This window comes from Panicum virgatum, chromosome 5N (genome assembly GCF_016808335.1).
Source record: "Panicum virgatum strain AP13 chromosome 5N, P.virgatum_v5, whole genome shotgun sequence".
NCBI classification, from domain to species: Eukaryota; Viridiplantae; Streptophyta; class Magnoliopsida; order Poales; family Poaceae; genus Panicum; species Panicum virgatum.
In genome coordinates, this window is record NC_053149.1 from 25,601,330 (window position 1) to 25,673,418 (window position 72,089).

At 46.3% G+C, this 72,089-nt stretch overlaps 1 long non-coding RNA gene and 1 pseudogene across 2 annotated transcripts; one reads left to right on the top strand and one right to left on the bottom strand.

The window, feature by feature from the left end:
• The first annotated feature begins 21,226 nt into the window (after positions 1–21,226).
• On the top strand, positions 21,227–28,385 carry LOC120673276 (annotated as a pseudogene).
• Positions 28,386–37,680: 9,295 nt separating this feature from the next.
• LOC120673612 lies at positions 37,681–41,643 on the bottom strand. Of its 2 annotated transcripts, XR_005674704.1 has the most exons (8): positions 41,167–41,643; positions 40,932–41,092; positions 40,095–40,150; positions 39,789–39,897; positions 38,841–38,933; positions 38,667–38,697; positions 38,165–38,236; positions 37,681–38,093 (listed from the first exon to the last, which is right to left on the bottom strand). It is a non-coding gene; the product is annotated as an uncharacterized LOC120673612 (long non-coding RNA). The 2 variants fall into 2 exon arrangements; XR_005674703.1 differs by lacking the exons at positions 37,681–38,093; positions 38,165–38,236; positions 38,667–38,697; positions 38,841–38,933 and having other exon boundaries at positions 39,522–39,897; positions 41,167–41,639.
• Between the last annotated feature and the right edge of the window lie 30,446 nt (positions 41,644–72,089).

Below are 72,089 nucleotides of genomic sequence, written 5' to 3' on the forward strand. Positions count from 1 at the left end.
CCCTCGAAGACACCCGCCTAGTAAAAGATCTTTACCAGGCGGGAAATCCTGAGGGTTACGGCGCCCAGCCGCCTTTCTCGGTATAGAGCCCGATGGGGCATGCGGCTTCCCCGTAAGAATATCTTGATTACAGGGACGTCGTGCGCTCAGACGATCAGGAGATAGGCGGCTGATAGCTTATCCCTGGGCTACCCATCCCGTCAACTTGAAGATGGACGGTGACTAGGACCCACCATCGTTTACCGCGCCCCGCCCCCCTCACGGTAAAACCAGGACAGCCCCGGCCATCTCCCTGGGGTTGACTAGGGTCACCCCGGACCATGAGGGTCCGCGGGGTGACCCAGCACCACACAGCTGCCTCGGACCACCCCGGGTGTCCCATAGGACACCCCGGAGTACGAGGGCCCGCCAGACGCCCCCAGATCATCCAAGGACGTAGGGGTCCACCCGCCAATGTCCCATGGCCACCCCGGGACGCCTCGGGACGCCCCGAGGCCGTCCCGGGGCACCCCTGACACCGATGGGCCCCCCAAAGCCCTGCCACACCGGGCCCGACAAGCCGACTATCCATCTGATAAGGCAAGGGCAGCCTAGAAGACGGCGCCCACCAAACAAAAAGCGGTGTTCACACGAGTTAAAGAAGAGTAGAGAAGGTTAGTTGTAGCCTATAAATGGAAAGATCCTAAGACATGTAAGGGATCCCTTTTTTGGGACATGATGCAGACATTTCGGGTTTGGCTCTCCAACTCGGGATCAGCAAGAACCAATCACAACACACATGACAAAGGGTGTTATGCCTCCGGGCGGCCTGAACCTGTCTAAAAACCATCATCTCAACTCGCTTCTAGAATGGGGATCCTCACATGTTTTACACCCCTGGTCAAATCTCTAAACGGGGGTTCCCTCGAATCCCTCCTAGCTGTACTCACTGTTGGTGGTCGATTTCTATGAATTTTACCGCCAACATTCCTTCGGATTTCATACTTTCAGGACCATATTGTGATGATTTTCACTAACATTAATAAGTTCCACGCGTTTTGGTGAGTATTTGAATTCAGGAACGACATATACGAAAATGAGCTGAAATGGGAAGAATCCCAGGCCGGCCTACCCCCGTGGAGCTTCATCATGCAACTTTGTGGTTCATGGTTGTGAGCACAAGAACAATCCAACCCAAGGGTGTCTCATGCAAAAATCACAAGTTGAGACCAAAAGGCTTGAACCAAGTCAAGATGGATCTGACTGCAGTGACAAACCAAAGACTGAAGACTCAAACCGACTTGAGGAGCGATGTGCAACTCGTGATCAATGTGACAGAGCAACGGAGACCCGAGACGAACCAGAGCCAGGCCGACCGGCATAGGTGAGGCTGGCCGGCCTCTAAATTTTTGCATTGAAGCCAAGCAACTACTACCGACCTCAGGAGGGAATCAGGAGCGCCCACGAGAAGGCGGTGGGAGATCGGAGGCACCCCCAGGCCGTCCGGCCCCACTTGTTGGCCTCTGAAGCTCCCCCTTGGCGTGGATGTAAAGCATAACCGTCTTACCTACGAGCAACTAACGCCAAGCTTCGTACCGACCCTGAAGTAGTATAAATAGAGCTCCACCCCTCACTTCACAACATACCATCCAAATGAGAAGAGAGTTCTCTTATTATATCCTTTGTATTAGAATAGGGAGAGAGTGAGGTGTGAGCTCTGGTGAAAGCCAAGCTAAAGAAGCGGACTCGAGTTCTCTCGGTCTTACTCCATCTTTTGTATCCACCTCGGAGGAATATACTTTGAGTAAGTTCCTTGTCTCAACTTCAGTTTCTCGCTAGCTTTACTTTCTGCCTTAGTTACTTGTTAAGTTACTTTCTTTAATCTGCGGGATCCTGAATCTGCGTAATTAGCAAGTTCTACTTATTTGAGGTTGCTTTCTATCTAAGTACACGGTAGGAGCAAGTAGCTCAATAGCTGTGGGCGTGGTGCCCAGGCTTGGTTAGTTATCTCAGGTTGTGTTCCACCCCATGAAACCGTTGTGGTAGGTGGTAGGTGGTGACATCCCTATCCGTCCCTCGTAGTCTACCACGTTCGGGTGTTTTCATAGCAGTAGTTGCAGATTGCCGTTGGACTCCCCTCTCACCCCTTTCTGAAGTCCTTCCTCTTCCAGCCATAGTCAGCTTGTCAACTAGGCAGAGTAGTAGGTTATCTGGAGTTAGGCCCTCTTCCCTCATTTCCTCTTCTCGCTGGTTGTGTCCGGCTAAACAGTTTTAGGTTTGGTCGAAGCTTTACCGTTCCTTGGATTCAATATCCCATGTATACTCCCTAGTGAAAGCTACAATCGGTCTCTGTGCACTTGCGGAGTAATTCGTTAGGCTAAGGAGTGCCAACACTAACCCACCATCAGCTTGCACGCTAGGTAGGGGGTGTAACGCGTAAGATTTTCCTTTCTGCGAAGCTCAATCTCGTAGAATCCATGGCGGACCACTCCGACCATTCCGATGGAGAAAGCGGCAACGAGCATGCACATCCGCGTCATGGGCTCTCCACCGCCCCTCCTTGTTTGGGGGCTGGGGGCTCATCCTCCACGATTTCGGCCGTCCGGCGACCGGTATCGCATGTCACTATGCTGCCACGACTCGATGCCCCTTGGGCCGAGTCTGGCGGAACGCATCAGCCGATGCCCGCATCGTCCAGTTTACGGCAGAAGCGCGGTCCACACAATGCGGCGAGGCCCGCCGGCTCACAGCCACCTCAGCCGCGCTAGCATTTCCCCAGGGGAAGCGCTCGCTGTGGCTCGTGCTTTGCTGCGCCACCCTCCGTTGAGGGCGGGAGTAGGAACTTCCGAGGGAGACTGGTTCGACGAGCTGGCAAGCCTGGTGCGGAAGGCCTCACCAGGAATGAAGGTGCAGAACTCCTGCACCACCCACGAGGAGCTCACGGCGCAGCCTCAACGATCCGCTACCTGTGTCGGGGGGACTCCCAACCTTCGGTCTCACCTCAATGGGATGAAGCCCAGCGAGGATGCCCGCACCGCTCTGGAGAGAGAGCACAGGAGAGGCGGCGCCTGGCCGTAGACGAGCAAGTGTCCTCCGGCTTGCCCACGGGCAATGCCACCACCTCCGATGACGACATCGGCCCGTACGAGGCCAGTTGCCGGGCTTTCACGGCGAGCTTGAGGCGGGACAATTGGCCCACCAAGTTCTGACCCGACTTGCCCGAGAAGTACGACGGCACCATCGACCCGGAGGAATTCCTACAGATCTACACCACTGCCATCCAGGCGGAGGGGGGAAGCCCCAGGTCTTGGCCAATTACTTCCACATCGCCCTCTGGGCCACCGCTCGATCATGGTTGATGAACCTCCCGCTGGGATCCATTGGGTCCTAGGGGGAGCTGTGCGAGCAGTTCTTCACCAACTTCTCCGGGTCGTTCATGCGACCTGGGATGCGCTGTGATCTCCTCGCCATACGTCAGTGCAACTGCGAAACACTGCATTAGTACATCCAGCATTTCAGCCAGGTACGCAACACCATTCCCCGCATCTCGCCGGCCGCCGTCATCATGGCGTTCAGAGAGGGAGTCACCAACAAGCGGTTGGTGGGCAAGCTGGAGACCCACAATGTAGAGACCGTCTCCGAGCTGTTCGCATTAGTAGACAAGTGCGCCCGAGACGCCAAGGCGCACACCAGGGTCGAATGCCGAGGCGCCCCCGAGGAGACTTCGGCGCGCGATGGCCCCCGAAACCCGGTGTCAAGGCAAACAAGCAGAAGGCTGCCGCCGTCCTGTCCACGGAGGGGCGCCCAAGGTCATAGCCTAAGGGAAACCCTGCCGGCAGTGAGAGGAGGCCAGCTCCTCCCTGCCAAGACGGAAGCAAGTGGTGGGAGCTCCATCGCACCGACCGGCACGACCTCACCGAGTGCTTTCTCGTGAAGGATCTCGCGGCGAACCACCAGCGGAGCCACGACGAGCACCGCTGTGACGACCACGGCGACTGCGACCAGGCTGGCCCAGGCGGGGCCAGCTTAGGCTTCCAGGAGCCGCAGCACGCGGTCACCACCATCTTTGGCGGGGCGAGTGCACCACAGTCCCGGAAGAGGGCCAAGCTCCTCTGGAGGGAGGTCTGCGCGGCGTCACCAGCGCCCGAGGGCTCCCAACCTCTGAAGTGCCTTTTTTGAAATGCTAAATATTGTTGTGATGCCTTTTTGAAAATGCTAAATATTGACTGATGCTTCTTTGAAATGCTAAATATTCATGAATACTTGTTGTCATATATATAGTTGAGGTCTTCTTTCATTTGTTATGTTCATAGTTGAGTATTTTTGGCAAATGATGATATGGGAGATAGATTGACCTCAGTGCTCACCAAAAGCGATTTTGAGATATACTTGTTGCTCACCAAGAGAGATTGTGAGGACAAAACATAATTACCTCAGCCTCAAACGGCATGAAACAGATGCAGCAGTCAAGCCTGAGGTGTTTATGGCAAGTACGCATCTATTTATGCCTTTTGAGGCTAAGATATTTATGGATGGTCACCAAGATATACTTGTTCATGTTGAAATAGTTGTCTATTGCACAAATAGATTGAGAGATATACTTGTTCACCAAGAGAGATTGAGAGATATACTTGTTGCTCACCAAGAGAGGTTGAGAGAACAATACATAAATACCTCAGCCTCAAAGGGTATGGAGCATAAAATACCTCAGCCTCAAAGGGCTCACCTATATACTTCTTGTTTATGTTGAAATAGTGATCTCTTGCCTATTTTTGCAGGATCACTGCAAGAAGCCATGTACACTTGGTGGTTGTTTCTGATGTAACATTTTGTATATGAATCTTTGTAATATATGAACCTTTGTGGTAAATGTAACATTTGTGATATATGAACCTTTGTGATATATGCATGATTGTAGATTTAAGTTACATGTCTCCATTTATATACAGCAAATAGTCTCTATTCTGTGTGTTAATTTACTAGACCAAGATGACTTCCAAATCCTAGCTGTGCTCTAGGATGTAGCCGGAAGCAAAAAAAACAACCTTCAGGGGTATATATAGTCGAACGTGACGGGCAACAATCAAAGCCCGTCACCTTAAATATTCAACAGGTGACAGCGCATGGAAGCACAACCCGTCACCTTTAACAATTGAAAAGTGACGGGTGATGCCCTACGCCCGTCACTTATGCTCTAATGATAGGTGACTGGTGTTGTATCTTGCCAATCATCTATGTTTGACAAAGGTGATGGGCGTTGACTTCATACGGGAAAATAGCTGGCTATGTTTAAATGATAATGCGCTATGCTCAACTATGAATTTCACTTGCACTTGCGAACAGAGCAATGATCACCAAAATCACTACAGGTCATGCAGATCGATCTGCAGCCTCTATAGATCTTGCCGATTAAATCTCGAGAAAGTGGACCACCATGGGCGATATTCATGTGCTACAAATTCAGAAAGGGACCGGAAAGTGCAAGCACAATATACAATACATTTGTTCAGTCCTAGTCTTCTGCTGATAGTAGGCCGACCTGTACATATTAGATGCCGGGTTCCCCTCCTCCTTGAGCACCCGGCGGTCGCCTCCACCGCATGGGGTCTAAGCTGGCCATGAGCTTGAACCCGCCGCTTGGCTCCCTAGAACGGCTCTATTAGCTTGCTGTAGCCGCAGCATATGTCGACTGTCGTCGTGCTGCTCGCCGTGTAGTCTTACCCATCGTTGTTCCGCTCTAAGCTCAGTTGGGATCTGAGGGGAGGGAGAAAGAGAGAGACCCGAGGCCAGCTGGGATCTGAGGGGAGCAAAGAGAGCCCACAGCTAGAGAATTGAATGTTAGTACCAGTTTCCAGCTAGGTACATTTAGTACCGATGGTGATACCCGGTACTAAAGGGCGCCGTAGAGAAGAGAGAGAAAAATTTGTGAGGAGAATGAGAGAATATAAAAGAGAGATGTTTGGTTAAAAAATTAGGGAGCTGAAATTTTTTGAACTGAAGCAGTAGTGTATCGTGGCGGCCAACCAAACCTTTTCATCCTATAACTCCTTTAGTCACTTTCCCAACAGTTTACTCTAACTTCCTAGGGATACATACCACCAATGCGATTACATGACGTGGCCTAGAGGCCACCGTGTAAAAATTATTTTTATAAAAATTACCATAATAATATCAAGTAGCCAGGTCTTAAACATCTTCCAAGATGCATTATGCACTATCATGAAAATAAAATTTTGTGATCAGCCCGTAGTTACCTGCTCTTGTATGATTCCCAGCTGAACCTCGCATAAAGAAATTTATCATGAACTTGTTGAAGTTTTTTTTGTGTTGGTGTTCATTTCTTTCAAAAAAAGAGTCCACCAAACCAATAAATATTTTCTATTTTACCTTTGATACTGTTGACGTCAAAATTTTGCAATTATAATTTTTGTAATTGAAATTGAGCTGATGAGGAATTTTCAGGAAGGCCGATGACTCGTTCAGTCCAAGACTGCGTGGTGGCCTGGTCAAAGCTTGTGCTATTTCGGTCAATGCACAGTCAGGGATTAGTAAAAGGCGGCCTAGCAGCAGGCAATGACATGGACGAGAGGTCGACGTCATCAGAAAAATCCAGGATATTTCGGTCAATGCACAGTCAGGGATTATTTCAAAGTATTTTTCCTGTAAATAAAGTAGTTTTAGCTATTTTCTTTCAGACCAAGTTTGTCGAGTCGTGTTAGGGTAGGATTCTTGTTATTAGGTTATAAATACCAGACATTAGAGTTTTGTAAAGGACAACCAATACATCGAAACAACTTCTTTTCGGCTTCAAGACAAACCCTATGAGTAGGAGTAGGGTAGAATTCAGTGTACTTTTGGTGAACATGGGTGTGTCGGTTAGGTTCGACCTTGCTTGTATTGTCTATACCAGATCGACTAAGCATTAATTATAGGCGTATCACCGTAAATTCATTTAGTTTATCTGCCGGTTATTGATTTCTTTTAGCCGCTTGTAAGACTGTCTCGGTTAAGTCCGATCTTTTAATGAGTTATTATATTTCACAATTTACCCAACGTTGATTAACAACCTATCGGCTATGGTCTAATAATACTTTCTTGCATGATCTTGAAGGCCGATAGACTAGTGATCTTCGTTCTTTATAATTTTTTGATCAAACCCTGTACCTTGTCGTAGTCAGTCTTATATGCCGATTCATATAGTTTGGTCTTGTTATCTTAGACTATCTCGGTTAGGTCCGATCTGAGTAATACGATCAAATAGACTTACCGGTTCGATTCGATCCATTATGACCCAAGTTTTCAAACGACTATTTTAGCAGATCACAGCTGTGAATCTTGAGTAAGTTTTTCTCATAATTAGATTCATCGGTAAGTTGGATTCAATTTATTAACCGCCAAGTTGGATTAATTTATCACCCTAGTGGTTAGCGCTGTCTTAGTAAGGTCCAATCCGACTAATCATAACGATAAATTAAATTTAATAAGCCAGATACGTTTCTTTATGATCAAACTTATTCTTAATTTTAGCTGTCATATAAGAATCGGCTCTATAGCCGGTGAATCTGCGAGCGTATCAGGCTGCTACATGGTTGATATCAACCTTATGGAACTATTCGGAATACCAGCCGAAGAGTTCCCCGTTAATTACTTACTGATTAAATTTCTTTAACTTATCAATTGTAGATTAAATTGACTGGCATGCCACAAACCTAAAGAGTACTTATTGTGCTATGGAAGATTCATCACACTGAATTTCGCGGTAGCAGACACTACGAATTAAGATATACTTTACCATAGTGCTTCCCTAAGGATTTTCACGATACCCGGAATACTCCATAGTGAAGTACTACACTGGTGATTATGTGCGCTTGCGGAATCATATTTCATATTGAGCATAAGAGACACCAACAGAGGCGCTGTGTGAAGGAGAGGGACACAGAGAGAGGGTGCCTTCGGTGGGATTCGGAGGGAAACAAAGGTTGGAAAAGAAAGGAAGGAGGAAGAAGATGATGTGGGGTCCACATGTCAGCAAGTGGAGAGAAGAAAGGTAGTAGGGGCAGTTTGGACCGTACAAAAATCCATAGGTCTGCAAATGGACCCAAGAGCATTGAGTACGTAAAAAATGGCACATCTCAAGCAAAGAATGTATGGTAATGCCATATCTCCAAATAGGTGAAATGTAATGGTAAATTGGTAAACTTGAGAAATTGTAATGGCACGGATCCAACTAACCCTAAATAAAAGCATCTCCAAAAGACTAGTTAAATCTGATGTAGCACTGGCCCAATTTTCTGATAGATATGGTAGTTTCCATTTGTGGAGACTCAACGTTGGCATCTAGGCTTCTAATCAGACACGATTCGAAATTTTGCAACTGTTATACTGCTGCTCCCTTGGTTATCAACCAAGCACAACTTGATTGACCTCGCCAAGTGGGTTTTTCCTGCAAGCAAATCGAAGAACAGAAGCAAGAAAAGGTAAACTTGCAATCCGAAATTGTAGACGTATATGAAGCGAACAAAGAGATGGAATTCAAGCTTTGATCACAAAAGCACTAATCAGCACAGTGGTGAAGAACAAGAAATGGGGGCCTGATTCACAGCAAAAGGACCCGATGTCATAGTTACAATGAATATGACTGTTTCTCAAGGGAAAACTAGCACTAAGCAAAACCCAACCCTAATGTGGAGTGGCTACTAAGTTTATACTAGAAAGAGGGTGTCCTAGGGTTGGGGGCAACAAGGGGGGCTCCCACAACATGGGATTGTGGCCCGACATGATACAAAGGCCAATTCGGCCCAAAATAGGTGACGCATCACCTTGTCATGATCAATAAGAATGATACATGAATCTTATGGAGTAGGGACTAGAACCAAAGAAGCATCTCATCGTCAGGTTTCCAACGCATCCAAGAACACCTTATTTGGACGCCGTATGAGGAAGATATCACTGTTTGGGTGCAGGGTTATCGGTTGAATCCGAACCGAACTCGTAGTCTAAGTTGGCTAAATAGTTAAATATCACTCTTCATATTGCCATTTAGCTACCAATTTAATGATCCTTCACTGTCCATATATCCCTACTATCCAATAGACTAGCCATCACACTCTTTATTTCCTGTCCCCGCCATGCCGTCCTCTGCCACCCGCCACTCCTTCCCTACCATTCGCCGCCCCTTCCCGCTGCTCTTCCCTACCGTCCGTGCCAAAGGAGCTGCCTTTGTGCTCGACATCATCGGTGAGCTCCGCACTCGTGGATTCCTCGCCAGGCGGGAGATCCCAAAGGCCCAACTCATTAGCGCGCGTGCGTCCGCTCTTTTTTGGCGTCATGCTTGCAGCCTTCATCGCTGAGGCGTGGCACCCCGAGGTGGTCTCGTTCCTCACGATCCCACCGTCACTGCTTAGGGATGCTTCAATGTGGAGTTCCTCCGCCTGTTCCTCGCCGAGCGTTCATGGCTGGTTCGCTGTCGTCGCATCCTAGGTGGCCATTGCGAGGATGTTGACCTTTGCCCAGACGATGGCATGGCCGTCAAGCTACTCGAAGGTGCAGGGGCTGCACCGGCATGAGGCGGCGTGAGGGTGCTGGGGTGGCCATAGGGAGCCAGAGCGGCAATACAATGGTGTGGGCGTGGAGCCATCGTGGGAACAATTCGGTGGGAGGGTGAGGGAGGGCCGAATACCGAGCATAGTGACTCGATATTGTTGCCGAGCGAGGGACACGGGATGGCAAGGTGGATACCGAGCATAGCAATATGAAGAGTCTATTGGATTTTGATTTCTCCTCTTTTTTCCCCTTTCTTTACCTATCCAAGCAAGTTTAGCTAGCCTCTTGGAGATGCCCTAAGTAGTTGGTTTGGCCCATCACATGCAAAAGGGGTCCCGAGCCTAGCTCCCGAATATGGCAAAAATGGGCATTTCTCTGGAACCTGACTCTAGTGGTGTAAGTACGTGCGCAGAGTGCACTGAAACAATCTTTGGAGTGTGCACAAACTTCAACATCCAGCTAACCTAACAAGAACACGTTGCAGCCAGGTTAGACAAAGGCAATCAACCAATCAAGGGAGTGATGGATGAGGATGGTAATGGTTCGGTTTTGGGTCGGATATTCATGGGTTTTGGATTTAGCTGGTTTGGGTTCGGGATGATTTCTCACCCACGGTTTTCAGGTTCGATTTCACCCGTGGATACCTTATGAATATCCATTTGGAATAGAAACTCACGAAATTATTTACAATTTGTTACCGCTTGATTATACATGTGAATTTATATATATCATGTATATGTTTACAGAAAGTACTTATTGCTCTTACTATGTTGTCATACAAAACAGATTTTGGGTATTCAATCGGGGTTCGGGATCCACAGGTATCGATTTTGGGGATGGATTTTCACCTAAATTGGTGTTTTGGGCGGATTTTAGTTTTATATTTGGTTTTGGATGCCTAGATACTCCATCCGATCCGAACCCACCCGCCTAGCCATTGGGAGCTTGGCTCCCTGGTACGAGTCTGGCCTAGCTCAGTAGCAAACCAATCACACTCTTTGTATCTAATTAACTGAATGCCACATGTTGCTACAGGGCCATAAAAACTTCCACAAGATGTTTAGTCTCATCCAAATGTCATCGTCCAAAGTGATCCACCGCCTCCTCTCTAATAACCATGTGTCGCACGTCACTTCGCCTATCCAGCGCTCCGGCTCTCCAACGTCCACACGCCGCAGCTCCATCTCCACCCCAAGCGCAAGTTGGTGTGGCTTATGAAGAAATTGATGCCGTGGAAACCTTCAAGGTCTGCAATACCAGCCGCAAAAAGGGTATGAGAGACGTGGCTAGAGAAGTAGTTATAAGTCCATGTACATGCTTATTTGCTCTTCTAGGATTTTAGCTAATTTTCTTGACGTTTGTAAGTTTAATTTTTGTTGGTCTCCATTCTCAATTCTTTCTACAAGACTTTTGTCCTTCTTTGTCCAGCACTCTCTGTACATGTTGCATCATATAGTTTTAATATTCATGGCTGCCCTATCTTTCGGTGGTGTATTACATTAACACTATTTACTAGCACTAATCCAATTTGCCTTTGTTTCCGGTATGTTTAATACACTCCTTTGTTTTTACACTTATTAGTAAACTAATAGTTCATTTTTTCCATTTTCTAGCTGTCAATAGAAACTATGCGGGCATAAGCTATTGCTGATGTGCAGCCACCATTGCCTAGTGCTAAGGTTGTTTCCAAGGTCCTCTCGCAGAACAGCTCCAACATCACATTCTTGAAGAATGTTGTTCTTCTTCCCCAAAGTTTCCGTCTTCAGCTAGTGAAGAGGTGCTATGTCGAGAACTTGATGCTGAAAGCAAGGTTCAGCTATTCTCCATGTGAAAGTGCATCTAGGCCCCTAATGGGTTTTGGTGAGTTGAATGACAACATGATTAAAGGACTAATGATTTTGTTGAAGTTGTCATGAGTAGGAATTCATTTATGAATCAATTGTTGTCATTGGCTCATGTCATAAAGAATCAAACAAAAGGCAAATATTGTTGAAAGTCAAGCATAGTGTGAAGGAAAATAGAAATAAGTGTTCATGTATTGATCAAAGATGGTTTCTAATTATGACTTCACAAAGTGAAGAGTTCTTTATCTAAAGAATCAAAGATTCATGATTACAACACAAAGATAAAGACATGAAGATATGAGAATGGATAGTAGAATTCAGTTTTGATGTGCAAAGATTAATTCAATGAGGTAAAGGTAAGTGGTGAAGAAACCACCGAGATGACTAGTACGAGGGACAAAGAAAGCTTTGGTAGATCGACGGCTTACCATGTGCGAATTGCTAGGGTGAAGTGGTTAGTGTCCGTGGGGTGTTTGAAGTACCATGTCTAAGCCTTGTTGGGAGAAACAATGCAATGCATCAAGTATTTTATGGGGTGACCTGAGTTTCCAAGGACAGATGTGCAAATGAGATGGGAATGCTAACTCACTAGCTGAAGTATGGATTTGTTCAATAAAAGAATATACAATGTTAAATCCCAAGGTTAACAAAGTTAAAAAGTATGGCAAAGCTGAAGTGTTTCAGAGCTAAAATGAATGAAGTGATTTATATTTTATCTTGAGTATAAGTATGTCGTACTATCAAGAGGGATGCAATATTGGTTGATTGACACGCTCAAAAGTGCTTATAGGTCACCCAAGTGAGGATTCCGAGAGAAAACCCTGTGAACTAACTCTGTGCTGCTTGGATGATCAAATGTTAGCTTGATGGACCCAGAGAAGCATATTAACTTGGGTTTTGGCTCCTCTGGCCCTAACCGGTTAGGGGGACCGGTCTTACCGGTCCTTGGGTTAACAATAGAGTTCTACCCCTGATCGGTCTGGGGAACAACTAAGGGTAGTGGATTATTGGGACTTTGTTCACCCATAAATCTTCCTAGAAAAGCCAAGTAGATCCATCAAAGACATTTGCCATTACTAAGCCCTTAAAGGAATGTGGCAGTTTTAAAATATCTCTCCACCAAAAAGATCCTTGTCTCCTAGAGGACGAGGGCAAAGCGCCCGTACTATAATGTCTTTCCAAAATTAGATTCATCCAGGGGATGTCATGTCTATTAAAGAACTTGTGCAGATTTGCTTAGAAGTAAGGCTCCATTTTGGATCTGCAGATTTAGCACACAAATACATCCTTCATTTTTTGGTATGCAGACCAACTCCCAAGCAAATTTAGATGTTTTTTCATCATTGACATCTGCACCTCTCCAAAGACAATGCTTTTTGTAGCTATCAATTTGCTTGATGACTATTTTGTGTAGCCGAAAGGTACTTATGAAGAACATTGCTTGATCTTGCCTATATATAACTTGTAGACAGGCTCGAGACAAAAGTGTGCACTGCTTCTCTCATTTGTTCTTCACCTCTGGTTGACTTTCATGTATATACTAGAAATCAAGTAGTTTACGAATTTACAAAGTCTCTTTCTACTCAACTTTTTGAAGATTTCAGGCACAATCTTAACTTGATAGATTCTTAGGCATCATCTAGGTGTAGATCGAGTGAGTGAAGTTCTTAATCATGGAGAAATACCTTGCTAGTATCTACTGCCGCCTGCCATGGTGCTGCTGTGGAGGTTAGAGTACAGCGGGGAAGATGTTGCAGTGGTGGCGGCGGAGTCGACGACGACGGCACTGTGGACGAATCCTCTCGCTTTAGCGCCTTTCTCAGATCGGGTCGAGTCTAGGGTTTTGCGGGGCACTGTGGTACGGCGATCTTTTGACCGCGTGCCCCGGCGGCTCCCTTTGTCTTTATATAGCGCTGCGCGAGAGGGTCCCCATAGCCAATGAATGGCTGGCATGCCTCTGATTAGGGCATGTGAGGAGACAGAGGAATAAGTCCTTTGATCGATCGGAGATCACACAACTAACATTCTCCCTTTTGATCTCTGCCTTTCTTACTACTTATACTTAACATTTACTTCTCAATGAATCGATATAACAACCATCAGATAGTTACTTCCATACCATCAGATGTAACAACCATAGTACACCTATCCATCTCAAAATAAACACTAGGCTCTACCATATACCCATGTCGACTGAGTATTCTCTGAACACACTGGGTGATAAGCCTTTGATAAGCAGATCCGCAAGCTCTTGCTTGGTTCTTATACTTTCAGTGCTTTCAATATGGTTCTAGATTTTCTCCTTGACGTTGTATCTCTTAATGTCAATGTGTTTGGCGGCACACTTGACTTATTGTCATAGGAGCAAAATACTTAACTCTAGGTATCTCTAGGTATGACTTTATTAACTTTAAGTGCCTTCTTGGTGGCCTCATATCATGTTATACTATAAGTATGCATCACTGATGATACCACAACTATCTATTTGTTTGGAGTTTTTCCACAACAAAATTTCAATTGCGAGTGTTAGCAACTACTGTGGATTTCTCTACACATCTCGTAGAAGTTCTATCTTTGTACCCCACAACTATTTGAGAGTAGATGTTCTTTCAAACTTAGCATAAGACCTGTAATACTTTGCAAAAAAATTGCAAGACATTCTTAACTCCATTCTAGTGATCTATTTCTAGAGTGGACTTCTGCCAAAATATCCCGGATACTTGATCTACGTCAGGGTAAGTTCTTTCTTGAACACTTTCTAGGCTTCGAAATCTGAAGCACATGGAACCAGTTTCTTTCGATCGATCTTATATTGGTTCCTGAGACATTGAAAGTTCCCATAACTATCATCCTTGACTATAGAAGCAGGCGTAGGTTTACTCGCATGAAAACTATATTGTTTTTAGAATCTTTTCTCAAGTATGCCTTTTGCGATAGTCCTAATACCTCTTTTCTTCTATCTCGGTGAACTTCATTCCTAGAACAAATGACGTTTCACCGAGATCATTCATATCAAAACTTGAGGACAAAAACTTCTTTAATCTCCAATAGCAGACAACATCATTACTAGCGAGTAGGATGTCATTTGCATACAGGATGCGGAAAACAAATTTTCCATTCTTGAACTATGCGGAAATGTAATTGTCCTCTTTCTCATTTTACCCAAACTTTAAATACCAATGTTTGGTGGCTTGTTTTAATCCATAAATGGATTTTTTCTAGTGGTATCCCATATGTTCTTTTTCTTCCATGACAAAACCTTTGGGTTGTGCCATGTAAACTTCTTCTTGCAAATCCCCATTGAGGAATGCCATCTTGTTATCTATATGATGTATCTCTGAATTGTTACATGCCACTAACGCTATTATATGATTCTAAAAGAATCCTTGCATGAGACTGAAGAAAATATCTCATTATAACCTATTCCTCAACTTTTGGCACATCTTCCATATGGGTTGTTGCAGCTCTTCCTAATGTGCAACAATGATTTCTATCAGCTCATGAAGGTCAGGTTCCTAATTCATTACTTGTCGCTACAAGAGAACTAACAACAGGTGCTGTCACCACATTGTCCTGCACTGTTGGTGCAGCAACAATAGGTATCGAGGCAAAAGGGCACCTGAATCATCGGAGTGGGAACTTATACATGCTTCTCCTCAAAGCCAATTTCTTGGGGTACCATGTTCACCCAAACCATCTTATCCTCCAAGAAGACACCATTTGTTGTTTCTACGAACTTTTCCTGTCTATGGACAATAGAAACGATAGCCTTTCGACTTATGTGAATAGCCAATAAAATGGCAACTGACCAAATGTTAGGATTAAACACTTTGGCCTCATCTTGAAAGTCTCACACACGTAAATAATTAAGTGAGGGTTCTCTTCCTATTCACAACTCTTTACAGTGTTTTGGGCATCGACTTACTTGGTACTCGATTAAGAATATGAACAAGGGTTTTTAAGGCCTTAGTCTACAAACTCATCGTTAAAATGGAGTAAATTATCATACTTCTCACCATACCCGTTAGAGTACGATCGCGTCTTTCAGCTACTCCATTTGCTGAGGCTCGTCAAGTATGAATTTCTGGCCAACTTTGCTATCTTTCTATTGGAACTATGGAAGGTCCATGAACTTAGCTACTTCTTTATATAGGGGTATCGATGTCATGACCGTTATACTCACCTAACAGTCATGGTAATAGTTACTGTAACATCCCGCCTCCCCGAGGCCGGGCCCGCTTACATCTGGCTGCTTTCTAGGACATAGACTGTCCTCACAGACCAACACCAGTCTTTTCTGCACACTTTGTCCTCACTCGTGCGCACCCGGGAAGAACTTCCCGGTCGGTCACACATCCCCAAATTTCTCCGGGCCAAGCACGCTTAACCTCGGAGTTCTTTGGAGACCGGCTTCCGGAAAAGAAGTTGCAACTTGTTGGTATGAGTATTCTATTAATCCTATTAAGCCCTGGGCCGGGGTGTCACAGTTACTAGATCATTCTAGCCCTCAATGCATACTATGCATTGCATTTGATTGGAGAGTATCTTTCTTTAACTGATTTCACAATTCCCCCTCGAAATATAGCATAATCTTACTGCCATAATTTTGAAACTATTCTAAATTCTGGTGAACGAGAAGACATCTATCACTTCATTCACATGAAGTTATTTCATAGCTCATACGGGAGTACACTTTCCTTGTTCCACTTCAAGAAAACAAAGACCTTTATTAGCGACACTTCTGCAAGTCATGCTCGCATATTTTTCTTATCCTTTGTTTTGTATACACTTCTATCCTGAAATTCACTTCAGGACAATATGATACTACAAGGAAGGGTTTGAATTATTATTCAGATCATTTTTGATGTGCTCAGCTTGGTTGATAGGTTCAACCTGTCAAGCCTTAATTTTTCCCCTTTCCTTTCGATCCATGTCGGGTGACTCCATTTTAGTTGCCATATTGCAGATTAAAAAATGTACATTCCATCATTAGATTACTCAGTAGCAAGCTACTCAATTTGAGTGTGAGCATACGTATGTGAAGAGTCAGTTAACCAACTCTCCACCTTTCTCAAGATTTAACAATGGTGGTATATGGGATTGCTACTCCCCTTATGGCCTCAACTCATTGAGTGCTTAATGAACGTGACACTATAAAATTTCGTGACACTATAAAATTGCATGATCGATTCTAGTATAGCACAAGGGCATCCCCAAACTACTTTCGCTGTGTGGGATAGACAAACAACACATGAATCATCACAAAATTCTCTTGCCATGCAGAATATGAATAGCATAAATACTGAACTGCTCTCAGGGTACATAAAGTGTTTACATCAGTTTCAGATAAAAAATCTGAATGCTCTGTAACAAACATGTTTAATTCAACGTTGGTCAAATTAAACATACAACTGACTTCTTGCAACAAAATTTAGTCACGATGACCAAAAACACTCACTTTACTTCATTTTCTGATTAAATCTTCCCATTGGTTCCAGTTTAATAAAAAATTAGTTTAATAACAATAGCGGAAGCTTTTAGTGAGAGAATCACTAAACATATTTTGACCCAAGGCCCTTTCCCCAGCAAAAGCAACATGTTTGCTTTCAGCCGAGTAATCTCATGTGTTGATGGAAATCAACGATTGTCTTTCTATTCCTCTCGGGAAAAGTTATATGCCCAAATTTAACGTTGTCCAGAAAAATAAAACATACAACATCCTCTTCTACATTAATTCTACATTACCATATGGCAGAAATATAACTAATTCATGGAAAAGTCATAAATAAAACTTATAATATTGCTATCATCAAAGTCAGTTAGAAAAATAACAATACCATAAATAGATTCAAGAAAAAAGAATTACTCTTCCAATTAAATATCCCGTTGGATCCTATTTAATTGGCAGATTAAACATCATAGCAGTGAAAAATAATTCTTCTAAAAAACAATTCCATTTATTAACAACTTTGCTTGTCTACTCTCTAGAATATTTATCCTGTTGGTTCAAAATGAATAGAGGCAAAATCTAGGCTAAAAAACCTCAAAAGAATGCTTCTAGAAAGATTACTTAATTCAAAATGTCACTGTGCTTGTGGCTGGGCCAGCAGCACCACGACATCGGCCCGAAAACTGCGTCGGCTAGGCTTGTTCACACACTGTTCTCGCGTGGTGGCCCAACAGCTCATCAACTCAGCCCATTTTGGCTCCTCAGCTCGGCTCGTCGCCCCGCCTCGGCCGAAAGGTGGCCTGGCAGTGGCCGGCTGATCCTAGCCGTCGATCAAGATCAAACGGTCTAGCATGATTCTCGCCCAAACAAAACGGCGAGTTGACCATCCTCCGGTCAAAACCCCAACCATTTATTCCTTCTCTCAGCTCTCTGACCGGCGTGCCAGCAGGTCCAACCACCCGGCTCCATGTCCGGCGACACAGAGCACTGCTGCACACGAGCCTCTTTGCCTCTCTCTCTCTCTCTCTCTCTCTCTCTCTCTCTCTGCTCGGGCGGGCGCCGCCGGCGGCCTCACACCGCTGTGCCACACCATCCGGTCACCGCGCCATGGCTGCACCATGGCTGCGCAACCCCAAGCCTTGATTCTCAGCATCTTTCCTTTCTTCTTTCCTTCTGCTTGCCCCCGAGAAGCTTTGCCGGGTGCCCTCATGGCGGATTGGTGGGTACAGAGGTGAGTTTTTTTGGCTGTGATCGAAATCCTTTCTTTCTGTCTTCTTCTTTTCTTCCCCCAAATCGAACTACTTCACTAAATCAGCTAACTGATATCAATCTAGGTCGAGTGGGTGAAATTCATAACGGTGGAGAAATACCATGCTAGTAGCTACTGCTGCCTGCCATGGCGCCGCCATGGAGGTCAGAGTGTGGCGGGGAAGATGTTGCTGTGGCTGCGGCGGAGTCGACGATGACAGTGCTGTGAGCGAATCCTCTCGCTTCAGTGCCTCTCTCAGATAGGTCCGAGTGTAGGGATTTTTTGGGGCATTGTGGGACAACAATCTTTGGACTGCGTGCTCTGGCGTCTCTCTTTGTCTTTATACAGCGCTCCGCAAGAGGGGGCCTATAGCTAATGAATGACTGGCATGCCTTCGATCAGGGGATGTGAGGAGGCGGAGGATTCAGTCCTTTGACACACAACTAACAAACTTGTCATATAGTGATTGAGGGGGCTGCTTGAAATTGGAACACATGCTATAGATATAATAACAGATTAGAGATCGAATAGTATCATGTTCAGATGTAATCAATCTTTTGATTGTAAAGCTTGTAAATCTCATGATCTTGACTTGTACGCCATGTTTTTTTTGAACGAACCGGCACAAGATGGTGCCCATTTCATTGATAAAGAAGGAATAAATATAAGTAGATAGTCATGGAAGACTACATACAGGAAAAACAAAGAACACAGCCAGAAGGAGAGACAACAATAAGGCGCGCGACGTCCACCAACATACACTCTTAAAAAGCCGCTGCCGAACTCCCGTTGTGACCTCCCGTCAACGGAAAACCTAGGGAAGAAGACCGCACCGCACCAAAAGGCGACCGCCATGTGGGACCCATCACCGAAGTACCGATGCAGAACCACACTCCATCTCCGGACCTCTCGCAGGCTGCCTCGCAGTCTCGCAAAGGCACAAATGCGCGGGGCCTCGCCACATCCGCCGTTGGACTCCACCTCACTCTTGTCGCCTCGAAGAAACACCGCACGCGGGGGGCTCGCCACATCCGTCACAGCACCACGTCACAGATCCGTTTCAGAAGTCGCCATCAGGATAGAGGCGGAGTTGCCCCGCTTTTTAGAGCCTCAAAAGAACAGCCATGCCCCAACCGAAGACCGACATCACCTCATTCCTACACCCATGCAAAAGGCTCCCGCCGCCATGCCAGCAAGCCAAGGTAGTCACTTGTGCCGTCTTTCCGACGATGTATCACACCGGAGTAGTCTAGTAGAGCTGAGCCACCCGCCGCAATCCATTGCAAGCCAAGTCATCGCACGATGTCGATGCCACAAGCACCATCGCCTGACGCTGTCTCGCACCACATTGACAGTTGCCTAGCAATGCCAGCCATCACGGTCTGCTGCCAGCAGCCACACCGACAAAGTGAGATAACCCCTGACCGCCACCAGGGGTGCGAATGCCACTGCACGAGCTTTGCGACCCCTATGAAGCTCGCCAACCTGCACTAGACCGCTCGACGCCACCACCGAAAGGGGCCTTCCATGAGCCGTCATCACCAGCAATGCCAGAGCAGAGTTGGGTCTCAAAAGACGATGCCTCCAAGGAGGGCACGACGCTAGTGGCACCGCGGTCACTCGTCCAGAGAACTGGACAAGGTTTTCACCTAGAGAACCCATGCCGCAGGGATGGAGATCCAAGATGACGCCCCCAACGGGGAAAACGACACCCTAAGACGCCGCCATCATCGCTGCCAGCAATATAGGCAAAGGCTTTGGCCCAGAGCATCCCATATGCACCATAGCACGTACCCCCACCTGACACTCCTGGGACCACGACCGTGGAAGGCGTTCCGGGGGCGGCGCCAACAGACGTGCCTCCTCGCACCTCGCGCAGACTGCCTTCATGTTGTCGTTGCCGCACACGAGTCTTCGAGGCCCTCGCCGGCCACTGTCGTCCTGACACGTGTCGATGAAGGCGTCCCATGGCAGCTCACACAGCGAGGTGGCACTACCCGATGCCCCACGAATCGCCTGACGTCGCTAGAGGCGGGCACGAGCCTAGGTACTTCGGCACGCAGTCCGCCACTGCAGACCGCCTGGCCACCACTTCCGTGGCGCGTCGCATCAGGCTGCCGCCAAGGCTGCCCGCCGCTACCCCGGCCCGTCGTACGCCACTACAGGTTGCCAACACCGTCGAAGCTGCCAACGTCACCCCAGATCCAACCGCGGAGGGTCCGGATCCGGTCATCTAGCGGCCACCATCGACGCCGGGCGTCCTCGCGGGCCTATAGTACGCCGTAGAGCAGCACCAGCTGCTGGGTACTACTGTGCAATCCCCAGGAGCACCCCGCCCTCCGTGCGGCGACGGGCCGCCAGGGCTGGTGCCCAAGCTGCCGCCACCAGCCTCGCATGCCGCCTCCGCGCGCCGACAGGCCACACCACGCACCCGCCTCGCCAACCGCCGTGCAAAAGACCAGGATCATTAGATCTAGTGACGCAAGGGCCGGATCCGCGCCGATGATGCACCAGCATGCCACCATGCAGAGGCCCCTAGCCCTGTCCCGCCCCAGCGCCTGAGCCCCGCACGGGCCGATTTGCCCCGCCGTCGCCTTCCTTGCCGGCCGCCGAGCTTCCGGTGACCTGCTCGGGCGATGTCGAGGGGGAAGGAGGCGGCGTGGACTAGAACGACGGCGCGAGGGGGGGTTGTACGCCATGTTTTTAAAGTAAAGCAACGCCTTTGAAGCTTTTGAGCTTTTCCCGGCAGCTTTTGAGCTTTTCCCGGCTATATCAATTCATGACGTGGCCACAGGGGTTTCTGATTAAGGCGTCCATTACCTTGTACGTACGGTTGTAAACAGCCTATGCAATGCAACCTGGATGTATTCCCCGTTTCATTTACAGAAGTGATGGCATTCCTTCTGAACGGACTTAATTAGACTCTTGAAGCCGCCAGTAGAGAATCGTGTCTTTAGCTTGACTTGTACTCCAACCTTCTCCTGACATGATCCAGTGATCCAGCTGACCATCATGCAACTTAGGCACAGATCACAAGTCCATTGGAGGAAACAAAGCCATCATCTTGCGCACCCATAGCATAATTTGCAGATTGAGGACCTCTACTCTCTCCATTTGCTCATTGATTGCTATTTGCTACCACTACACGGTGGATCCATAGCCATGGCCTCCAGCCTCGTCAATCTGCTCCTCATGGAGGTGACGGCCATCGTGAGCATTGTCCTCCTCGCCATCCTCGTCGTGCTCAGCTCCTACCGCCGCCGCTCCAGCCACCCGGCACTTCGCCTCTTCGTCTGGGCCGCCTCCACCCTCTTCCTCCCTCTCGTGTCCTACGCCGTCTCCGCCGCGGCGAAGTGGGACGCCGCGCGCGTGCCGCTCCTCCTCTCCTAGACCGTCTTCCTCCAGATCCTGCGCAACACCATTGACACCGCCTGCTCCTCCACCTCGACCATCGACAGCGGTGGCTCCACCGGGAACAAGTTCCGGCCCTCGGTCGAGCAGCTTGCAAGGATGGGGTGGGCGGCGTTCCTTATCATCAGCAGTGGCGGCACTGCCGGGAGCCCGCAGCTCACCGGCGTCCTCCTTTGGCTGTGGGTGCTTAGCCTCCTCAAGCTCATCCACAGGCTCGTCGCTGCCGAGCTCGCCAAGAACTCCTTCGCCGTCGGCCTCAACGCATACCTCATCGCCGACTATATGAAGCAAATCCATGGGCAAGCTCAAGCAGGCGAAGGCGGCGGTGACGAGGTTAAGGTGCCTCCTTACTTTGTGATGGGTGAGGACAAACTCCACATTGAGGCGAGACCGCAGGGGTACCGCATTGACCGGGCACCTCCGCCGTCCTTGTCCATTGACGGCGGGCATGGGCATGGGCATCTCGACATCTCGTCACCGTGGACATGACATGGAGGCTTTCCTCATCCGGCGACCCGCTCCTCGCCTCTTTCCCGCACCTCAAGGATCTCTGCCTCTCTTTCGCCCTGTTCAAGCTGCAGCTCCGGCGGTTCATCGGGTGCCCACTCGCTGAGGCCGGTTGTCACCGTGCCATGGCGTTCGTGCAGGACGGGCTCCTTAGTGGGAGCCCCGAGCGGGTGTTCCAGGTGGTTGAGACCAAGCTGTCCTTCCTCGCCGACTTCCACTACTCCAAGCTCTCCGTCTTCTACGCGAGCGGCTGGTGCTTCCCGGCGCTCAACGCGATCCTTGGGCTAGCCACGTGGATCAGCTGCCTCGCCGCCGGTGGCGCCATCGTGCACGACATGACGAACCGCGGCACGACGCTCGCCATGGACTACCTGCAACTCAGGAGCTACCTGTAAGACCACGACACCGTGTTCCACGTCATCGTCGGCCTCGATGTCCTCGTCTCCGTCTCCTTCATCGCCGTCATCGTGTTCACTGAGGGGTGGGAGATCGCCAGCTACTTCTGCTCCGACTAGATCAAGGTGTCCACCATCTGTGAGTACGCTCGATGCTCGTCATGGCGCAAGTCGCCGTAGGTGCGTCGGAAGCTCGGCCGCGTCCTCCGCCTCCGGGCCATGCAACAATGGGATGACCGCTTCTGCCAAATGTCCATCCTGCAGCTCTGGTTCTGCTACTACGGCTGCGTCTCTAGGCAGGTCGACCGGATCGCCAAGGAAACCGTCGTCGTGGCGGCGGCGGTGAAGTCTGCCATCGTGGAGACGCTAAGAACAAACCAGGGCGGGCTCGTGAATGGCGAGCTGTCCTTGCAACGCAACGGCGTCGCCGACAAGCTCATCTAGGCTTGCCGCATTAACGCCACCGGCGACGACAATGCGGAGCTGGTGCTGGGCAGCCTATCCGAGCAGATCCTCATGTGGCATGTCGCTACCAGGCTCGCCGAGCTCAAGCGCTCCCAGGGTGCGCATGGCAGAGTCGACGGTGACAATGACTGCGATGGTGAGAGCGAACGGGTGGTCGTTGCGACGCGGCTGTCCCGTTACTGCGCCTACCTGGTGGCGCTGAAACCGGGGCTCCTGCCGGACCACCGCGTGTGGACGGAGGAGCTCTACGAGGGCGTGGTGGAGGAGGTGACGCGGGTGCTCGCACGCTGCGCCGGGCCGGTGGTGCGGTACGAGCGCACGGCAACGTGCCACGCTAGGAGCATGAACGCGACGCTCAAGAAGGCATCCAAGCTCGGGTGGCAGCTTGTGAAGCAGCTCGCCGACGAGGAGCTGACGTGGAAGGTGCTTGCCAAATTCTGGGCAGAGCTCATCCTCTACCTTGCGCCGTCAGAGAACGCGACGGCACAAGCCAAGTGTAGAGTGGAACTGGATCAACCATAATTTCCATTGATCACCGGCATAGCCTATATATACATCCAACTCAATGAAGGGATCAAAACTACCCTAGATTACAGGATGCGCTGGCGTTCCAGGAAGAACGGGGCCGTGGGAGTGTGCGTCCGAGTCTTGGGTGATCCGCAGAGCGCGCCGAGGCGAGGACGTGGCGACCACGTCGGGAATGTGATCCGCAGAGCGCGCCGTGGAGAGGACGTCGTGACCGCATGCGGCACGGGATAGTCGCGTAGACAGTTGGGCTTCAACACCCCCCTGTAGTCTCAGCTTCTCGATCCGACGCAGAGACTGGAACGGAAGTCCTCGAAGAGTGTCGTCGGCAGACCCTTTGTAAAGATGTTCGCAAACTGTCTGGCGCTGGGAATCTGGAGAACGCAAAGCTCACCGATCGCCACCTTCTCCCGAACGAAGTGGATTTCGATTTCGATGTGTTTCGTGCGCCGGTGATGGACTGGATTGCACGACATGTACACACTGGAGACATTGTCGTAGTAGGCTATGGTAGCCTGTGTAGCGTTGCAGTAGAGCTCCCGTAGTAGTTGCCGAAGCCATGTGCACTCGGACACAGCGTTTGCCACCCCGCGATACTCCACCTCCGCGCTCGAACGGGACACAGTCGTCTGGCGTTTTGAGGACCACGAGACCAACGAGTCGCCGAGGAAGACAGCGAAGCCCGACGTGGAACGTCTCGTGTCTGGGCAGCCGGCCCAGTCCGCGTCGGTGTACGCGGTGATTGTTGGAGAAGATGACGCCAGGAGCTGGAGGCCGAGCGACGAAGTCCCCTTGATGTAGCGGAGGATGCGCTTGAGAAGTGCGGAGTGCGCCACGGTGGGAGCATGCATATGCAAGCAAGCTTGCTGCACAGCATATGCAATGTCCAGCCGCGTCAGAATGAGGTACTGGAGCGCCCCTGCCATGCTGCGGTACCAGGACGTGTCGGTCTTGCTTAGCGGCACACCATCAGAGCTTGAGGCCTTGGAGGAAATCTCGGCCGGCGTCGCGACGGGCTTGCAGTTCGACATCCCGGCCCGATCGAGGACGTCGAGGGTGTAGGAGGACTGAGAGAGCAAGAAGCCCTCGCGATTGCGCTGAACGTCGATGCCGAGGAAGTAGCTCACGGGCCCCATGTCCTTGACAGCAAATGCGGACTGCAAGGTACGCACGATGTGCTGAAGGAGTTCTTGCGATGACGCCGATAGAATCATGTCGTCGACGTAGAGGAGAAGATACGCCATGGCGTTCCCGCGTTTGTAGACGAACAAGGAGCTGTCAGTGCGTGTTTGCCTGAAGCCGATGGACAGCGCGTGCTCGACGAAGCGTTGGAACCATGCTCGAGGTGCTTGGCGAAGGCCATAGAGCGAGCGGGAGAGCAGGCAGACATCGTTAGGGTGCGCGGGATCGGCGAATCCAGGCGGCTGCTGGCAGTAGACGCGCTCTTGAATGTTGCCGTGGAGGAACGCATTTGATACGTCGAGTTGGTGCGCTGGCCAGTTCTTGGAGGCGATGATGGTGAGGACGGTGCGAATGGTGGCCGGTTTCACAACTGGGGAGAAAGTTTCGCCGAAGTCGATCCCCGGTTGCTGACGATCACCACGCACGACCCAACAAGCTTTGCAATGCTCGAACGTGCCGTCGGACCCCGTCTTGATCTTCCACACCCACTTGCCAGAGAGGACGCAGGCGTCAGGAGGACGCGGAACAAGAGTCCACATTTTGTTGCGTAGAAGAGCGTCGCACTCCTGTTGTATGGCGTCGCGCCAGTGCGGGTCACGAAGAGCCACACGAACCAACTGAGGGACAGCAGATACTGGCGACGTGCCGGTGAGCGCGTACTTGGGGTTGGACTTGAAGATGCCGTCGCGTGCGCATGTCACCATGGTGTGCTGGCGAGGAGGTGGAGGAGCGGACGTGACGTCGGGTGAAACTCCCACAGGTGTTAGCGTTGCAGAAGAGCTTGGTGCAGCAGCAGGCGACGGCGGCGGTGGTGGCGTGGATGGCTGGTGGCGTGGCGCGACGCGGGCAGGCGCGGCGTGCACTGGTAGCAGTGTGTCTTTGTCGGCAGAGGTCGGAGAGGGCGAGGGCGATCGTGACCTCGCAGGCGATTCATGGAACGGGAAGGAGTGTTCCACGAACATGATGTGCCGAGACATGTAGACGCGACCGGTGACGATGTCGTAGCAGTGATAGCCGCGGTGGTCGCTGGGGTAGCCGAGGAAGACGCAAGCCACCGAGCGGGGACTGAGCTTGTGAGGCGACTTGGTTTTTGGTGTTGGGGTAGCAGAGACAGCCGAAAACGCGGAGTTCATCATAGCGCGGGGGAACACCAAGAAGCAGATGGTGCGGCGTGATCTGCCTGGTGGCGCGACAGGGACGCCGGTTGATGAGGTACGTCGCCGTGTTCAGAGCTTCAGCCCAAAAGGAGAGGGGAGCTGCACTGTGAAGAAGCAAAGTACGTATACAGTTGTTAATTTTGCGCAAAATCCTCTCTGCCTTGCCGTTTTGCTGGGAAGTGTATGGACAGGAGAGGCGGAACGCCGTGCCCTGAGCCGAGAAGAAGGAGCGCAAGGCAACATTGTCATATTCAGTGCCGTTGTCGGACTGAAAAGTGATGATGGGAAGCTGGAATTGTGTGGTTACATACGCAAAGAAGCCACGGATGACATGAGGAACATTAGACTTTTGTCAAACCGGGTAAGTCCAAATATAATGAGTGTAAGCATCAATGAACACAACATAGTATTTGTAACCGGAATGACTGTAAACAGGCGATGTCCACACATCAGAATGCACAAGTTGAAAAGGGAAATATGCAGGTGTGTCTGAATGCTGGAAAGGAAGGCGAGCATGCTTGCCAACACTGCAATGGTGACAAGAATGTGCTGCCGATTTATTACAGTGGAAATCCAAACTATGAAGGACCTAATGCAAAGTGGTTGAGCCAGGGTGCCCAAGACGGTTGTGCCAAAGCTCGATCGACGCCGAAGAAGACGCAGAGAGAGCTTGGTGGAGAGGCAGCCGTAGAGGGTAGAGATCGCTTGGGCTGTCACATCGGAGCATCACCGTTTGGGTTGGAAGATCCTTGATTGAAAAAACGGCAGGGTTAATTCAATGGAAATGTTGTTGTCACGAGTTAGTTGACGAACGGAAACAAGATTCTTAACTAGAGAGGGAGTGACAAGAACATTATGCAGATGAAGGGGGGTAGAGGAGGTAGGGATAGTGCCGGCAGCTGTATGAGTAACGGGAAGCCGAGCACCATTCCCAACAGTAACGAAGGATTGAAAGGGAGTCAGAGAAGAAGGAGAGATACCGGAACCACTGGACATGTGGGAGGAGGCGCCGGTGTCGAAGTACCAATCATCGGAGCTGGGTGGCTGAGTGGCGACGCCGGCAGTGTTCAGGGCGGCATAGAGGGCGCTGTTGTCCCATGCAGACGCCCCATAGTGTGCAGCATTCGGCGTTGGAGGAGCCGGATGCTGTGCCACCATGGCCTGTTGAGCCGGAGGACGAGGACCCGGAAGACCGGATCCAGGCGCACGGAACGGCATGGGCCGGCTTGAACAAGCCCGGCCCACGGGTTGTAGTTGGCCGTCCACGGCACCTGTGGCCGCTGGGGTGTGGCGCTCGTGTTGCCGGAGGAGGATGAGCCGACGCTCGGTGCACGGCCGTGGTGCTTGTTCTTGGGCTTGGAGCCGCGGTTGCCACCGGCGTCGGGGTTGGAGGAGCCGGACGCACCAGAAGAAGAGCCGCCAGAGCCGAAGGACCCACCATGAGCGGCGGGGGCGGCAGATCCTATGGAGCCACCGTGGTTGGCGAGGAACGCCTGACCGGCGGCCGTGTTGTCGTCGTGCTGAAGTTGGATCTCCTCGAGCAGCAGGTAGGAGCGGGCACTCATGAAGGTGTGAGGCTTGGAGGTGAGCACCGGCTTGACGTAGCGGTACTTGGGGTTCAGTCCGTGGAGGAGGTTCAACACCTGGCTGGGCTCGGAGACGGGATGACCAACGTCGCACAGTTTGTCGGAGAGCTTCTTCAGCTTGGTGCAGTAGGCGTCGATGCTGAGATTGCCTTGGACGACGCTGCGGAAGTCAGCCTCAAGGATGACAGCACGGTGCATCTCATTGTCGCGGAAGAGACCTTCGATGTCCGACCAGATGGTGAACGCGGAGGCATCGGGCTTGTAGATGAGGTCGAAGATGCCCTGGTTGATGGTTGTGTAGAGCCAGTTGACGATGGAGTAGTCGACCTGACGCCATTCGGCGTCACGATCGGCAAGGGGCGGCGGAGAACGAACGTGGCCGAGGAGACCGAACTTGCCAAGAACAGACTCCAGGAGGCAACGCCATTGACTGTAGTTGGAGTCAAGGAGATCGAGGAGAACAGGGACGTGGTTGCTGATGTTCACCGTCTGAACCACGGCGAGGGAGGCAGGTTGGGGAATGTCGAGGAGGTCGGAAGCATCAGAGGAGGAGGAGGAGGAGGAGGAGGAGCGCGCTGGCGAGTGTGCCATGGCGGAGCTGGAGGAAGGTGGAAGCGGGTAAGTACGATCAAGCGCTAACTGATACCATGTAGAGTGGAACTGGATCAACCGTAATTTCCATTGATCACCGGCATAGCCTATATATACATCCAACTCAATGATGGGATCAAAACTACCCTAGATTACAGGACGCGCTGGCGTTCCAGGAAGAACGGGGCCGTGGGAGTGTGCGTTCGAGTCTTGGGTGATCCGCAGAGCGCGCCGCGAGGACGTGGCGACCATGTCGGGAACGTGATCCGCAGAGCGCGCCGTGGAGAGGACGTCGTGACCGCATGCGGCACGGGATAGTCGCGTAGATAGTTGGGCTTCAACACCAAGTCGCTCCGCAGCGGTGGCGAGTTCATAACCGTGCTTTGGGCATTGCTTGGTCACGCCGGCATTGTTAAGCGGCCAGAGAGCACTGGTATCTCAGTCTAATCATCAGTTTCCATTCTCTTCCTTGTATGTATGTGGTTTAATTTGGGCCGGTACGTCAAATTGTAGATACAGGTCTCTATCTATTTTTTCTTTTAGTTTATTAGTTTATTTCCACTTCGTTGATCTGGACAAAATTGGATGTTACCATAATTAATTTTATGCTGAGTTATTGTGCTGTTGATATTAGTCGGTTGAAAAATCATAGATGCTAGCGTCCGGACGTCCGATCCGGATACTAGCGTCGGACCGTTGATGACTATTGACTATCAAAATTTCGACCGGAACATATGTGCATGTTGCATGCAACATTCAAAGAACAAAATGCTCTTCTAGCACACGGAAAAAACCCACCGCAACATAGATGGATGTTTCGTGCAACATTTTAGTTAAAGATATATATACAGTACTACTACAACGATTGATTGGTCTTCTACAATATTTACAGTGTACAAGTACCTACAACATCGCATATCACCGGTTGAAACACTACAGGAAACTGGAATTTCCTTGAGGGTGATATCACCGACAGGGTTATCTAATTTACCGACAGGAAAGCTGAAAACTAATTTCCTTGAAAAACAATTTACAGTACTGGAAAAATTCAATTGTCTTCTATGGACAATTCAAAGTTCTTTCTCCAAATTACCACATAATAATTGCAATATTATCTAAATTTGGTTAAAAGATTTTAAAAAATAACATGATAACATATTTTTGGTTCATAATCTTGCCATAAAAAATTTAAATAGTTTTAGTAAAGTTGTACCACTATATTTTCGAACTCGTATGCACCTCAAATTTGGACACAACCTTATTTTCAGCATAACATTAGAAAATATGAATTTACATTGCCAATTTTTGTGAAAAAACATATTTTCCTACTTTGAATTTCGGTGGAAGAAAAAAAAGCCATATGAAAATATTCAAAAAGTAGTAATTAATATTTTTCTACCATGATTTTAGAAAAATTAAGAAAAAAGAATCATCGAATTGGGAGTTGATATGAGGGAGAAATACCAAAACAAGTTTTAATCCAGAATTAAAAGAAGGAAGACCAACTATACATGTGTTATTCATTTGAATCCATCTAGTAATCCATTTTTTCTGTGTATGTCTGATATTTTCTTGTGAGTATTCGAGTACCGACAAAGAAATTATGAATTTCTGTGTGTGTTATGAATTTCCTTGTGAGTGTTTACCCAACCGACAAAGAAAATCTTAATTTTCCTGTGTGTTCATAATTTTCCCAGAGAGGTTTTAAACAACTTACAGGCAAGAGTGAATTTCCCAATGTGTTCGGTTATTCCCATGTGAGTGTTTCGGCAAGCAACAAGGAAAATCGAATTTTCTTGTGGGTTTCTTGAAAAACACTCAGGGAAATTTGGCACACATAGGGAAAAACGGTTTCAAGTAGTGAAACATCCAATAAACATACCACAACACTGGGGAAAGAAAGGTAATCTCACCAATAACTTATTACGACTTTAGAAAATAATATTACCACATCACATATCAACTGTCATAACATTTCCCAACAACCGTAGCAACATGGGGGAAAGATAAATCACAACCAGAACTCGTCAATATCCAAATCACATGCTGCAACATTAGAAACCTGTACACTCGCAAAAAAAAAAGAATCCCCTAATTCCAGCAACCCCATTGTCATCCTATAGAACCTAACGTTATTTTAAAACCTCATGAGGGCAAGATGCCCCCCACCCCCCTAATTTATACTGACTCTAACAAAGGAATGCAAAGCCATTTTGCATCTCGGCGGACACTGTGCCGCACGAAATCCATCTCCAACAAATGAGGCATCGCAGCATGCAGTTTGCATCGTGAGGAGAGAGGTGAGCTAAAAATGGATTCCCTCTCTCCTCCTACGCAAATCCGGAGGCAAGCGGTGGGGCTGGCCGCGCGAGTGAGCGCGAGTGACCTCCTCCCCGCGCGGCAGGGCAGCGGCGGCAGGCCGCAGCTGGCGGCAGGCCGCAGCTGGCGGCGGGCCGGAGCCGCGGCGGTGCACGCGTGGTGGGGCGGAATGGCGGCGGCACTCCCTGCGAAGCTCGAATCGGCCCCGGCGGAGCTTGAATCGACCGTCACGGAGCTCCTTGTGGCGGCCCGCGCGAACACGTGAGCCACCAGCGGGAGGAAGGGACGGGAGGGGGCACCGCCGCCGCCTCCACGTCGGTCGTGCAGCCGCGGCCTGCGGCCACTGGCGGGAGGGAGGGGAGGGGGCACCGCCGGCGGTAGCTGAAGAGGAGGGGAGGGGGCGGCGTCGGCAGTAGCTAGAGGGGAGGGAAGGGGTGGTGCACTGGCGGCGAGAGTAGAGTGGAGGGGTGGCGCACTGGCACCGGGAGGAGGGGAGGGGGTGGCGCAGCTGCCTCCGCCTCAGCCGTGTGGCCACGGCCCGCGGCCACTGGCGGGAGGGAGGGGTGGGGGCGCCGCCGGCGGTAGCTGTGGGAGGGGGCTGATTTTTTGCGTCTGCGCTGTTGGAGACTCGATTTTTTGCGTGCGCGAGGCAAACACTGTGGGCTATGCAAACTCCCGAATGCCTCTCTTATTTTCCTTTCTCTTGTTGGAGTCAATCTTATCGTGGAGCTGGTGTGCCCCGGCACCGGTCTCAGCCGCCATTGGATGGCTACCGAACGGATCAGACAAAAATAAGCTGACAAGCCTACAACATGCATGCAGGTGTCAGAAGGGAGAGGAATGGTGGGATGTGCGATGTGTGTCAAAAGGCTTTCTCTTGTTGGAGTTAGTCTTATCGTGGAGCTGGTGTGCCCCAGCACCGGTCTCAGCCGCCATTGGATGGCTGCCGAATGGATCAGACAAAAATAAGCTGACAAGCCTACAACACGCATGCAGGTGTCAGAAGGGAGAGGAATGGTGGGATGTGCGATGCGTGTCAAATGGGAGAGGGATGGTGGGATGACCGGATGAGAAGAGCGAATTTATTTCTACAAGCGTCTCTTCATCTTCCATTGACTGTCTTCTATCATCCCCCATTCTCCACTTTTATATATTTATAAAAATCATTCATAAATAAAGATACACATATGTGCGCACCCGTATATTTATAAAATCATTCGTAAATGATGTGTGCTGCTGCAACATGAATAAGAACTTTTCACATGGATAATAACAATATGTGTGCACCCTCACATGCAAATAATTAATAAGATTTTTCTGCCATGCACAAAAGTATGTGCATCATAACATAATTTGTATTTTGATCATTATTCATGCTAAATATCTGTGACATGAATAACACGGCAGGGTTAGTGTTTATTTGGTAATATTAATGATTTATTATTTTAAATAAGCATATGAATTTTAGTCTTTTCCTCTTGAGCAACAAGAAGTTTGATGATATATCATTTTGATGTGTATTTGCTCCACTAAAAAAATTAAGCATAAACAGTTGTATATGTGCATGCACAAAAGTATGTGCATCATAAGATAATTTTTATTTTGGTCGACATTAATTATCTGTGACATGAGTAACACATCAGTGTTAGTGTTTATTTTGTAATATTAATTATTTGTCCTTTTAAATAAACGTATTACATTTTAGTCTTTTTCTCTTGAGCAGCGAGAAGTTTGATGAAATATTATTTCCACAATTGATGAGTGTAAAAAAATATGTGTAAAAGAATTGCAACATCATGCACAATACTACATGCAAAGGGATATAAATATCATACAATTGATGAGTGCATCTGTCATACTTTAAGCAGTTTTAACTGTTCATCCATGCAAAACAATATGGGTATTGCTTTAATTTATGAGTTAACAAAAGAAGTGCATATATTTTGTCAATATTTCAATTTGGTTATGCAAAACAAATATATGCATCTATCATGCAAATATTTTTGTGTTTATTATGCATAAGAAATGCACATCAATCGAATGATTTATATGCGCAAAAAAGAGTGTGCATTTGTTATGGTATTTTTTATGATTTCTGTGCAAAAAAAATAAATGCATCTATCAATTATCATGCACATATGTTTTACATTTTCATGTGCTTATAAAATGCGCATCGAGATATGTTACTTTTCCTCTACACCAACACCATGCAGCAGTATTTGATTTGTTCTTTGCATGAAAATAGGTGCATCATGATGCAGTGAAGAACATTCTCACATTCTTTTGATCACACCCAAAATTAGTGCATCTAACATACATTACTTTGTAATGTATACAAAAATATGTACATGCATTTATTCAGCGTTTTTGGAATTAACTTTGATATGCATATGTATTTATTCAGCATTTTTGAAATCGACTTTGTTGTTTAGAAATAAGGTCTGTCGATCTACATATTTTTAAGTTTAAAAAAATATCTACATATTTTAAATAAATACAGTTGCTCACACATGCTTGCCGGTGAGCACACACCGATGGTACTTGTATTGTTTTCTGTGCATAACAGACCATGAAGCACTTTACTCTCTCTAGGCTTCTGCACTCATCACTGCTCTCTCCCTCTCTCTGCCACGCGTCGTCAAATCTTTGCATTCATCGCTGCACCTGGACGGCTCATAACACGGACTCCCCACCCCCCCCCCCCACCCACCCACACCACTCGTGGCCTCACATAGCCTCCGCTCTAACGTTGTAATACACTTGAAACAAATTCTATATGTTTCTTTGACGGCGGTTTCATCCGGGGGCTCCCATGAACAAGCCTTGGATCCATGGATCAACCAAGTAATTAACCAAAATGACCAAGTTGACCTCCATACACAACTGAGGAAGTATCACTCACAAGCCAGCAAAGGTGGCGCATCAGATGACTCCAATGGGCTGGGTCAAGTTCGGCCGAACCCAACTTGACCTCCACGGCCAGCAATCGCCTTGGACAGACTTCTACCGATCTTAGGAGGCAATTCCCACTTTGCAGCAGTTAAGTCAGTGGGTCCAAGGGTTCGGCCAAACCAGGCCCACAGCCACCAACCATCCTATAACGCAGATCCCACCACCTCCACTGCTGGCCTTAAGCTTGCTCTACAACTTGACAGTAAGCCCCCAAAACCCAAATCACCATTGCATTCAGGATCCCTTTGGAACATGACATTCACAAAATAAACGAATAAGAAAGAACAGAATTATTGGAGTAGACATGCAATTGAAACCCTACGCACAATTGGAAAGTCTTCATAACGGATGGAGCGAGCGATGTTTGTCCGTTCCCTTAATTCCAAAGGAATCAGAGTACCAAAACAGAAAATGTCACAGTTTTTGGGAAAGAAAATAATGACAGCAAGAAAAGGCCAGCGCTGGCAAAGCATGAGAGAACATAGCTTCCACGGCACCGTCACCATGAACAATAATCTTTGTCCCGTTGGTTACCTGTTGTATGCAGATTGCACAGCTCAGGCACACCTTTGCAGGCGTTATTGCGTTAACCCGAGAAGGTGACCTTTCCTGGGGGTTTCTTGGAAGAAGAGACTAGCTAACAGAGCTGCCACAGCTTTTTGCATCCTCTTCTGCCCAAAAGTGCCATCTCAAACATAGGAAAGGAGAAAAGAGGAAGTAGACACGTACATAAAGCAAGATAATAATTGATACTTAGCGTGCTGGAGACACAATTGTTGCTGAAAATGCTGGAAAACCTGCAGCTTATGCTACTTGTTCTTTTTCTTAGGGGGTGCTTAATGATTTATATATGCTACTCTTCTTTTCCATTGCACCTCAGCATTTCGGCCCAATCCAGAAGGACCAAGATCGGATTGGGCCTGGTTCAATCCCGCGGGCTGGTACGGGTGGGCTTTGGCTCTGCGAAGCAACAAATTAAATTACTCTATTCTATTTCCAAAAGAAAGTCGAACTACCCGAAGGCAAGCCCGGCCTGGCCAGGCCAAGACAAAGACAAAGACAAAGCTTCATACTGTTGCCTAAGCCTGCCTCCGCCCTAATCACCACTCTGACACGGGCATAAAGAAAAAAAATCCGTTAATAGGGATGTTCTAATATTCTTCAAAACTTATTAGGGTTAATTGACAGTTTCTTAATAATCTCATCTCAAACCAACTACCGTATTAGAGAAGCTCTAATTCCCCCTCTATTTACGGAGAGTTTGTAGAGAATTATTGGTTTGTCATAATAATTACTGGAAAAAGAAAAAGTAATAGGAAACTGCTGGAATATTATTTTTACACAAACCCTCTAATATGGTAGTTGATTACGGAAATGAGGACTGCTGCAGGAGGTGCTGTAAGAAACAATAAACTGAATTATTTTTTAGATGTGCTAGTAATAGCTGGCTATTACTCATCTTACTAAATTTCTCTCGGATTTTGATACTCCACATTACTTTAAAATTTTTGTTCTTTACTCAGAATACAGGTACGTTTCTTTAACTTGCTCCAGCTCCAATTAAAATGTTTGATTTTTTTGCTTCAAATGATAATGCGCTATGTTCAACTGCAAATTTCCCTTGAGCACTTGCGAACAGAGCAATGATTGCCAAAGTCACTACAGGTCATGCAGCACTGCAGCCTCTACAGATCTTGGCGATTAAATCTCGAGAAAATGGACAACCATGGGCGATATTCACGTGCTATACAAATTCAGAAAGGGACCCGAAAGTGCAAGCACAATAGACAATACATTTGTGCAGTCCTAGTCTTCTACTGGCAGCATGCCAACCTGTACATATTAGATGTCGCTCCCCCTCCCCGCCCCCCCCCCCCCCAGCCCCCGGCGGTCACCTCCGCCGCATGGGCTCTAAGCCGACCATGCGCTTGAACCCACTGCTCAACTACCTAGAATGGCAACGTCAGCTTGCTGGAGCACTACAAGAAATCTCTTAATCCATGACAAATTTTGCTGACATTTATATATAAAACTTCATAGACTGTCAACATCTATGACGATTCAAGAATTTTTGTCACAGATTTGCAAATGGCCCATTTGGGCTCCAACTCGGGGCTGGTTTCTATGACGAACCAATGATAACCATAATGGTTTGAATATTAAAATCGTCACGAATATGATGCTATACTCAACCACATTGACAAAATACATCCCTTAATTTAAAGAAAATAAGATGTATTACTTCTTTTTCTTAAAAAACATGGGTGTTGTGCAAGGTAGGAAATAAGAAAAAAATAAATTGTATTTGTATTGTGTGCGTGTGATGGAAGAAAAAAATCCTCCCGCAGCCTCCCCATAGTATGCATGTGAATCTCTGATTGGGAGAAAAATTGGTGATAAAAAAAACAAATAGCCCCTGACAAAAAAAAGATAAAAACCAAATAGCCCCTCACAAAAAAAAGGATAAAAAAAATTGGAAAAAAGAGGGTATGGAGCATTCAAACTATGGTCTCTAAGACCAAACTGCCGCACCATACCATTACGCATTCGAACCAGCGTCTTTGGTATAGTGGTTTATATAGTAATATTTTTGCCTTAATTTGGAAAAATAAAAAGAAATATGAGGTGAAAGGAGATCGAAGTATTGAACCCTGATCTCCAACCTAAGACCCGCAGACCTTACCCCTTAAGCTACACCTTGTCACCTTGATTTGTTGCGATCACTGGTGTTACTTTATTTATCCACAAGTATCTTGTATCTTGTATTGTCTCATGTATCTTGTCCAAATTAATTTTCAGGTGTGGCAAGGACATTTGGTCGTTAAGACCTAGGGTCAGGTAAAGTTCATCTCAAATTTGTTACCTGATTGTACTGTTTAAGAATGATACTAGTTTTTTTTTGCGGGTAAGAATGATACTAGGTTAATAGAGTGCAATCTTAAATGTGCAAGTTGTGGTACCACTGTTCACCTGCAGTTCTATATTGCTATATGCAGAATGAGCTACTAATGATATATTAATTGCATTGCTACATAGATGTTACCATGCTGCCGCATCATTTTTGCACAAGTTCTTAGTTTAGGGCCTTGCACATACGTCACTGTGGTTGACTTTATTTCTTAGTTTAATTTAGGGCCTTGCACAAGTTCACCGGCCGGCATGCACGCATAGCAGTTTCAATGATACACGTCAGTTTGTCATGCCAAAGTAGGCTGCATTACTGATTAAACATGAAAGGGATCTTAGAGTTGCGTGTATATATAACAACGAAGAAGGTCATGAAGTGAAGCCGATGCCATAACCGGGTTAATCAGCACGGCGTGCTACATGCTATAACTCTGTTTCGGGCATGACTTGGTCGGGGGGGGGGGGGGGGGGGGGGGGGGGAGGTTAGAGAACAGGGAATTTGATGGGGGCAAAATGAGTTGAAACCAGTCCCGGATTAATAAAGAAAGGATTTCATTCATCCAGAATATATTTTCAGGCTTTAAAATAAATCTAGACAAGTCTAGATGCATCTTTTAGACCATGATGAATATATCTAAAAAAATCCAAAATGAAAATTCCTGAACATCATTTGGGACACAAGAATCCTATATAAAATACTTGGAACTCATGAATGGATTCTCGGTGAAATCGAACGACCTAGCTCTAATCCATAATGCGAACCAAAGATTAACAAACAACTCTGGATAATAAAGGCCCCACTAAAAGTAAAAATATTTATTTGGTACCTTGGGAGAGGGGTAATCTTAGTGAAAGACAATGTAATTAAGCGGAACTGACATGGCAGTGAACAGTGTTGCTTTTGCTATAAGGATATGAGACTATTCAACATTTATGAGTGGCGTCTAGCTCCTATGGTATGGGCAAGTATGCATGCTACTTTTGGGCTTCCACAGCCACACAGTATGCCACACATGTTTGGGATTTGGCAGAGGGGGATTAGCGCCATTTTTAAATATCTAGTGTTACATGGATCAACAGCTACATGTTGGTCTGTGGAGGAAAAATAGTCTAACTTTTTAGTATAAACAAACATCTTTTTTGCAGGTTATCTTTCACGATTTCGCATTGGCTTCGCATATGGGCTATCCTCCAAAAGGCTACTACACATGGTTCAGTTGCAGCGTTATCTAAGCGATTGACACAAATGGTCGAGGATTTCTTTTTTACCCAGGCATATGGATGGAGGGTGTAGTCTACGGATTGATAGTTATTAGTGTACTTGCTTTCTCCCATTTTAAGGTACTTGCTTGGATATATTTTCAAGTAGTGCCATATAATTTGGATGTAACTATAATTGAGTTTAATAATAAAATTCCCCTTTCTAAAAAATTGAGGAGTACAAGAGATATAAAATAGAAAACAATTTGACTGCCAATACATCAGAAGGAAATGGCAGCCATACTATATAAATAGTTTTCTTTCATCCAAAGTGTGTATAGTCAGACCGCTGCATTAACTGTCAAGTGCAACGCACAAGCAAAACACAAATAAGTTTACACAAAAGCACGAAGCACAAATAAGTTCAGATATAAGCAACCTTTTCTTTGATCTCACCATTCAAAAAGTTGCCATGGCGCATTACGAACAATAACATTGATACTGGTATATTTATATACCATACACACAGCATAATAAATCATACTTATTCTCAAAGCTACCTCGGCAGAGAGCACATAACAGTTGTAACAGAGTTTAATTATTGACGATCCCATGCTCTGAAAGGAAACTTATTTGACATTTGTCGCAACAAATACTACTCCAGATCACAATCTGTGCAACTTGATTGTGAGTTTTTTTACCAGTCTAGCAAGGCTCTTTCCCTCAGATCATGCGGAAACATGATTTTGAAAAGTCTAGTAGGTAGCACTCTTTCCTTTGGCTGAATAACTAGCACCTACAGCACTCTTTCCTTCAGCGGATTGATTCATACCTGCACGTTTATTTAACTAGTAAATGACATTTCTCCAGGAAAAAATTGATTAAACTGAAAGCAGCACCCACCTGCAGCATCTTTTCCTTCAGCAGATTGACCAGCAATTGCAGCACTATTTTCTTCGGCTGACTGATTTTCACCTTCAAATGTTTTTGAAGTATAGTAATTTAAATTATTTTTCTAACATAATAATGGCATGAAATATCAGATCATCTAAGTATACATATATTTTCTTAAAGTGTCATTAAAATCTTGCCCATCTGAACATATTAAGCCTGGAATTTTGTGTCAGAACTCCTTTCATCTGTTCATATATATACATTGCTTTTCAGTTTTGTGTTTTTTATCCTGGAAGGACTTTGTTGATTCCATTATCAAAAATGTATATACAAGAAAAAAAACTAAACCTATAAAATGTTATAGCACTCATTGGGCTCCATCCATGCTCACTGTAAGTGGGCAGAAGAACAATTCTCGTTTTGATTAGTTAAGGGTTAAGATATATATTAGAAACATGTTATATCTGTATGAAGCCAAGAATGAATGTTACAAACAACTTTAATGCCATACCACAACTTTTCTCATGCTGATCATCCGATTTCTGCAAAAAGCCGACAAATATGCATGTACTGATCAGTATCAATGTAAAAAGGAAAAGAACTTAAAAATGAGAAATGTTAATATATATACAAACATATTGTTCGAATGTAAAAATATATGGCTACAGTTGTGCAGAACTTTAACCTTTTCATTTTGCTCCAACCTCCATAACTCATCCAGGAGGTTAATAACTGCTCTTTTGGAGCGAAGTTTGCCAAAATCTTTATGATTATATGTCTGCATGTAGGAAAAATAAATATATAAGCAGAAAGTAGAATTTTCTATTCAGTGGCAACTTGGCATTTCATATGTTCATAACACTACAAAAAATCCGGTGATCCATGACGATTGAATTTCGTCACAGATCACTGAAAAACCGTCATAAAACAGTATCTATGACGATCTCAAATAACGTCATGTATTGAGCGTCACAGATCACACCTCGTGACGTTCCTTAAATTTTCGTCATAAATTGCTTGATCCATGACGTTTTAAAACCGTCATGGAATGTCTTCGGGCCCCTGAAGCCCAACCCAAGCCCGTTTTCTATGACGAAAATTAACGTCACGAACAGTATAATTTTCGTCACAGATTCTACTGCCATATCACACATTGATGACATGGAGGATGATGTGGCTGCTGACATGGTGATGATGTGGCTGCTGACATGGAAAGAGGCTGACATGGCAAGTGACGTGGCAGGTGACGTGGCTGCTGACATCAGCAACACAGCCCATGAATTGAATGGGCCCAAATTCAAAGTGGGCCTGATTTCAGCCCAACAATTATTATTAGCTAACCAGAATCGGCTTTATACACAGCCCATTTAACAAAACAAAAGTTCCAGCACAAAAGTCACAATAAGCAATTACATCCAAAATTATAATGTCATATCAATAATGTTTGCACCCCAACATCATGACATCAGAATAATGGATCACATAAAGTTTTTTTCCATGTATCAAAACTAGCAGCCTAACATTACAGGAAAAAAAGACAAACAAAATAGAGCAGAAACAATAGAAGATAGGTTTCATCAGGAGTATGAACCAGCAACAGCAATTAAGGAAGCAAAGAATTCTTTTTCATCACCACATCAGTTTTGATGAGTGTTGTGGCAGCACATTTGGCTAGCAATGATTTCTTCTCTGTGAGGCTTCTCTTCTATTCTAACTGCCAATTCTTTAACCTTTTAAATCACCTGCAGAAATTAATGTCAATGCATAGTTAACTTTAGAAAATTGTAAGGAATAAAAATGATTGGCTGCTCAAAAGAAAGATGGTAGTTATAGACATACATGTCTCTTCAAAGTAAATTGAAGACAAACATTTTTATTTGAAGCATACATGCTAACATGCATATAATAATAATGAAAGGCAAGAAGAATCGAAGCATACCAGATGCACACTGCAATAGACTGAACGCTTGCAAAGAAGTTATCATCAGCAGCACCCTGCAATAAACTCATTTTAGTTATCAATCAAGTGAGCTAAAGTGGTCATCATGACACACGCCTCAGGTCACTCTCAGACCTCAGCACCACTGGAAGGATATACGCAGTCAAGTAAAGTAGTCAACATTGGATGAGCATTTTGTTCACAGTTCAGTGCACCTAAATCAGCAAATTGTTCCATAAATAAGGACCGATTTGGATAGGGGGTCTGGTCCAAACCACATGAATACATGATTTAGTTAACTTTGTGACGGAATCCTAAACACTCCTACAAAACCGTACTGAATAAATCTGCATCGGAGCAGTAGCAGCAGCGGTGCAAAGAAAAGAATATCAAGCCATAACTAGAATCAGGAGGTACTAGGTGCAAAGAAAAGAATATCAAGCCATAACTAGAATCAGGAGGTACTACGAAGATACAGAAGTTGCTGAACAAGTTAGTGCTGACATAAAACTTTGCTATACTCATCATATACATAAAACCGCCTAAGAGTTCAGAGTCAGACAAGTCCAAGCAGTGACATCAAAAGGCAGACCCAGCAAATACATAGAACCACCGCTTAACGACATGCTTGTGTAGAGGATGCACAAAGGATGGCTAAACTACTCATTGCTGTGCTACAAATATTTACAGATTTTGGTTGGTGTAGTATCCAACAGAGATGATAAAAAGTTTAGCAGAGTGTAGTGACAGTGACGGATATTTCAGGTTGTTTGCTAGTACTGTTGATTTGCTATAATGCTTCATATATAGTTAGAAAATTGGGGAGGACAGGCACACCTTTGTTTCTACTAACCAAAGGAATAACTTTGTCCAATGTCTCCAATAAAGGATCTTCCTCCAATTGTCTGATCGATAAAGCTATCCTTGACTTCTCCCTGTTTTATTTTGTAAATGCAAAGTTCCTGGTCTACTCCTGTTTCAAAAAGAGCATACCCATCCTACAAAGCAACAGAGATCATTGAGTCCAGTTTCAAAAATATGTTCTAAACAAGTGGAGGAGCTATTCACATACAGAATGGAAGTGATTGACATCCTCTTCAGCAATATACAATGTATTCGCGGACGTGCGTGATGTGCACGCCAGCCATGGTGACGGAGCGTTGCGGGCGTGCTGGATGTGGATGCCGCCGCCGGCAGCGGCAACAGCGTCTAATTAGATGCGCCGGCAGCTGCTGCTTACCCTTCTGCCTACGCCTCGCAGAGGCGGAGCCGCACGCCGGGGCCGAGCTGCGCCGGCAGGCCGCTGCCTGCCCATCCGTTGGCGCCTCGTGGAGGTGGAGCCGCGAGCTGGCGCCGAGCTGCGGCCGCCGGTCGCGGAGGGGGAGCCACCGCCCAACGCGTATCCCTGGCGCGGCGCGCGCGGGCCGGGGCCCGCCTAGCGGCTAGCGCTCGGCCGCCGCTCACTGGCCTCTCGCCTCCTGCAGCAGATCTGAGTAGGCTTCGGTCGAGAGGCAGAGGCGCGTGGATCTGAAGGGGGCTGGGAAGGAGATGACCGTGGTCCGCTAGGGTTTCTGGTGGATGTATGTGGTTTTATACATGATGAGAAAACGATCTAGACCGTTGGATCAGGGATGAATGGACAGAAAAACTTAGGCTAGGGTCCTTACCTGCAAAAATGGCCCAGTTTCAGAATTCTTGGCCCATTTAGGTATTTATTTTTATTTCCATTAAATTAAAGAATCTTGGTTAAGTGACATATATCAATAATGATTTTATATGTACAAATACATTTTTCATATGTATTAGACTGCATATAAGTTGTCTCGTAGAAGTTTCACTAATTTTCTAACTCATTTACTATTTTTAATATTTTAAATGAATTTTTGTGAGTTTACTAAAAGTAATTACAATTTGATCTACATGTATCTCAAATAATAATTAAAAATTTAATAAAATTATTTTTAAGTGCCTCCGTTCTACCTGGTAGGAGTTTGAAGAATTTATTAGTAGATTTTGTATTTTATATCATTTAATTGAATTTCTACATCTTGGAAAATAATCCCAAGTAGAAATATATGTACCTCCAAACAGTTTCGAAAAACTTTCAAGAAAATATTTTGTAGCCTCTTATGTTCCACTGCACGCCATGTCTTGAAGATACGACAAAAAAATTACATTATCTTCTACAGACTATTCAAACTCTATCTTCAAATTACCATATATAACTACAATAGTATCTTCAAATTTGATAAAAAAATTCTAAAAATTGAAGTGGTAACATAATTTTGGTTCATAAACTACCTTAAATTAAATTTAAAGTATTTTGGTATAGTTGGAGCATATATTGTTCACAATAGATACATGCCTTACATAGTTTCTAGTAACTCTCAAGTCAAACTTCTAGAGTTAAGTACAACATTACATTTTCGAACTCATATGGAACTTAAACTTGGATAGAACCTTATGCTTATCATACCATTAGAGAATATGAAGTTAGATAACCAATTGTTATAGAAAACTTTGGTTTATCAATTCTCTTTCGGTGCAAGAAAATAAGGCATTTTGAAAACGGGAAGAAACTAGGAACTAGTATGAAAACATATGATATTACATGAAATATCGTGATTTTATAAAAATTCAGAAAAAAAAATCTCCAAATTTGAAGTTTGTATGATCAAGAAGAACCAATTACAAATTATAATTACAGATTAAAAAGAAAAAAGAAGGTGCGGGCAGCAAGCTTTGCGCGCCACGTGGCTCAACGCGCTAGAGTCATCACGCCCGCTCGGGGCTTTGATCCGTGGCGAAGCAGTCAACCAACTGGGTGCTGCCACGTGGTCACGAGATGTCATTTCATATATATAAGATGGCATGTTCATTTCAACACCATCATACTACTAGCTCAACTGGTATTGCTTGCGTCCTCTCAGCTGTGAGGTGGTGAGTTCGATTCCTGCCTTGTGCTCTTTTTTTAAGTGTATGTTTTTGAACGGGAGGGAAAATAAAACTTGAAAACAGTGGGCAAAAATTATGCCATCACCGAAGGAGAACGTAGTGCAGTGGTAATGCCCCATCTTTTCCTCAGCTAGGTCGCAAGTTCGATTCCCTTGGAGCACAGGTTTTGTATTTATTTTCCAGAAATACAATGACTATTTAATGTGTACTAAAACAAATAATGCGCTAGTCAACCACTTGTGCGCTACCAGTCCAGTGGTAAGGCTTCAATGTTTCCATCCGTGAAGGTCTCTGTTCGAGTTTAAGTTTTGGCAGTTTTCTTTTTCAAATTTTCAGCTATTTTTAGTTTTATTACTCAGCCACGTGATGTGTAGGTTCGAACCCTGTCTTTGCCGCAATTTTTCACATTTTTATGAATCCTCCCCCCTCCAATTTTTCTTTTCAATTTTCTGTGGCCGAATGGGTTTGCTCTCTTCCCATTTTGAACTTGCTCTACCTTCTATTTTCGTAGACCACCACACTTGATGACCCAGTGGGCAGCCCGACAACTGAATTACCAGCGTAGTGGTTGGGCGCTGAGTATTTATCCCCGTGACCTGGGTTCGAATCCCAGTTACTCTCCTTGTGTTTTTTTTCTCCGAATTAAAACAGCTGATACTTTAGTATAAAATAAATAATATCCAGAGTCATGACAAACGAAGGAGCAGTGCAGTGGTAACTGGTAAGCTTGTTTTATTTGGAAGGCCTGGCTTGCAAGTGGGCCCCGCTCAGCAGACCACGTGTGCTCTGAATAGGCTGCCACGTAAGCATCAAATAAGAGAAGAAAAAACTTGAATTAAAAATGAAAATATCAAAACATATAGTTAAAATAGCTATGACGATTTTTATGACATTAATGTTAAAACGTCATGTTTTGTGGGCTCAGTTATGACGAATTCAATAAAACGTCATATTTTGTGGGCTCAATTATGACGAATTCAATAAAACGTCATAAAGTTCTGGGCCTAGGGTCCATACCTTCAAATTCGTCATAGATTGTGCGCAATTGTGACGCTCTATTAAAATGTCATAAAATTTTCGTCATAGATCACCACATTTCTTGTAGTGTAAAATGTGGACATGATTGATTGTAGCAACAAGAACCATTCAGTTTAGAATTTTATTTAGATATACAGTCTTCGCAAAGATAACCAAAGATTACGTAGTGCAATGTTCAGTCACAGAGCAACTTATTAATTATTTTAAAACATATTATAGGATTCTGAGAACAGGACAGAAGAAAAGCGAAAGTGAACAGAGAAATGTGTGACATGCTATCGCTCTGATAATATCCCAGACATTCAATTATATTCAATCCTTTCTTGTGACTTGTGAGGTAGTGGATTCGACCATCTATTCATTAAATTTTATGTATACAAAATAGATTTTTAAATGGCTAGGTAGCCACAATGGTAACCAACATGGAGGTTGGTTGTGGTTGCATGAGAGGTAGCGCTATCCTTTCTCCCACCAAAATTTCCACTGTTTGGAACAATCAATTTAGGCACATATGATCTCGGCCTTTGAAGTGCCGCTGTAACTTTAACCATTCCAACAGGAACCTCCAGATTTGAATATCCAGGTTACCACTAATACATTTACTTCAGCACAACTTGTAAGATTTCTACAAATACCAGTCCCAAAAGGAGTGGGATGAAACTTAGAGGTTTCTCCTATTGCTCACACAACTTAATTGTGTATATATTTTCAAGAGTAAATTGCATCAAGCCCCTAAACTTGTCCGGAAGTTTCACCTTGGTCCCTAAACTCTCAACTCGTCAATCTAGATCCCTAAAGTGTGTTAAGTGTTCATCAATGCACGTAAGAAACCAAAACTGACGTGGCATGCCACATGGCACCATGGTGGCAAATGTTGGCAAAAAAACCTGTATAGTCTCATCTCTCTCACCCTCTCCAATCTCTCTCACTCTCTCCCTTTACTCTCTCCCTCTCTCTCTCCCTCACCCTCTCCAATCTCTCTCGCACTCTCCCTTTATTCTCTCTCTCTTTCTCCCTTATCTTTCCACCATGGGTGCCTGCTCCGCCACCGCCTCCTGCTGGCCATTGTGCTCCTCGCCACCATCGCCTTCAATGGAAAGTAAGGCACAGTCGACGCTGAGCATGAGCCACCTGGACCATGGAGGCCGCTAGCGCGAGCTAGTGCCGACCTGCCACCGCTCCACCCGCCAGGCCCGTTGCCGCCATGGTGCGCTTGTCGTGGTGCCACTTTGCTATGACACTGGTAGCCCACGCAACTAGCGAGTCTGGAGGGGTCGACGCACATGGAGGCACGACGTAGGGCTGAACGCTCGCGACCCGCGTTGAGGACGCCCCGGCAGCAGCCCCGTCCAGTGCGGCGACGCCCTGTTCTTAGCGGCACGGCGAGGGAATCAGACGGGGAATTGGCTAGATAGAGGCGTGCGGAGCGGACGACATCGAACTTAGCGCGTTGAGAGTGGCGCGCGGGGCGAACAATGGACTGCCTGTTCCTATCGTGGGCACCCGGCCGGGACCCTTCGCGCTTGTGACCGGGGGCGTGTTCGGGGTCATCATGGTTCAAGGATGGCAGTGCGCGAGGAAGCCATGTCAAGGTGGGTGGCACGATGGGCGTCTGGGCGGGCCAGCAGTGGGAGGGAGGAAGACGATGGGGAGATGGCGCTCATGGACAAGGCCGCCTTACCCAGCGGACCTCCCCCGCTCCCGATGGCAGCAGGCCGATGGCTCTCCCCTCACACGGGCTGTCCAAGCTGCCCACACACGGGCCAATGGAGCTCCCCACGCGTGGGCCGATTGAGCACCACCCGCGCCCGGCGACGATGCTGCCCCACGTGTGGGCCGGCTTTAGATGGTGGTTGCGGCGGGCGGGATTGAAGCAGAGCGTGGGGACGGCAGTGGCGGCAAGGGCGAGCATGAGCGATGGAGAGAGAGAGAGAGAGAGGAGTAAATCAGAGTAGATGTGACATTACGGGTTTTTGCAAATTTTTGCCACCAAGGTGCTATGTGGTATGCCATGTCGGCTTTAGTTGATTACATGGCGTGTTTGGGACCTCGGATGAACCACTTAACACGACTAGGGACTCGGATGGATGATTTGACAGTTTATGCATCTAAGTGAAACTTCGGAACAAGTTTGGCGACCTAGTGCAATTTACTCTATTTTCTATGCTTTGTACTAGAATAGTTGTATTTTGTTCCATTTTTACTGTTTGTGATGCCTTTATTACTGAATCAATTGCATGAGATTGTTAGCAGTTCAAGTGTAATTAAGACATACTAGTCATGTGCTTGTGAATTTGCTAGCAAGAAAATACAAACAAGTTAGGATCCATTAAAATGTTAAACTCATTGATCTAGGCTTTCTTAATAAATATAAAATACATGAAGATTGATTAAATTATTTTGTGAAAACTCCTATTAGCTCAATATAACCCTTCAAAAACTAAACTAACATACGCACAATGTTTTTGCAGTGGCGAAATTTATCTACAATTATAATCACGATGGAAACACATGAGATACTCATTCTTAAAAATTTAACTTGTTCTGGTATTAACTAGGCAATCATATAAGAAAACCTTTAACAAAAAGATATAAAGCACACGAAAATAATTCGTATAATAGGGAAATGAGTATCTCATTGTTGTATCGAGAAAAAATATGACAACAATGGACAATTACCTTATCTACTCTTCCAGGCCTGGGATAACGGAGAACCTTCCACCCACCCTTGTATGCCTTGTGATTTAAAATGCTTGAAGGGGTGTGGTCCACTGGTTCTCCTGGCTTAGCTACAGTTAAGGGAGCAACATCAAGTGGTTCACCATAAAATGTATTTGGAAGAGCCATATAGCTCTGACTATAAGGCATAGTTGGAGCCATATAGCTCTGACTATAAGGCATAGTTGTTGGTGCTGGAGCCTGATTGAGTGATTCCCCATCAAACAGTTTGAATTGTTTCTCAACAGGATTACCATCAGTAGAAATAGCATTCATCACTCCTTTTCCCTTGTTGCTGGAGGTGGTACCCATGTCACTCTGTGCAAATATAAATGATAACAACGCAACATAAAAAAGGATGAAATAATGCATAATGTGAAGTATATATATATGAAGGGATGTTACTCCATATAATATGAATGTAAAGGATGACCTTCCTTTGCATTTGGAGATCATAAATGAAGATATAAAGAATTAAACAAATAAAAGTAGTGAGCCAGATGAGTACATATATGATCCCAAACTGATGCATGTGAGAAGGATAGAAAAGCAGTAAATTTAAGGGTAGGGACATGGGTAGTGTTCAGGCTGTGGTGTAGATTCACCATATATCGATTCAATTTCATCAACGTGAGCCTAGTGCAAAGCACTTGGTGGATATCTGTGTAACCCTCTACCAGAGACAGTCGAGCAATGGAACCCTTTAAGGATAACCTCGACTTTTAGAGTAAGATCAGTCAAGCTATTTTGTTCACTGAACCACCACTAGTGATGTCCTTTCTCCTTCGCTGTCATGGAGGTACTTGTGAAAATAGGGTTAGAGCTCAGACCTATGGAAACAAATAAGGTGGCTTTTGTTCCGGGTGCAACGGCTAGCCGGGCCAGCGGGGGACATGGGCCTTTTGTCCCAGTTGGAGACACCAACCAGGACAAAAGGCCCCCTTTTGTCCTGGTTGGTGTCTCCAACCGGAACAAAAGCCCTTGGCCCCCTTATCACCTTCCCTCTCCCCCCGCCCGAGCCATTTAGCTCACTTGTTTCTTGCTGTTCTTGACTTGGGAGAGATGAGTTCTTGCTCATTTCTTCACCACATTTGTGAAGATCTTTGATTCCCCGTCCATCCATCGGCGCTAAAGGTTTGGAGCTTGTTTTTCTCTTCTTCCTTGGCTTGTATAGCTCATTTCATGCTTTAGAAATAGAGAAAATGTGTAGCTAGCTCATTTCTTGGACATTTAGCTAGATTGCATATGTAGGTGTGATTTTCTTTTAGATTTAGATGAGTATGTGGATAGTAGAAATTTTTAGAATGAGTGTAGACACTTCATGTGATGTACTTGTATATATGACCATATTGTGGATAGCTGATTTTTATATTCATGAATGAATTAATGAAATGAGTATATTAGAATTTTTTGTTTTATGAATGGATTATTTTGACACTCTAGTGATGTATTTATTCAGGCTCACATTGAAACCATCTAGAAGCTAAAAAAATCTTTATTTCGAAACAAGTATACATCGTTAATCTCCATCCAACGGTGATGGCACTACTTTTCGGGGATACACGATGCGCTATAAGGACGTCGCGAATCGGTTGGTCGCATCACCAGCACTTCCGATTGATAAGAAGACAGCATTTGACGCAGTCAGCATGGCCGTTGTTGTACTGAGAGCATATCAACGAGCACGCTGCATGTGCCAAGTGCTGTGCCTATTAATCGTAAATGTTGGTGCTGCGACTGGCCGATTGGTGACATCCTTATACCGCACCGTGTCCCCCCGAAAGACAGTGTCATCACCGCAGGGTTGAGGTTACTGACATATACATTTTTAGAAATAAAGGTTTATTTTTCTTCTACAGGGTTTCTGGATATTGAAAAGAGTGTACTCCTGGAACTGAAGGGTGTCAACGTAATTAGAAGTTATAGAGATTTCTTTCAATTAATTAGAGATTTCTTGAGAATTAATGATACATTTCGTCTTTTTTATATGATTTCATTGTTATTTGCAAGAGTTATTAATCTGATCATTGTAATTGTAATAGTAAATAATTTTTGCATTGTAATGGTAAGAATTTATAATTTTGTGGAAAATAAAGGTATTTTTCAGTAAAATATGGCTTCAGCAGCTGGAGGGAGTGGCGCCGGTGGGGGTGATCGTTGTCCTTCTAGAGAGAAGGACACAACTCGAGTAGGTTGTCGGTCCAAAAAACCTAGTGCTTTTCATAGGGCAGCGCTCCGTTATTTGGAAAAAAAATATAGAGAATGCATGGCAAGGGGCGAGGAACCTCCGTTTGATCTTGAGGATTTATTGCGGCGTTACGGTTCGTCACCACCAAACTCGGAGGTATCAGCTCCGCCATCTTCTTCTGCTCTAGCAAGAAATCTGTTAGAGCATTCTGCGTTCCAATGCAAGGACGGTTGAAAACCTATGTGTTGTTGTTCGAATTTTTAAGTTTCATGTATAGTACTCCTTTGTTAAGTTCTGTAATGGATTAAGTACTCCTTTTAATTAATCAAGATGTATGATGGATATTGCATATCTTTTAATTATTCATGTTATGTTACATTTAGTTTAATTTAGGTTTGATATATTTTATTTATTCGATACGTGTAAAGAATTCAAATCGATTTATTTAAAATGCAGATGGACCGGCAATGGATGTACAATGCTGACCGACGTTCGAAATAATTCATTGATAGCCAGCATTATTTTTTGTCTGTGGCTGAGGCAAACAAGCAGAATGGTTTTATGTGCTGCCCGTGTGTTCATTGCAACAATAACAAGGATTACTCATCTTCAAGAATCCTACACAGCCACATTTTCGCAAATGGTTTCATGGAGAAGTATGTTTGTTGGACAAAGCACGGAGAACAGGGGGTTACCATGGAAGACAATGAAGAAGAAGATTTTGACGACCACTTTCCCGGGAATGCTGGAATCGGTGCATTCGATGACGATATTCCCATGGAAGAGCCCGAAGTAGATGTAGCAGAAAATGATCCCAGCGACGATCTGGGGTAGGCATTGCACAATGTGCAGGCAGACTGTGAGAGTGGAACAGAGAGGTTGAAGTTCCAGAAGTTGTTAGAGAACCACCATAAGTTGTTGTACCCAGATTGTCAAAATGGATTGAAGAAACTTGGCACCACCTTGGAGTTGCTACAATGGAAGGCGACAAATGGTGTATTCGACAAGGGATTTGGTGAATTACTCAAACTTGTTAAAAAAATGCTTCCTAAGGACAACGAATTGCCTGCCACAACGTATGAAGCTAAACAACTTGTTTGCCCTTTAGGATTGGAAGTGCAAAAGATACATGCACGCCCCAACGACTGCATCCTCTACCGAAGCGAGTACGAGAATTTGGATGCATGTCCCGTATGCAGTGCATTGCGTTACAAGATTAGAAAAGATGATCATGGAGATGTCGAGAGGGAGCCTCCCCGGAAGAGAGTTCCTGCGAAGGTCATGTGGTATTCGCCTATAATACCACGTTTGAAGCGGCTGTTTAGAAATAAAGATAATGCTAAGTTGATGCGATGGCACAAAGAGGAACGCAAGAAAGACTCGATGTTGAGACACCCCGCTGATGGGTCGCAGTGGAGAAAAATAGATAGAACGTACCCTGAATTTTTATTTGGATGCGAGAAACATAAGGTTCGGTTTGAGTACGGATGGCATGAATCCTTTTGGTGAGATGAGCAGTGGTCATAGCACTTGGCCTGTGACTCTTTGTATGTACAATCTTCCACCATGGCTCTGTATGAAACGAAAGTTCATCAAGATGCCAGTGCTTATCCTCGGTCCAAAGCAGCCCGGAAATGACATTGATGTGTACCTAAGACCATTGGTCGAAGAACTCTTATTGCTCTGGGGCGATGAAGGTGTACGGATGTGGGATGAATACAAACAGGAAAACTTCAACCTACGAGCATTGCTGTTCGTAACGATCAATGACTGGCCTGCTCTTAATAACTTGTCAGGACATTCGAATAAGGGATTCAAAGCATGCACACACTGTTTAGATGATACCGATAATATATGGTTGACTCACTGTAAGAAGGTTGTATACATAGGTCATCGTCGGTTTCTTCCCATCAGGCATGCGGTACGAAAGTAGGGCAAGCATTTTAAAGGCCAAGCGGACCACCAAACAAAACCGATGCGCCGTAGTGGTAAAGATGTCTTCAACATGGTAAAAGATCTAGAAGTTATTTTTGGAAAGGGATCTGGTAGCCAACCTGTTCCGAATGAAAACGGAATGGTGCCCATGTGGAAGAAGAAATCTATATTTTGGGAGCTACCATATTGGGAAGTCTTAGATGTTCGTCATGCAATTGATGTGATGCACCTCATGGAGAATTTTTGCATCAACCTGATAGCATTCTTGGGAGTGTACGGAAAGACAAAGATACAGTAGAAGCACGTCAAGAATTGCAATGTATGGAAGAACGAGATGCCTTACATCCACAACAGCAAGATAATGGACGACAATACTTAAGTCATGCCAGCTATACTCTTAGCAAGGAAGAGAAAGAAACCATATTTGACTGCTTGAGCAGTATAAAGGTTCTATCTGGATACTCATCCAATATAAAAGGAATCTTAAATTTGGTAGATAAGAAATTTACAAATCTCAAGTCCCATGACTGCCATGTGCTTATGACCGAACTTCTTCTGGTTGTGCTGTGGGGGATTCTGTCTGATAACGTCCAGTTAACCATCGTGAAGATATGTGCCTTCCTCAACGCAGTTTCTCAGAAGATAATTGACCCGGAGAATTTGATAAAGCTGCAAAACGATGTGGTGCAATGTCTTGTTGGCTTTGAGCTGATATATCCACCATCTTTCTTCAATATCATGACACATCTTCTAGTGCACCTTGTCAAAGAGATTGATATCCTCGGACCAGTATTTCTACACAACATGTTCCCATTCGAAAGGTTCATGGGGGTACTCAAGAAATGTGTTCGTAATAGAGCTCGTCCAGAAGGAAGCATCGCCAGTGCCTACGGAACTGAGGAGGTCATTGACTTTTGTGTTGACTTTATTGATGACCTTAAACCGATTGGAGTCCCTGAATCGCGATATGAGGGGAGACTAACTGGAAAGGGTACATTAGGAAAGAAATCTTATGTCTGCATAGATGATTTCTCATTGAAGAAAGCGCATTATACAGTTCTTCAACAATCATCCTTGGTTGACCCATATATCGAGGAACACAAGAAAATTCTGCTCTCCAATTTCCCGGAAAAGTCTGAGGAATGGATTACATGTGAGCACATGAACACTTTCTGCAGCTGGTTGCGGAAGCATCTAATGCATAACATGGATATAAGTGAACAACTGTTCTTATTGGCTAGGGGACCATCTTAGAATATCTTAACATACCAAGGGTACGAGATAAATGGAAACACATTTTATACGATAGCCCAAGATAAAAAGAGTATCAACCAAAACAGCGGTGTTCGTATGGATGCCACGGACAATAATGGAAAAAAGGACACATATTACGGCTACATTGAAGAGATATGGGAGCTGGATTACGGTCCCAATTTCAAGGTGCCTCTATTTCATTGCCAATGGGTTAAGCTATCTGGAGGAGGGGTAACAAAAGATGAGTATGGGATGACAATAGTTGATCTCAACAATCTTGGGTATAGAGACGAGCCATTTGTCCTAGCCCAGGATGTCGCTTAGGTTTTCTACATTAAGGACATGTCCAGCAAGCCAAAGAAGGGGATAAACAAGCAAAAGAATGAGCCTAAGCGACACATAGTTCTATCAGGAAAGAGAAACATCATTGGAGTGGAGGACAAGACAGGCTTGTCAGAAGAATATAATAATTTTGTTGTCATTCCACCTTTCGAAGTAAATGCTGATCCATGCATCCTGCTAGCTAATGATGATGCTCCATACTTGCGCCGTGATCATAATCAAGGGATATTTGTGAAGAGAAAGTCTGTTATCGCTAATCCTTCATGTACTTGAATCATTTTATATTATTGTGTAAAAACGTAATCGCAATTCGAATACTTTTATTATATATGTACGGTACAATTATACTTTATGTGTTATATATATTATTTTTTATATTTTTCACTTAATTACTAGACTCAATTATAATTTTCATTCAATAATGGATTACTCAACTAATTTTATTTATTTCATGAAATTACATTCACATTAACACACTATACTCTCTCACTAACACACACAATCTCACTAACACACACACTATCTCTCAAACTCACACACTACTCATTAATATCATGAAATTGCTTAATTTTATCTAAAATTCACTTTTTAAACGTTAATATCGTGATAGAATCCACTTTCTGTCGAAAAGCAACCGTTTGAAAAAATTTGTTCACCTAATATATTTTTGCATGGTCAAAATAACAAATATTATTTCAAAAAAATTAGATATTTCATTGACCCAATCACTTGAATGAAAATTAAATATTTTTGTTGCGTGTATCAAGTTTATATAGAGATAAGAAATTTTGTTCCATAATTTTTGGAATCAAAATTTATTAACTAAATTAACAAATGAAGCCTATTTTAAAAGAGAAGTAAAAAGAAACAAAAACAAACATAAGATTTGGCAGGAATGAGGGAAAACGGGCCCCTTTTGTCCCGGGTGGTAGATCCACCCGGGACTAAAGGTGGGCCGTGGGCTGGGAATTTTCCCGGCCCGCCCAAAAATACCTTTTGTCCCAGGTGGAGCCACGACCCGGGACAAAAGGGGGGGCCTTTTGTCCCGAGTAAACCCACCACCCGGGACAAAAGGGCCTTTTGTCCCGGGTCGTGGCTCCACCCGGGACAAAAGGCCCCCCATATATTTCTTCCCATCGCCCCCTTTTCCAACACTTAGCCTTCTGCGCCGTCAATCCTCCTCGCCGCCGTTGTCCCGAGCTCCCCGCCGCCCCGACTGAGAGCTCCGCAGCGCCGCTCCGTGACCCCGAGACCGCCGCCGCGTCGTGGCCCCGACCACCGCCCGGAGGACGTCCCCGCCCAGTGCGCCGCCGTCGTCCTCCCCGAGCGCCGCCCGGAGGACTACTCCCCCGCCCAGTGTGCCGCCGTCGTGCTCCCCGTGTGCCGCCCGGAGGACTTCCCCGCCCAGAGGACCGCCTCCCCGAGCGCCGCGCCCAGAGGATCGATGCGCTGTGTGGCCTCGTCGTCCCCGACCTCCGCCTCGCCCGTGAACCGCCGCCGAGCCCAATCGTTGCCGCGCCTGTGCGCTGCCACGACCTTGCCGCCGTACGTGAGCACACCGGCTGTGGGCCGCCGCCACCCCGCCCGCAAACCCTACATTTTTTGTGAATTAGGCTCAAATTTTAGTGATTTATGACCAAATTTTAGTGAATTTTGTGCAAATTAAAACCATAATTTGATGTAAATTAGGTGTTAATTTGTTTAATGTGGTTAATGTGTTAATTTACAAATTTGAGGATATGAAATTTGTTTAATGTGTTAATTTATAAATGGTAAATTAGGGTATTTAATTTGATGTAGTATGAAATTAGTTGATAATGAATTTTAGTAAATTTAATTTATTTAATGTGTTAATTTTTTTGTGTGAATTTCTTAAATTGTAAATTATGGTATTTAATTTGATGTAAATTAGTTATTAATTTGTTTAATGAGTTAATGTATAGTGAAATTATATTTAATTTGTAAATATATGAATGTGTATGTATATGTGTGTATGTGTGTACGTACGCCGATCCAATCCTCATCCAGCTAAACATACGCCGATTTGATCCTCGTCCATCTAAATGTAGGCCGATCCAAACCTCGTCTATGTAAACGTTATCGTCCCATCCAATACTCGTCTATCTAAACGTACGACGATCCAAAGAAACGTCCAGCTAAACGAAGTCCGATCTAAACATAGTCTCCTTCTCGATCGGGGCAAATAAGGACTTTTTGGAATCCTTGTGACTAGATCTATTCAGTATAGTCATAAAATGGGAATTACTTAGTGAATATTTTATTGAATTACTTAGTGACATACTTGGAATTACTTAGTCAATATTGATGTGAATTATTTAGAGAATTTTTTAAGGGTTTTATTTGTATTCATATTTTATTTACAATGGACCCGCGACACACAGACGCGGAAGACGAACAGTTCCTGTTGAATATGATTGGCGAAGGTCAAGGAGATGTCCCTGAACAAGCTGATGATGGCAGCAATACCGACATATATTTGAATATGTCCGGTGATGGAATTCAGCCACCATCTATTCAGGATGACGCTGCTGCTGAACAAAGTGCTAATGTACATATCCCAACTATACTTATTTGCAGTGACAATCATATTTTCATCTGAATCTATATGAATACTATGAATGTTTTTTTATAGCCGTCTGGATCATCGTCGCAGCAGAAAAAGACGAAGCGAGGCCCAACAAAAAAACTAGAAGGGCAGTTCATTATAACGGAAGCTGGTCCAGATGGCGAACCGATCGCTCCAGAAGCTGCCGCCAAAAAATTCATAAGACAATCCGGATGTATTGTCAGTGACCACATCCCGATCAGCTTCAGGCTCTGGAAAGCTTCCAATCCAAGTGAGGAACGGGATGCGGTACCCGAAAGAGAAAAAGAATGGTGCTGGCGTGAGCTTAAGAAAAACTTCACGGTTCCAGTTGAATGCGAAGAGATATGCAAGCGGTGGACCCTGAGTAAGATGGCCGAACAGCTGCAATCATTCAAGAAAATTTTGACGAAGAAATATATCAAGACCGGGACCACACCCGTATTTACCGGCGAGATCGAAAAGCTCAGGGGTCACTGGGATGCATTTGTGGAATGCAAGTCTTCAGAGCTTGGGCTTCAGAAGGTGCAGAAGGTCAAAGACAACGCCTCGAAGAAAGTGTACCATCACACTCTAGGCCAAGGAGGCTACAAGCTTGCAATACCCAAATGGGAGAAGATGGAGCAGGATCTGCTTGACAGAGGCATCCAACCTGCGACCATGAACTGGCCTGAAAGGTCAAGGACCTAGTTTTATGGTCACGGGGGAAGCTTGGACCCATTGACTGGTGACTGCATCTTTGGGCCAAACATCCAGCGAGCAGCCCAGAGACTACAGGAGGCCATACAAGCAGCGGCCGAGGGAACATTCCAGCCGGATAGAGAGAGAGACGAGCTGACTTACGCCCTTGGGAATCCAGAGCATCCGGGCCGCACAAGAGGCAAAGGGATGGTTCCGTGGAAGTATGGGTTCAGGGATTACATTGAATCATATAGAAGCCGGCAAAGAAGAAAGAATGATGAGCGGGAGCACTTGCGAAGGCTAGAGGAACGGCTCATGTCACACGATCAAAGACTGGATGAAGAGGTTCAACGCCAAGTGGCCATAGCAATGAGCCAGCAACAGCAGGCGCAAACAGTGCCTCCAGAGCCTAATGTCGCAGCCGATCATCTGTCTCAGCGGAAAAGCAGCTACGCTTCCACAGACGTCGCCGTCGCTGAGCCAACGGGGATCCAGGCCGTAGTTGAAGCGACGGCCCCGCAGCGATTTCCAGTGGATGAGATCACCCAGCGGACACCTTGTGACCTGCAGACTGCCGTTAAGAACTTAATGTTCACTGTTGCATACAGTACCGCCATGCCAACCCAACCAGGCGACGTGTACCACGGGCAGCAAATTCCGCCAGGATACATAAGAGTTTGTGTGGAGCAGGTGTGCTAGGGTTGGGAGATGCTCAAGCTTGATATTTCTAGAGGCGATGGGGAGAGGACACTAGCAGAAGCCATTCATGGCTACATCCTATGGGATAAGCGCTACATTGTCCTAAAGTCGGATGATCAAACACCAAGACCGGCATCTCAGCATGCCTCTCCAAGGCCAGCATCTCTGCAAAACTCCCCAAGGGCAGCACTGTCTCAGCAAGGTTCACCGGCACATTCTACATCACCATCATCTCATGCGCCGATGAACACTCAAGCGTCACCGTCGCCTCCATGTTCACCCCCTCTGCCGCCGGCAAAGAAGCAGAAATGGCCGCCAGCAAAGAAGGTAGCTGCACCGGCTAAGGAGCCTCCAAAGAAGAAGGAAAATGAGAAGAAAACCAAGGAGGCTCCTATTAAACCCTGGGACAAGAGCCTTGAAGAATGCGATCGGATAACTCAAGAAAGAGTTAAAGAGCACTTCAAGCCAAAGCCGAAGCCAGAGCCCGAGGATGTGATAAATCCGATAGATTTGAAATTTTTTAAGGGAATGTGCGAAGCAAATAAGAGAAAATTCATTCCGAGAGACCCCCCTTCAGACTACGAACGCACAATTATCAAAACTACTAAGAAAAAGAAGAGACAATCAAAGTCGTCGTCGTCTGACGTTCCACAGCTCGGAGCCCAAAAGAAACAATCAATAGAGCCTCTCGTAGTGGGACAGACGACGCAAGAACAAGACTTTGTTACATTTTTGAAAGAATCAAACCTGATGGCGGCTCAGATTGCAGGGGGAGAAGATATTCCAAAGGCCGATGTGGTCGTCAAATGGACGTATGAGATCGGCAAAACTCTTGTACCCCCCGAAGTAGTGTCCGTGCTTCAAACGCAAATGTATAAGCTGAACCAGCACTACATGCGTGCGATGGCCAATTGTATCTTCATGCAGGGCGCAAAGATTAAAGATGACGATTTCTTACAGGGGGAGGCCATTATATGGATAAACTGGGAAGAAATTTACCAACTATTCCATCAGGAGGCCTGTAACACCCGGTTTATAAAAGAACATAAACCGAGCAATCATATACGTGCCAGGATCAAGTCACACGTATATACAACAGAATGCACAGTATATCACAGCACATATCACGAATAAGACATAATAAATCAAAATACGAATGTTATTTATTACATTAATGACAAAAATGTCTGATACAGCGGAAGCGAAGTACAAATACGATAAAAGAACTCTCCGAAGCTGAACAGGGCGCCACAGGGACGTCGACTGGGAGACGAACGCCTAGAAGTCCTCGAAGTCTTGGTAGCGCTGAGCGAACTCCCTCGCGTCGGCAGGAACTGAGCAGCAGTAGCGTATCCCAAGAGGAAAAAAGTATAGAAGAGGCAAGAGTGAGTACACAACTTGTACTCAACAAGTATAACACAAACTATGAGGCTCTAGGTTGGCTGACTGATTGCATTAGCTTTTAAGTCTTGGCAAAATTTTATTAAAGCTATTTACTACAAGTTGATGAATTACCATAAACCCAGTTACATAGTAATTAATCAAAATTAATCATGTTACTACTGAGAACCAAACCAAAACCACCAAGGTAAACCCCGAGAGGCACCCCCTCAGAAGGAAGGAGCTAACCCCACTAATCAAAAGGAGGATCTGAGCCGCTCATGACCGTGAGCACGGCTAGTATACCAGTTTTACACTCTGCAGAGGTTGCACATCTTTACCCACAAGTCGTGAGCTACGCTAGAGGTTCATCACACTTCCTTAGGTGAGATGACTAGCGACTCACTACGAGGCCTTTACAAAGAATCTCGTTGGTAGGGAGTAACCGCGAGGGTGGATCAGTGACTATGGAGCAGGTCTAGTGAGCGTCAAGACACGAAGCACAGACGAGGCCACTCAGCACGAGGGACATAGAAGCTTACCGCCCCTGCCCCGCAGGTAAGTTACACTAAACCAAAAAGATCTAATTATTACGCCAAGTCTATCCCATTCTAGCCTTGTGGTAGCGCTGTTGTCCCAGGTTGTAGCTCTATGAACCGGTCCTTATGGAGAGTGGCCAACCAGGCAGTAAGCACTGTGCTGGCCCCCTAAACCATGTTTCTAACAAAAACCAATTTTAACGAGACGTGAGCCACCCAAGCACGAAGCACAGAGGGCCACTCTCAGAATTAAGTTCAAGTAAACCATTAATCAAATTAATTAAAAAGGACCAGAGTGTGTTATAGCGCAGCAACCTAGCACAACTAACCAAATGCAACCCAAAGGGATATATAAAGGATATAAAGTGGCTAGGGCATTCCTTATAGGCATACAGTATTAAATGCAGTATGAAAATGTATTTAAAGTGATAGGTTGTTCATGTTACACTTGCCTTCCTCAAACTGTTCCTGCTGCTCAAACTGCTCGGAAGATGGCTGCTCCGGGTACTGGTACTGGGGCTCCTCAGATGGATCAACGTCTACTCACGAACACATGGCCAAAACAATGCACAATAATAAGCATACAAGCAAACACTAATAAAAACTAAGAAATAGTACATCAATACATAAAAATAGCACACTAAACTAGTCTAAAACTATTCTACGTGTTACAACGATCGCGTGGACATAAAGATCACCTAAAACGGAGCTAAAACGCAATTTCTAGGCTAAAAACAAGTTCTTGGGGCTTATCTGCGAGAAAACTAAGGTTCCAGGTGGGTTTTCTGCAAAAACCGAGGGCCTAAACGTAATTAAACTATAGATCCAGGGTCTAACTCACAAAAACACCAAGGCTGGATGGCGGGTTCTATTTCTAGGAAGCTCAGGGGGGTCCTTGCAAAGTTTTGGGCCTAACTGCAATTAGTTTTGAACTGACTAGGAGCACGGGTTGAATGTGAAGAAAGGCAGGGGTTCTTTAGCAAAAACACCGGGCGGAAGCGGTATGCGCCGATCTGCGCCGTTGGATCTTGATCGCGCGGCTCGGGCGAAACAGTACTCGGCTTCTAATCCAGGGCGCCGATCTCAGATCGAACGGCCGAGGGCTTCTGGGCGAGCGGGAGGCGGCGCAACGCGCCGGCGGCTCTGTTCCGCGGCGGCGCGGGCTGAAGCTCGCCGGAGTTGGGCAAAACTAGTGCTCCGGGGCTCGATTCAAGCAGCGGTTTGGCCCAGGAGCATGAGCACGGCATGGCTAATCCACTGGTGGGCTCAGGAAGGGGCTGCATCAGCCAGGGAGGAGGGCCGGCGGTGACAGGCGGCTTGGGTTCGCCGGCGTACCGTGTTCTGGGACCTAGAGCGCGCATTAGGGCCTACAAGCTAGCACAAAATGATTAGGAGGTCCGGTCGATGCTCACCGGGCGGGACGGTCGGGGAAGCTGTGCAGAGGGCGCGACGGGGCGTCCGGCGGCGATGTTGGTGCGGAGCGCGGGGTGGTGGCGCTGCAGGGCCTGCTCCGGTCTAATTTCCGATCAAGTGGCACGGAGAGGTACGGGACGTCGAGGCGCAGCGGGTGCGGGGGTCCTGGCGGCTCGGGACGCAGCGGAAGGGCGGGTTCGTGGTGGCGCAGAGCTCCTGCGCCGGTGAGGCAGAGCGGCGGCCGCGGCTAGGGTTTGGAGTTTGCGCTGCGGGATGGGAGGTTGGGCACAGGGTCCGCGGGGTGTTTAAAGAAGGCGCCGGGGATCTTGGGGAGGCGCGCCCATCGTGATCCCGGCGGGGATTGCGGCACGGCCGTTGCAGCGCGGTGAAGACGGAGGTGGGGGATGACAGGCGGGCCCATGATGGTCAGTGGTGGAGACGGGGACGCGGGCGAGCGTGCGGTTGGCGTGGGCCGAGCGGCGGGGAAGGCGAGCTGGCGCTCGGGTCCGATGCGCGGGAGGAGTGGGGGCAGGCCGAGGTGCGGGAGCTGGGCTGTGGGAGAGGGAAGTAGGCCCGTGCGGGGAAGTGGAAGGCCGCGCGGGCTGAGCGGAAACGCGTGCTGGGCCGCGCGCGGGCAATGGGGGAAAGAGCAGCTGACGCATGGGCCAAGGCTGTCAGTGGTGGGGGGGGGGGGGGGGGAAACGACGCTCTCGCGGCTGGGCGCGCTGGGCCGAACGCGCGTGCGGGCCGGACGCGGGGAGCGGGACGCCGGGCTGGCCTGAGCGGGGCACGCGCGTTGGTTTGGGCCGAACGGCACGCGGGGCAAGCCGGGGCGCTGAGCGGGGAGAAAAGCGGTGCTGGGCCCAAGCAGAGAGAGAAGGAGCCGGTTTGCTGGACTGAAATGGAAGGATGGGCGGGCCGTGTGGGGAAAGAAGGAGAGAGGGCTGGGCTGGATCGCGTGCTGAGGGCGTGCTGCTCGAGCGGGTGAGAGGGACGCGGGCACACGCGTGCTGCGGAACGGCGCCGGTAGGTGGGGCCGGAGCTGTCAGCCTCGGGCGGTCGGGGACGGAGCGACTCACTGCGCGGGGTGCGGCTGAGCGGAGAAGCGGGCCGGGCGGTGCCGTTCTGGGCCGGGAAAAAGGGAAACGGGCCGCAGGGAAAGAGGGAGCCGCTGGGCTTTGCGGGTGGAAGCGGGCCCGAGGGGGAGAGGGGAAAAAGGATGGGCCGCGCAGGGTTTTAGCTGGGCCGGTTTAGTGTGGGGTTTGGGTTGGGTTGAGTTTGGTAAGGGTTTCCCTTTCTATTTCTTTTCCTTCTCTTTTCTACTCTAGCTCAAACAAATCTATTTGAATTCAAACAAAATTGGAATCCAAAACCTTACTCACTCAAACAAATAAAACAATGCTCCAGCATGAATGCACAAACATGTTAACCCTATGATAAATTTTAATTACTTGAGGATCAAAATTAGATTACATGGGAGTCTAAACTCAATAAACCTTAGAAATTTAATTAAAGACAATTAAATTTGTTATTAAATAGGAAATTTAAATTAGGGTGTTACAAGGCCCTCGACATCTCTATGGTCGGCTTGTGGGTTCTGTAAGTATTTTACTCTCCTTACGTATTGTTTTGCATGATCTCAACATACTGATCTCTTGATTTATTCAGTATCATGTAGAATGGAGATACAAACTTGCAGGAGAAAGGGATACTCTCACCTCGGCTTCATCGACCCAATTACTTGTAATTGGAGGATTCTACGCGACAATGCCGATGAGCTATACCAAAACTTGTTCAAGTACATAAGCGTTCATCACAACAAGCAAATGATATTGTTTCCTTACAACTTTGCGTGAGTGATTCCTTCCGTCTAACTCTTTCTATTCTGTAATCGAATTGTTTAAACCTTAACTACCAAGAACTGCCTCCGTATAATCTTGCAGTGAACACTGGGTCCTAATTGTCATAATTCTCGAGAAGAGCCTACTCGTGGTTGTGGACTCATTGAGGAGACCTCCAGAACAATACGAAAATCTTCTTAACATGATGAAAAAGTAATTCTACCACTACTCCGTTGATGACTGATAATTTGAATCACTTTGTTACTTGACTATAATTATTCTAATCATGCACAGGATTTGGAAAGAATTCGCTAAAAATCATCCAGGCAAATTTGACAAGGAATTGAAGATCAAGACAGATTTTGCGGTACGCATTTGGATGATTCGTTGCACGATTCATTAGTTTTATTATATATTCATGTAAATACCTGATAATTTATTCTCTCTTAAAGTGTATGAGGCAGAAATAAGACACTAATTTATGCGCATACTATGTATGCGAGAACATCCATGGTCTGGTAGGTCCTCCAAAGGGCTGGACAGATTGGGAGGAGGAAGTAAGTAAAAAACTTGTTAATATTTGAACTCGTATTTTAATTAGTCGAAATTAATTATTCCTTTTTTCCATAGGTCGAGGAGATGCGCGCTAAACTCATACTAGAGGAAAAGATTATGGTGATTCAAGAACAATTCTCCGGATTTATTGTTGAGCAAGTCCTCGATCCAAAAGGCGAATTCTACTATGATGGAATATCTAATATTGACAATCGCAGCAAATATGATAATATACGCGTATATATGTAATTAAGAATGAATATACCTATGTAAATATATATGTGTGTATGTATTAAATTTCTATTTATGAGTATGTATGCATTATATATATAAGCACTCCAATAATATATATGTGTATATATATATTTATATAATATTGGTCCTAGACATTTTTATATGTAAAGGAATTCACATGTATAGATATGTGTATACATATATATATAAGTGAATTAATTTATATATGAAAACTATCTAGGACAAATATTATATATATATATATATATATATATATATATATATATATATATATATATATATATATATATATATATATATATATATATATTAGTGGAGATCATACACACTGAATTCCAATACATAAGTTTAATTGAAATGCAAAAGTATAATTGAAATAGAAAAAGAATTGAAAAAAGGAAAACATGAAAAAAATGAACCTTTTGTCCCGGTTGGTAACACCAACCGGGACAAAAGGTTGCGCCAGCCACGTGGGCACTGGCTCCCCCTTTTGTCTCGGACTAGCGTTCCTGGTTGGAAAACCGGAATAACAGGGGTTTCCCAATCGGAACAAATCAATGTTTTTGTAGTAGTGGATGATACGGCTGCTGCTTTATTTTGTCGTGGACAGTGAAATAAAGGCACAACGCAGAGGCTAGGAATTGATGAACACGTACTCGATCGCCAAGACTTGCGAAATGCATAGGATCGGAGGGTTGATGCTAGCCATCACCAGCGGCACAAGAGGTACTATTCCACCTCTCAGAGTACGAGTGACATCCGGAAACTAAAGATGCAGAAGATAACCCTGTTACAATGATTGTAAAGTATTAGAGGATACTTTCAGGTACTTTTTCCATAAATTTTTCTGGCCCGTTGTGTAAGAAAGGTATTTTCAAAATTTCAATTAGTAGTATTTGATCCCACAATTTTGTACCACTAGGTACTTTTATTCAGTACTTCCTACCTTCCTTACGATTCTGTCAGATGGACGACTCTCATTTTTTCAATCATTGTAAAAATTCACGAATAAAAATAACAACCATTTTATGAATGTTTGTGGTGATATCCAAATTTTAAATATTATACGTCACTATGTAAGAAAGGCTCATAGGAGACGCGGGTAAACACACATAGGAGACACGGTGTTTTTGCATCTCAGAATTTGCGTCTCCGATGTGAAGTTATAGGAGACGCATTTCAGCCGCGTCTCCTATAACACACAAGATAAGAGACACGTGTAAACTGCGTCTCCAAAATGGGTTGACAAGAGTCTCTTACACACTACATTAAAGACGCGCTTAACCGCATCTCCTATGTTGTCTAGAAAACGTCTCCAGTGATTGGTACCAGAGACGTTGAAAATGACCCGCGCCTCGTATTGTGCAAGTCATAGGAGACGCATTTTATATACAAGCGTCTCCCATATTGATTGTTATAGGAGACGTGTTTTTTAAACACGCGTCTCCCATTTTGATTGTTAAAGGAAACAATTTTTTTAAACACGGGTCTCTCATGTTGATAGTTGTAGGAGACGTGTTTTTTAAATACGCGTCTCCCATATTGGTTCTTATAGGAGACACATTTTTTAAACATGCGTCTCCCATATTGGCTGTTATAGGAGTCTCATTTGTAAGCACGCATCTTCTTTGATTGTTGCCATAGGAGACGCTGATTACTACCCTTACGCGTCTCCTATGACATTTGCCACACAAGCACAGAAATTCAAGCAGACACATCACACGACACAAGCAGAAGATCTTCAACATTCAATATATACATCAATATATATATATATATATATATATATATCACAAATTACATCTAGTTCACAATTGCATCCAGTTCAACATCACATAACATCCATCTAGTTCACAATTGCAGTTTAACATTGTTTCTCAAGAACAGAAATGACAGCAAGAATATCTCAATCAGATTAGGCCCTGGGTTCCTGCAGTGGAACTCTCCCTTTGGCAAGATCACCTGATCCAAGATGAAGGAGCAGAGCTTCTCTCGAATGGCTTGCAGATCATCGATGCTGAGGGCGTTGGCCATCACTTCGAACTCCTGATTTGGAAGAACAAAAAAATTCACCAAGGAGAAATCTCAAAACTAAAATTCAGTTTGTAAGGCATGCAAGAAAGAGCCATCACATGTGTCTTAAATTGGGAGTTATACCTCTGGTTCACCTTGCATACTTAGTAATTCCATTGCTTTCACCATGTGATGGATGACATAGAACCCACATGCAAGGCCAGCAGGTTGCTGGTGGCACTGCAAAAAAATAAATAGAACAAAAATAGTAAAAGAAAAGAAACTACACACAAATTCATGAAAGAACATAAGAAGGGCATGAATAAAAAAAAGTGCATTCTGAAATTAATTCCCAGTTATGACTAATTCAGAATCAACTGTATTTCTTAATCATAACATGATTACCGGTCTAATTTTATTATACTGCAGTCCATAGGAATTGAAATGACAAGCTTCCAGCTAATTAACATGCATGGATCTTGGTGAAATATGGATGGACACTATTTCTACAAGCTAGGATATATATAGTATATGGTAATACATATGACAATTTTTTGCATTGTATACATAGTCATGATATATGGATGTATATTTCTGCAAGCAAAATTAACAACAGTTGGCCATTGGGGGTAATAAACTTTGTACAGAACTCTCCCCACTGATAACCTGCACAATGCTCCAGTCACAAGAGATACGAAACCGGAGATCACCACAACAAAAATGAATGCCTTGCCACTGTACAATGGGGGGGGGGGGTGGGGGTAGAAAAATGTTTCACCGCCACAACCATTCCGACCGTGGCATCATGCCCATCACACCTCACTACTACAGAACCTTTCATTAGTCCCGGTTCCCAACCAGCTTTAGTCCCGGTTTTCTAACCGGGACTAGCCAGTCGGGATAAAAGGGGTTTTAGTCCCGGTTTTCCAACCGGGACTAGCCAGTCGGGTTAAATGTATGTACCCCTTTTATCCCAGCAACCATTCAATCGGGATCGATATGATTTTTTGGAATGAAAAAAAATCTCATCTTCCTCGCCACCCCTGCAGCTTCGTCTCGAGCTCCACATTCTTGACCTCCAACTCCACCTCGACCGCCATAGGGATGCAATCAAATCGAGAACAAATACAACAAAAGGATTCACATCATATGAGTTAAATTTGATTCATTGTAGAATAATTGTTTCACAACACATACAACACATGAGTTCGGATTGATTCAGAGTACAACATCTATTTCACAACAAACTCCCAACTGAATCATTCACAAACACGAATACGAATCATTGACAAACACAACACGAACTCATCTGTAATTTCTCACCGGCTAGGCCAGGTGCGCGGCCGTTCGCCGCTGACTGCGGACGCCGCTCGCCATGCTAGAGCCACCCGAGATGCCGCACGCCGAGTAGCAGGTCCGCGCCACCACCGTGTGCCGTGCAGCAGGTTCGTGCCGCCGTCCGCACTGTGCAGCTTGCTGCGAGCGCTGCTCGCTCGGTACTTGAGCTTGCTGCAAGCTTCTTGCTTCCGATCCGGCCGGCCCCGCTGCTTAATCCAGCTCTGCTACCGCATCTCGCCTCAAGCGCTGCTTGCCGCTGGCCGCGAGCGCCGCTCGCTCGCGACGCGAGCCGAACCGCCGCCGTGCCCGAACCCGCCTCCGGGTGCTTCGCCGCCTGCTGCGCGCCGCTCGGCCTCACCGCGCCGCTTAATCTCTCCGGCTGCGCAACTAGAGGAGGAAGAGAGGGAGAGGGAAGAGGATAAGATAGAGATGAAAGGATAGGAGAGATCGATATGAGAGATGAGAGGGATATAGACAGGGCCGTACGCGGAAGAAAGAAAAAAAACTAGTAAAAGGTTTCGGTCCCGGTGCAAGACTACAACCGGGATAAAAGCACCACTTTTGATCCCGGTTGGTGCCTCCAACCGGGATAAAAGGCCCCGCGGCCCTTTTGTCCTGGTTGGAGCCACCAACCGGGACAAAAGAGGGGCTTTTGGTCCCGGTTGGTGGCTCTAACCGGAACAAAAGGCCCCTGTCCCCCGCTGGCCCGGCTAGCCGTTGGATCCGGGACAAAAGCCACCTTTTGTCCCGGGCCCAAAGGCAGCCGGGATAAATGGCCTGGAACAAAGGCCTGTTCTGTAGTAGTGCCTGTTGGAGTCGGATGCCATAGCGAGCAGAAGGATGCGAACCATGATGCTGCAGCTGACCTTCCTAAACAGATTTGATCTTCTTCCTTCCCATGAGCAACAAATTTTAACTGACACTATACCTTGCAAAGAAAGAATGATGGAACAAGACTGTTTCCGTCCCTAGCCTGTATAGTTAATCGAGTTACCTTGATAGGAACATATATTGTTTCAGTTGCAGGCTTATATAGCATCGTCAAGTACATAAGTAGTTTTCTCTCTTGCTTGGAGTCCAAGATGAATTGTCTTTGGAGATTGGAGGTAAACAACCTCAAGCTAGTGAGAAAAAGGCCTGGAGAAGGTCACTCTCATAAAAACACAGCCTTGTTCAAAAGTCATGATCTTGAACAAGAAGATGCTACCCATCATCGGTGAGTGACGTGAGAACCTTCGTTTCCTTGACCAATTCAATATAAAACTAGTTAGTCATCAATTATAACGTGTTTGATTGGGTTTTTTTAAAGCAAAAACTTATGTGGTCAGGTTATCGAACACATTCAAAGAATCATGACGTGTGTAACTCAGGTGGAAACAGCTGCGCACTATCTCTTGCCCTGCAGCCATCTTAGTGTTCTACCTAACTAGCAGGGGCATCCATGGGCCTATGCGGGTTGTGCGGCCGGACAGGGCCCCCAAATTTGAAGGACCCCAAAATATAAAGTATATCTTAATTATGTATAGTAATACAGAAGGCTTCAATTTCGTTAATTTTCAGCTCAATCCGTAGCAAAACGAGATCCAAATTAGACCCAGAAGTTACGCAACGTAATCTTAAAAAAAGAAGTTACAAATTGTATTCCCAATTGTTGATCGCTCGGCGCCAGCCTTACGCGTGCCGCCGCGGCGGAGCTCGACTCGATCACCGACACCATTTTATCTCCTGTCGAGCACTGACACTCATGCCAAGCGGAGGAGGATCTGGAGCGGACTCGCACCTGGTGGTCGCGGTGTCGACTCTCTGATGTCGGTCGCCAAATGTGAGTCTTGATACGCCCACATGCTACAGTCAGTTCTAGACGGCCACAATACTCGGCAGCCTAGACGCAGCTTCCGTTGGGGCCACTAAAGCCTCATCTTAATATTTCGCACTGGGCGCCCGGTTTGGGTGGGACGCCCCTACAAGCTAGCTTGGAGTTTGGTGGCTAAATGTTCACACCTTGAGCTTGAAACTTGTGACTAGCAAAAAAGCATGCAAAATTCAAGTCTAGATTGTTGTGGGATATGATATAGTCAAGTAGAGTTGCTATGATCTTCTCCTACGTGATGGTTGATATCCGTGGAGAGAGAGAGGTCATGGAATGACATGGAGTTTTATTTAGTGTAGAAGCGTAGCATGAGGTGTAGTCGTGTATGTAATCTTGATCATGGGAGTGTGGAATGTATCTCACAAAGGGTCACAACAATTTGACAAAGCTTAATAAGATAAAAGATTGCATATGTGGAAGGTTTCCATTTTTTTATTACATATAGCATTGGATACAAATTTCTTATCACTGAGGACCTTTATTATATTTTTGTATTTTCAAAATTAAATACTGGGGAGATCAACCTTCACCCTGGAGAAGATCATAGCAACACACACACACCCCCCATCAAAAGCCTTATTAGAAATAGGGATGAAAGAGGCAGTCCAATGGACTGGTGAGGAATTATACACATAGAGTGATTTGAGAGAGTTACTTGTGGGGCAAAGTTATTTTTTATTTGAAAACCTTTCAAACAATCCCAAGTTATTTAAGCAGGGGAAAGAGAATCGACTTGATTGAACTACATCAATATAAAAATTGTGGAGAGGGTCATCATCTATGAAAGGGTTGTACCAGAAGAGCTTGCCACGGTCTCTAGTTCGCTATAGTTTTCATCTGTCAGGTGCTTTATGCTTTAACTATCGGGCCATCGCTGTGGTTTCATCTAGATTCATCTACCTGTTATTGAAGACTCATGTTTGTTATACTGGGGGCATCGGCTAGAGCATTAGGAAATATGATTCTGGTAAGAACTCGAAGAAAGACATCAGCTTTGAAAAAGCAGTATTAGAAAAGCCAAGGTGTTGAAGTGATCAAACTGATGGAGTGTTTGATGGATTTACAAAAGTTTCGAAGCATGAAGCTTTCATACTCGAAAACTAGGGGTGGGGCTTGTGTTCACACTAGATTTTGTCGGTAAATCCAATATAATCTGAAGTGTGGATATCATCGGCAACTAGCAAGCATTGGTAGGGACCATACGCGATGAGCAGGCATGCATGCTGATAATTTACAAGGAGGGAATCCTATGATTTGATATCAAGGAAGGACATTGTGGGTGTTCCGTATCACCGGCTAGTAAATTTGTGAGCGCGTCGCTACTTCGGATGGTAATGCAAGGATTCGACATGAGGGTTTTTACTGGTTCGGGCAGAGTGTCCCAAGTCCAGTTCATGCTCTCGCGCTCTTGCACTCAAAGTTTGTAGTAGGGGTTACAAACGGGCGAGAGAGGGAACGGGGCTCCCAAGTCTCTGGTGGAAGACGAGTGTGAATGGGCATGTGTCCGTGGTTTTTCGGCCGGGTTTCGGTCGGGGCTCCTCCATCCCTTTTATAGTTCAAGGGAGTCCGGGGGGGGGGGGGGGTCGGATACAAAAAGGATGAAAAAGTGAGAAAGGGAAAGACTAGGGGGTTGGATGTGTGTTGACAATCGCTTCTTCTGGTTGGTCTGCCTCAGTACGGTCCCTAGTTGCCCATTCCTTCGGCTGCAATCTTCTTTCCCCGTCTTCCACTCCCAGTGATCTTGATAGGTGAAGGAAAGTCGTGGCGTGCTGTAGCCGTCGTCCCATCGCAGGGACACGTGTTGATGATCACTTTGCTGACGGTGCTGGCATTGGTAGGGGGACGTCCTTCCTCCTACCCTGAGGATGGTCTCTTGTCCTTAGAGATGACTTCAGGGCGACGGAGGGCGTGCTCCGTCCCATCGGTGAGGTGTTGTCATGTCGGGCTGCTGCCGCCCTAGCCCGAGCTCGTGCTATATTAGGGGCAAGTGGTCTTGTCAGCCCACGCGGGCCTTCCCTAGGCTAAGGATGGTCCTTGAGCCTGTGGCTTGGTCAAGCCATCTCGTGGGCCCGCTCTTACCCCTTCCGCAGGGATCGGAGAAATATTTTCCCGTAGGAGTAGTGTTGGTACGGCGAGAGTTCCTTTATGAGGGTCGGGCGAGGCGGAGGCACCTCCGTGAGTGTCGGTCTGAGGGCGGTGCTCCCCTTGGGGGTCGGCTTCCTAGTGGGCTGGTTGCATCCTCCTCGGGCCGTGCTTATCTTACCCTTATCGGGCCTCTATTGCTTAATCCCGAGTTTTGGGAGTACCCGTTACCTTTACCCCCATCAGTAGCCCCCAACCCCCGTCACGCTTTAACTACATTAGCGTGTCAGGGGTATAGTTCTGCACGCAGGAACCACTCCGTGTTTAACGCCATTTGCTTCTTGTGGGTGTGCTCGCGCACCCTCTAGGTGTAGCCCCCAAGCCTCTGATCGAATCGGAAATTCGCTCAGAGGGTGATCTTGCCGCAATGACTTGCCTGGTGACGGAACGGGTCATCCTGACCGGTCGCTCAGTGACGGGACGCATCACTGCCCTCCTGCCCTCCAATGGGTGTGCGCGAGCACACCCAGTGGGTGTAGCCCCCGAGCCTCTGAGTGAGTCAGTGAGTCGTTCAAAGGTTGTAAGCCATCGATCACCCGTGTCAGGCGGTGTTATGCGTCGGCCTGGTCGACCTATCCCATCCAGCCTTGGCCTGCGCCTGGCTCTGACCAGAGCTCACTGTTCGAGGCCTGCCCTTGAGTAGTCATTGCGCGGCACGCGGCTTGGGAGGACCACTGTTCGCCTTGTGAGGCACCGCGCCCCTTGTAGTGGATCGTAGGCCCTTTCCTCACTATAAATAGCAGCCTGTGGGGAGTCTTCTTCTTCATCGAACTCGTCTTGCTTCCTACATTGCTCTTTTATAGAATGGCTAGAATTTCCTCCCTGATTTGTCCACCCGAGGGGGATTCCGGGTCCCCTACGCCTTGGTGTTAGGAGAATGCTTGCGAACGGTGGAGGATTCTCCTCAGGAGGGGGACCATCACTGTGTTCCCCCCTCCACCCACCAGCCAGAGTCGAGGAGTGTGAAGGCTACTTGCCGAAGTTAGGCAAGCCAGGCCATTGTTATGCCTGCCCCCTTGCCAAGCAGGCAGGGGTGTGCCATGCCTCGCTGGTGGCCTTCTTGGTCTTTCCTTGGTGTCAGTCCGGTGACTCGGTGGCCGTGAACCTGACCTGCCATGAGGGTTACAACTGTCCGTCCCACCCGTTGGTGCGGCTCCTCCGTGGCTTCAGATGGGTGCATCAGATGGCGCTGGCGTGGAGCTGCGGACCCGCTACCTCATCTTCCAACTCCATCCAGGAGGCGGCGTGGTTTGGCACTGCGCTTAGTAGCCTCAAGTGGACGGGCACGAGCTCCTCGCTCTGCTGGCAAAGTGGTCGTGCGTCCTGGATGGGTCGTTGTGTCTTCTGTAGGAGACTGGCGGTTTTCCGTGTGGCGACTGGAAGGTCAACGGCTCAGGCAAGGAGGCCTTGGGTCGTCTTCCACTTCATGAGGAGGATAACAGGAAGCTACATTGTCGGAGTTCGGGCCTGCGTCGGTACCACAGACCCTCATCGACAATGTCGCCCGCTTCCTTCGCCACCGGGGGTTTCTCGGCACGGCTGATGCTAGGAGAAGGCTTGCGAAGTGCTAGAAGAAGTCTTGTGACATTCTTTGGCCATGTCCTCCACTTGCACTCATACCAGCCGACGCCTTAGCCCGCTTTTGTTGCTCCCTTTGCGGGGGTAACTGGATTTGGTCCATTGTACCAACTGCTCTCCCAAGTGGAAGCAGCTAGGTTTTATTGGTTGTAACCATCCTCAGCTGATAATTGTAGTTTGCATGATTATTATCTTTTATCAATAAAATCTCTGTTACCATCACTCTTAGCGTCCTTTGATCTTTACTGTTTCCGCTGCGGCGGCTCTTGCGATTCCCGATGAGTCAAGAGGCGCGATGGTGACGGACCTGGAGCTGAGGCACGCCCAGTGGGCCGTCATTTGGTCCCACCAGTGCTGCGCCATCGGGGGCCTCGAAACTGTTTCCACGCATTCACCGACTGTCCTCGTGACGTGCGGGGGGCGCGACGCTCCGGATCTTTCACTGGTTCGAAGCGTCGAGCCCTTCCGCCTATAAACCTCGCCACCCCTCCTCATGTCCTTTTCGATCGTATTCTCGATTCTCAGCCGTGTGACACCCTAGGTGTCTGCACAGTAGAACTGCATTTATTTTTCTGTGCTTCATGTGTTAAATTGCTTGAGCAAGGGTCTATTTTAAAAATATCAGGCCCAGTTGTGTAATTATGATTTGTTCCAGG